This window comes from Dermacentor variabilis, chromosome 10 (genome assembly GCF_050947875.1).
Source record: "Dermacentor variabilis isolate Ectoservices chromosome 10, ASM5094787v1, whole genome shotgun sequence".
Lineage (NCBI taxonomy): Eukaryota > Metazoa > Arthropoda > Arachnida > Ixodida > Ixodidae > Dermacentor > Dermacentor variabilis.
In genome coordinates this window covers 60,292,090-60,364,178 of record NC_134577.1, presented here as the reverse complement: position 1 = coordinate 60,364,178, position 72,089 = coordinate 60,292,090, and the positions used below count along the sequence as shown (strand labels likewise).

The 72,089-nt window shown below is 45.5% G+C and overlaps 1 protein-coding gene and 1 non-coding gene across 2 annotated transcripts; one reads left to right on the top strand and one right to left on the bottom strand.

Annotated features, from left to right (window-relative positions):
* Nucleotides 1-16,936: 16,936 nt before the first annotated feature.
* LOC142562572 (U1 spliceosomal RNA) lies at nucleotides 16,937-17,099 on the top strand. The gene has a single exon (XR_012823923.1). It is a non-coding gene; the product is annotated as a U1 spliceosomal RNA (small nuclear RNA).
* Nucleotides 17,100-25,279: 8,180 nt separating this feature from the next.
* Nucleotides 25,280-52,164, bottom strand: LOC142559263 (uncharacterized). Its single transcript, XM_075670888.1, has 4 exons — nucleotides 51,579-52,164; nucleotides 39,060-39,186; nucleotides 30,944-31,017; nucleotides 25,280-25,374 (listed from the first exon to the last, which is right to left on the bottom strand). The coding sequence occupies exons 1-4, from the start codon at nucleotides 52,162-52,164 to the stop codon at nucleotides 25,280-25,282; spliced, it is 882 nt and encodes a 293-aa protein (XP_075527003.1).
* Nucleotides 52,165-72,089: the final 19,925 nt, after the last annotated feature.

Here is a 72,089-nt window from a genome sequence, read left to right as displayed (position 1 = left end):
GAATAATGGACGCGTGAGCCTTTGAAGAATTTTGGTATGGGGCATGCATGTGCATTTATATAATATTGCGTGGATGTGAACCGAACTGTCAATTCAGCGCAGTATGACTAAGCGAGTCTGTGAAACAATCGAGAACGCGCGCGCGAAGGCGCAAAGCAGAGCCCAGAGCAAGTGTGCTCGTTCAGCATTTCCTGCTTTATGTTTTCATGTCTTTTCGTTTTTGTGGGGAAGTCTTACACTGATAATTGCATAAAGCGACGTTTTGGTGGGAAGTTCTTGTACACAGGCGAAGTTGAGACAAGCATATTGACGTAGCTTTTACCATTAATTTCTTGCCTTCTCAGTGGAAAGAAAGAAAGAAGGAAAGGCGAATTCGGACTAAAGTGGGCGGCCTGGACTTGTCGGGGTGCTGGCCCTTCTTTACACAAGCACAACAACTTGCCGTATTATCGGTACAAGACTAGCTTGTGCAAATGGCCTAGCGGTTCACGTATCATAGCTACGTATTGATCAAGTTGAGAACACCTTTCAATGACGTGACGAAGTATGGCAGGCTAAACTTAAAAGAACCTGTACTTTGATGTCATTGACGATAAGGAATGCTTAATTACCCCAAAAAATAAATGGAAGGTTTAGCAGTACTTTCCTGGACATTTTACATATTTCACGTTTTCTTATTGAGATATGTTCGGCTCAGCAACTGCTTCAATTACGGCTATTTGATAACTTTCTTCTTATGGCCTTTAAAACGTTTGGTGAAGGCAAAAATATAAAAATTTCAAAAACTGAACTCTGGGGCTTTAATGCACCAAAACCACGATCTCATTATGTTGCTGGCTGTAGTGTGGGAGCAAGGATTAATTTCTACTGCTTTGATTAGCTACGCTACATTGCCTAGAAAGACTTAGCCAACCTCTGTTTCATTGTACGCGTTTTCTTTTAAATGAACATCTCTATCCTCACTATGTTCATATATTTCACAGGGGGGTGAGTAACCAAGGTAACCATCCTGAATGCGTGCCTTCACGTGTAACGGGAGTGCAAGATGCTGCCTGTTTTGTTTTGTTTTACTCTCTCCGTGTCTAGTCGCGCTCTTGCAACTGTTACGTATAGCATGACAAGCTCCGCCTGCCGAACGCTCAAAACTTCTGATGCAGCGCCTGGTTCAGGCATCAGAGCTAGCCTTTCCCGGGAGGAATTATTGAGTACCGGCATGATTGTTCCCCGGGTAGCCATCCCCGCAGTCTCTGAGTTTATTTGGAAGGAAGCTTCTGTAAATGTGGGCTGACCTGACGCCACATTCTCTAATGGCTGATGCTTGCTCCATGCCTGTGCGGCTTGTGCTGGGCGTCGCGTGATCAAGGCTGCTGCTGGACCCCTGGTGCAGGTAACTCGTGTTACCATTGTCAGTGACACCTGTACGGTATAGAAGTACAGCAAAGGTCTTCATTCCCCGCTTTGCAAGGGCAATTCATAGGAAATGAATGCTTCATTATTATCGATGGTGGGAGGCAAGAAGTTTTAGTTGTGGGGGAACCCTACTGCAGGGCTTCGGAGTCTATGCTTTTCACATATATATCTATGTTTTGAATCGACGCAAGGACTTCGTGGGGATGGGGATACCGAGCACGACCTTAATTCTTCTGACAGATTATTACGCTCTATCTCATATCGCGGACACAATAGGAGAGCGTTCGAAGGAAAATAGGGCATGTCGATTTCTTGTGTGTGCAACCCTTGACTCACTATATTTGCTGAATTTTTTAGTTATAGGCGCATTAGATACATCGTGGAGTTCTTTCCTTTGGCTGAACTATTACAAGCACTACACGCAGCACGTGACAGAGGAGGACAAAGAAAAATTGAGAGGGCACATTTCTACCGAGGGATTATAATTTTTTTTAAGCCTGATCAGAGATTCTTGACCTCCTATGACAAATACATGTGTCACGACCTACTCGCCTTTCAGAAACTGGTTATGCGAACCCCATTTGGCCACTCCTTCGGCTGTGGTTCCTAAGCTCAGGCGGTAAGCAATGCATATTTATCAACTCATTAACAAATCGAAAACGGTTGTCCTCGCCAATGGCCCTGTGTATGCCATCAACAGACTATCAACAGACCATCAACAGCGATTGGTCAATGCGATTATCTAAGATTCGTGTTGCAGACAGTAGATTAGCTTGGAACGAAATATGGAAGTCTTTATTCACGGGGAAATGTCATTAACTGGTGCAACGGAAAGCATAAAGTTGCTTTAAAAGTGTGGGATGTGCGGATAGCGCTGCAAGGATTGTAGCTAGTAGCGCATGTTCCCTAAGTACGCAGAAATTGCCTGACATTGAAAAAAGGAAAACAGGAGAGATTAGAAGGCGTGAATGCGGCATAACCCTTGTCAGGATGCGAGGAGGTTCCCTACAAAACAATGAAGGGCACGCCGTATTGCTGACTACACCTTTATATAAAACCTGATTCAGAGAAAGCCGGCTAAGAATGATAATCACATTATTACACCCACTGCCATAGTGTCAGCGCCTTCGTAGGCCACAAAAGCATTAAACACCAATTCCTAACCAGATCACTAAAGATATGAGTTGCAATAGCTTTGACTTCCAACGAACTAAAGTGCGACTGATTAGGCGTAATTTAAGGAGTTCATTTTTAAAGTCCAGCACACTCACTTTTGCTAGTCATGCCATTAAACTCTCAACGCGCATCAGTCAGTGTTAGGAAATAGGTTGCACAGATATCGGCAGACCGAAAAACGTTTGATATGCATAGAATGGTAACCAGCTTACAGAATAGAGCATTCAGTTTGGAAGGCCGTTGTATCAGCAAGGTGTAGACTTTCTTGTTAATAAAGCGTTATAGTCTTCACGCGGTGCCACAGTTGTTGGAAATCGTTGGCTTCTGGGATTCCTAATCTATCAACGCGATTAAACCTCTTTAAAGGTTCAGCAGCATATGGCGGGGATACTTGGTAAATATTTGTGCTAACAGAGCGAATGACCTAGCAAAAATTTTTGTTTTAATGAGTTACGTTTTCAATAAATTCGTAATGTATACATTGCATTTGTTGTTTTCTTTCTGGGTATAAAATAAGAGTTTCAGTATAAATTGATTTGGGTTGCCCCAAATTGTAAACTGTAACTTGTATGCAGTGGGATATGTCGGCTGCTAGTAACAAGCTACACGTGAACAATTCTCACGCTGTGCCGAAAACGTTGCAGCACCGTTACAACCCTCCGGTATAGACATTTGAAACGCCACCCTAATTGCAAATCACACGCTGCGATGGCATCAAAAAATTTTCTCTTCTAAGTTTGATCGATTCAAAGAAAAAAAGTACCTAGTGGTAGCGCGACGGACCCACTGAGATTATGCTTGCTTAACAAAATTCTAGAACAATCGTCACGCTGTAATTGCCGTTACGATTGAACTGATCATGGTATAGAACGCAGAGTCTGGCATTCCGACGTAGCCACCTAGGAGCGTGTATTCGCAATTTGGTCATATCGGTACAAATTCGTTCAATATCTCGAATTTCACGATGTATGAATTTGCATGTATTCCCATCAATGCAGAGAGAGAGAGAGAGAGAGAGAGAGCAAAGAGAGGAAACGCAGTGATATCAACCAAACGAGCACCCGGTAGGCTACCCTACACTGAGGGTGAGGGAAAGGGGACACACATTTCTTTCTAAGGACAGTGATCAAGTGCCTGATGCGGATACCTTGTTGTCGCCGCTGGTAATGTGCCCCTTTCTAGGCAATAAGTGCACCGCTGCCACGGAACGCGTTGGGGCTATCTCCCATGTTTGTAGTAAAGGCCAGTTACCATCGCCTACGTACCGTCGACGTTGTAAGTCCCGTCAGTTATTGGCCTGTGCTGCGTGTTCCAATGGTAACGCCAGGCGTCGTCAGTAATGCTGCAGTTATTCAAGGTGTTGGTGTTAGACACAGCTGTGGCGAAAAAGTTGAAATTACATTTTTATAAAACAAAGTTCAGGAAAGGTAAAATACTGTGTTGTAACCGGGCTTCTTGAAATGTTTCGCTCTCACTTAAGGCACACTGCGCTTGCTGGAATCGGACAAAAGGCACAGGGGCCAACATCTGGTGCGGGGCACTCATCCATCGTAATCGAAATGGCACCTACCTTGACTTGCACGAAAAATGTCAGTTTAACTGTTAAATTATTTACAACGGGCATGATGCATCCGCGTCTAGTTTCCTATATAACACGCGTGCTCCACTTGGAACAGTGAGAGAATCCTAAGAATTCCGGGAGAAAATATTTTGCTGCATAGAACATTTTTGATGCAATAATAATAAAACAGGCTAAAGCATAAAAAAGACACTGTGTGAATGGTTTTTGCAATGCTGATGCAAAACAGCACTCATGTTAGAAAAATTCCCCTTTGTACCCGCATGTTGTGGTTCGGCATCGCCGTGGAGAATGTAGTCTTTTCGCGCTAATTACATTCATGGCTCGTGCATCCCAGAGCTGTGTGAAATCCAGCGCATTTTCGCTAGTACTTGAAATTTCGGTCTTAAATAACTTGATCATAACACAAAACAGATTTTGTCTCATAGCCAAGTGTCAATATTAACAGTTCAGAATGAGAGCATGAATTCGAATGAATTGCGGATCAACGAAGATGGAGTTCATATATATTCGTTTGCAAACTATGGTAAGTTTGCTTCTGCTATGACAGTCGCAGCTGATTATCTGAGAATTTATTGAAGGATGAAGTTTATTGTGAGAACAGCATGAAAAGAAAAATGACAGTCACTTTCGCATACGCCATAGATTGTGGAGGCTAATGTCACAATACTCAAGAGAGCCATCGAATTACTCGACGTTTTCGTTCGAATGCATTCTTGCTTCTTATTACTTCTTCCCAGTTAAGGTCGTGGGTTCGAGCGCCCTAATTAGGCTACCTTTATTAGCTGTGCCTTAGTCATCTTCGCCCTTATTAACACCAAATATCGTGGGTTCGACTCCTATCAAAGGTCCTGAGTTCGGGGGTCTTAATTGACTGTACAATAGTTGCCTGTCATTTCTGGCATGGTTAGTGGCGTCTATGTGGCAGCGATGTGAAATACGGCGACGACGAAAGAGCCAGTAGTGATACGAGCACCCAGATATTCTGTGCAATTACAACGGGAGCTTGAAACAGAGATCTATACTTTCCGCTTTAAAAATGTCCGATGACGGATACACCGTATATACACTGTAGACTGCATGAGCGTAACTGAAACGCGACGTACTACTGCACTTGTTCTCAAATGGTAGAGGGTACCGCAGCATATGGTGACTTAAATTTCCACATCTCGATCGCTGTAGTGTAATGTCGCGTGGGTTTTCTTTTGTAAATACAATTGAGAGCCCCCTAATATAAATTTCAGTGGTAAAAGAACCCTTAAAAACACTGCCGGAAGGGGTTTCATTGGCCCAACTACCCCGAGCGGAAAATGGGTCAGCTCGCCCAGTACTTTGTTTTCTCTTCAAAATACATTGGTCGCTCTTAGGCAACATGCTATACGACGAGCAATCGTGTTAAACCAAACTGTTGCTTTTCCTCCTCCGGCCTTATGTTTAATTTACCAGACTTTAATGTCTCTGTTATCTTTGTAGCAAGTTGGTTAACACTGAAACACATGCGTGCCATTTATCGCTCCCGCACAGCACAGGAAACAACCGACATGCGCATAATCTATCGCATCATACACCGCGTGCGTGAATAGGTGAAATACCAAGTACGTTCATGTATAAACGCGCAGTGGATGAAGTATGCAGACAATGAAATTTCTGCTTCTTCAATCTCAGTCTTCAAATCTACATATCAACACTGATTGCAATCTGCTCTACTGTAACATAGATAACCTCTATTTTTCTTTATTTCTATTACTTTGGTACATCATTGTTTTTAATTATTAAAATAATGAACATTTCCAGCTATAGCTTCTACCTTCTATATTTTATAAATTTGTATATGAACAGTAGGAACAGTTGGGCGAGTTCATGTGCTAACATAATTGCAAACCTGACCTTGAGAGGCAGCGCGCCGTCCCGTTGTTTCTTTTCTCTGTGTGCGCCCCTGGCGCTGTTTTGGAATTAGGGTTGCGTAGTCGCATTTGCGTAGTCGTAGTCGGACAGGCCGCCATTGGAATCTGAACCTGGCAACGTTTAACGTTAGAACGCTATCTAGTGAGGCGAGTCTAGCAGTGTTATTGGAGGAATTAGAGGGTAGTAAATGGATTATAATAGGGCTCAGTGAGGTTAGGAGGACAAAAGAAGCATATACAGTGCTAAAAAGCGGGCATGTACTGTGTTACCGGGGCTTAGCGGAGAGACGAGAACTAGGAGTCGGATTCCTGATTAGTAAGGAAATAGCTGGTAACATACAGGAATTCTATAGCATTAACGAGAGGGTGGCAGGTCTTGTTGTGAAACTTAATAAGAGGTACAAATTGAAGGTGGTACAAGTCTATGCCCCTACATGCAGTCATGATGACCAGGAAGTCGAAAGCTTTTATGAAGACGTGGAATCGGCGATGGGTAAAAGTCAAAACAAAATATACTATACTGATGGGCGACTTCAATGCCAGGGTAGGCAAGAAGCAGGCTGGAGACAAGTCAGTGGGGGAATATGGCATAGGCTCTAGGAATAGCAGAGGAGAATTATTAGTAGAGTTTGCAGAACAGAATAATATGCGAATAATGAACAGCTTTTTCCGCAAGCGGGTTAGTCGAAAGTGGACGTGGAGGAGCCCGAATGGTGAGACTAGAAATGAAATCGACTTCATACTCTGCGCGAACCCTGGCATCATACAAGATGTAGACGTGCTCGGCAAGGTACGCTGCAGTGACCATAGGATGGTAAGAACTCGAATTAGCCTAGACTTGAGGAGGGAACGGAAGAAACTGGTACACAAGAAGCCAATCAATGAGTTAGCGGTGAGAGGGACTCTAGAGGAATTCCGGATCAAGCTACAGAACAGGTATTCGGCTTTAACTCAGGAAGAGGACCTTAGTGTTGAAGCAATGAACGACTATCTCATGGGAACCATTAAGGAGTGCGCAATAGAAGTCGGTGGTAACTCCGTTAGGCAGGAAACCAGTAAGCTATCGCAGGAGACGAAAGATCTGATCAAGAAACGCCAATGTATGAAAGCCTCTAACCCTACAGCTAGAAAAGAACTGGCAGAACTTTCTAAGTTAATCGTAAGACAGCGGACATCAGGAACTATAATATGGATAGAATTGAACAGGCTCTCAGGAACGGAGGAAGCCTAAAAACAGTGAAGAAGAAACTAGGAATAGGCAAGAATCAGATGTGTGCGTTAAGATACAAAGCCGGCAATATCGTTACTAATATGGATGAGATAGTTCAAGTGGCTGAGGAGTTCTATAGAGATTTATACAGTACCAGTGGCACCCACGACGATAGTGGAAGAGAGAATAGCCTAGAGGAATTCGAAATCCCACAGGTAACACCAGAAGAAGTAAAGAAAGCCTTAGGAGCTATGCAAAGGGGGAAGGCAGCTGGAGAGGATCAGGTAACAGCAGATTTGTTGAAGGATGGTGGTCAGATTGTTCTAGAGAAACTGGCCACCCTGTATACGCAATGCCTCATAACCTCGAGCGTACCGGAATCTTGGAAGAACGCTAACATAATCCTAATCCATAAGAAAGGGGACGCCAAAGACTTCAAAAATAGACCGATCAGCTTACTGTCCGTTGCATACAAAGTATTTACTAAGGTAATCGCAAATAGAATCAGGAACACCTTAGACTTCTGTCAACCAAAAGACCAGGCAGGATTCCGTAAAGGCTACTCAACAATAGACCATATTCACACTATCAATCAAGTGATAGAGAAATGTGCAGAATATAACCAACCCTTATATATAGCTTTCATTGATTACGAGAAAGCGTTTGATTCAGTCGAAACCTCAGCAGTCATGGAGGCATTACGGAATCAGGGTGTAGATGAGCCATATGTAAAGATACTGGAAGATATCTATAGCGGCTCCACAGCCACCGTAGTCCTCCACAAAGAAAGCAACAAAATCATTATAAAGAAAGGCGTCAGACAGGGAGATACGATATCTCCAATGCTATTCACAGCATGTTTACAGGAGGTATTCAGAGGCCTGGAGTGGGAAGAATTGGGGATAAAAGTTGATGGAGAATACCTTAGCAACTTGCGATTCGCTGATGATATTGCCTTGCTTAGTAACTCAGGAGACCAATTGCAATGCATGCTCACTGACCTGGAGAGGCAAAGCAGAAGGGTGGGTCTGAAAATTAATCTGCAGAAAACTAATGTTTAACAGGCTCGGAAGAGAACAGCAGTTTACGATAGGTAGCGAAGCACTGGAAGGGGTAAGGGAATACATCTACTTAGGGCAGGTAGTGACCACGGATCCGGATCATGAGACTGAAATAACCAGAAGAATAAGAATGGGCTGGGGTGCGTTTGGCAGGCATTCTCAAATCATGAACAGCAGGTTGCCACTATCCCTCAAAAGGAAAGTGTATAACAGCTGTGTGTTACGAGTACTCACATATGGGACAGAAACCTGGAGGCTTACGAAAAGGGTTCTGCTGAAATTGAGGACGACGCAACGAGCTATGGAAAGAAGAATGATGGGTGTGACGTTAAGGGATAAGAAAAGAGCAGATTGGGTGAGGCAACAAACGCGGGTAAACGACATCTTAGTTGAAATCAAGAAAAAGAAATGGGCATGGGCCGGACATGTAATGAGGAGGGAAGATAACCGATGGTCACTAAGGGTTACGGACTGGATTCCAAGGGAAGGGATGCGTAGCAGGGGGCGGCAGAAAGTTAGGCGGGCGGATGACATTAAGACGTCTGCAGGGACAACATGGCCACAATTGGTACATGACCGGGGTAGTTGGAGAAGTATGAGAGAGGCCTTTGCCCTGCAGTGGGCGTAACTAGGCTGATGATGATGATGATGATGATGAGTCGCATTTATTCTGTTACTTTGGTTGTCGCGACTCAGCCAAATATGTGCCACGATTCAACCCACGTGATGTTACTTTGTAAGTCTTCGTCAACTCTACTGGCTTACGCGGTATCTCCATCGCAATATGTGCTTAATAAGTAAAAGGAGGTAAATAAACCACATAATGTAACTCGATAAAATTAAGTAAATATGTATCATTTTGTGAAGAAAATATAAAATTTTACTCAGGAACTATATAAATTAACGTTTAGGCAGAATTCTTCGCACGATCAATGTCGACCTTAATTCGACCAAAAACACTGGTTACTTGTCCGGGGTAGAACAACAAATAAAAACCTAAACTCTTTATCTTACAAAAAACTGCACCGACTATTATGATACTTCCGAATGCCTAATTTGAGCGCAGCTGCATACATGTTTTCATTTCACGATGTATTGGGTGGCGCGGTCAGTGTCTCGTGCGGCGCGTTGCAAACGGAGCCAAGTGTGGCGCGACTGCCTCGCTAAGTGGGAGATAGCGAGAGGCAGCGCGTGGGTGACGCGTGGGTGCGATTCACTGCAGCCGCCGCATTCATCACTTGCGTGCCGTAATCCTATTGCCGTCATGCCGTGACACCACCATCGTTGGTGTGTCGACGTCATTTTTCGTTTGTTATTCTGCTGCAGTTATGCTGCCGCAATTGCGTCGGGATTACGCCGTCGTTGTCATGCCATCGTTCTCATTGCGTCTTTGTCACACAGACGCTATCATGCATTTGATGTCACACAGTACAGTCATCATGCCGCCTGTGCGGTGCGGTCGTCGTCATTATCGCTTTTTCATGCGGTTGCTTTACCGTCGTCGTCACGTAGTCCTTGTCATGCCATCATCATGACTTAAGAATGCGCCTGTAATTGTCGGGATGCCGTCGCCATCGTACGACTCTACCATTACATCAATATCATTCATTAAAATTAAAATTAAGTTATGAGGTTTTACGTGCCGAAACCCCGACCTGTTTATGAGGCACGCCATAGTGGGGGACTCCGGAAATTTTGACCACCTGCAGTTATTTAGCGTGCACCTAAATCTGACTACACGGGTGTTTTCGCATTACACTCCGTCGAAATGCGGCCACCGTGGCCCGGATTCGATCCGGCTACCTAGTATTATCATGCATTCTTATTCCATTATCATTGCGTTAGCGTCATAACGTCATCATGCCTCCGGGCTCATAGGTTACTTTGGTAAGTGAAAGTCATAGCAAAGCGGTACAATATTTGAGCATGTGGCATACAGTCGAATCATCGAAAGTCTAAGATTTGTCGCCGCACTCTGAAATGAGCGTCACTTAAGCAATATGGGCCGTCACTGCCTTGCTCGATTGCTTTAGGCATCTGCCGTGGTTGCCCAGTGGCTATGGTGTTAGGCTTCTGACCACAAGGTCGCGGGATCGAATCCCGTCCATGGCGACCGCATTTAGATCGGGCGAAATGCAAAAACACCCGTGTACTTAGATTTAGGTGCACGTTAAAGAGCCCCTGGTTGAAGAGCCCCTGGTCCTCCACTACGGCGTGCTCCATAATCAGAAAGTGGTTTTGGCACGTAGAACCCCATAATTTAATTTCGTCTTTAGACGGACGCCTTTCTCTTTAGTATCTTTGCCAATGAATATGGTGTAGTACGTACGCATTTCACAAACTTGCAAGAGTTCTGAGCATGACAAGCATGTTAGCACCACCTTGAGTGTTTACAATAACCAGTGTTTATAATAACGGTTGTTATTGTGCGCGTTTCAGAAAAAAGTTAGACAATGGAGGCACAGTTGTACCACAGGCAGCATTACGCACCGTCTGTGATTTGCTTTATGCAAAGAAATTTTTCCACACGTGGGCTCACCTAGCAATGTTTTCCGGAATGGCCGATGCTTCCTCCATGCCAGCGCGGCTTGTACTGGACTGCGCATGATCAACGCTGCTCCTGAACTCCACAGGTTGGGCACTGGTGATTCCGCTTTCAGTGACAAGTGTATGGCCTGATAGAATAACAGAGGTGTTAGCTCGTCACTGTGCAAGGGTCATTCAGCGAGCGTCAACCATTGCGTGCTGAAAAAAAAAACCCACAACGATTTAGTTGAAGTTTAATGATAGGTTAACCTTACTTCAGGACTTCCGTGTGCGGTGCTCTTTCTGGAAACGTGCCTTCAATACAAGTGACAAAATAGACGTGCTTGGCGGAAATTATGCAACGTTGGATTTCCCCCAAATTATGTGCTGCATTTATTACACTAGAATAGAACACGATAGTGTTCCACGCTAGGACAACAGTACGCATTTTTAACGTGACAGCGTTACGGCCCTCGTGTCGCAAAAAAATCCGGTGTCTGCGTCCGGCACCGGCGTTGACGGTGTTGTGAGCAAAAAATCATTCCGAATCAGGCATACCGAACAACACAGGCCTTCCGTGTAGCGCAAAGGTGTTACTGAACTTAACGAATTGCGTCAGTAAAATGCGTCAGAAACATCGTAAATTAAGACTTACACACAACCTACAGACATGATAGCGTCAGATTGTAATTTGAATACACGAGAAAACATTCTTTTAAGTGGACACTCAAACACAAACCCATTTTCCAGCGTTTCTACCCCTTATAGAGGGGCGTCCAGATGGTGCTGGCCTCCGAGCATAAGCGGCCCACGCAAGAAGCCGCGCTTCTACCAGAAAGCTCACTTTCGTGCATAGCGTTTGAGGCCAGCGTTTCCCGGTAAACATTACGGTTACATAAGATGCAGTTACCGGGAAGCGCGAGAAGCAGCCAGGGATTTTTGAATGGTATTGCTTTCCACTCCTAAAAGCAAAGCTAAAGCGTCCTGCAAAATTTTTGTGTGTCTGTAATCGGAGAAATTTTGGGTCTACATCATCATCATCATCATCATCATCATCATCATCATCATCATCATCATCATCATCATCATCATCATCATCATCATCATCATCATCATCATCCTCGTTACGCCCACTGCAGGGTAAAGGCCTCTCCCATACTTCAACAACGCCGGTCATGTACTAATTGTGGCCATGCCGTCCCTGCAAACTTCTTAATCTGATCCGCCCACCTAACCTTCTGCCGCCCCCTGCTACGCTTCCCTTCCCTTGGGACCCAGTCCGTAACCCTTAATGACCATCGGTTATCTTCCCTCCTCATTACATGTCCTGCCCATGCCCATTTCTTTTTCTTGATTACAACTAAGATGTCATTAACTCGCGTTTGTTCCCTCACCCAATCTGCTCTTTTCTTATCCCTTAACGTTACACCTATCATTCTTCTTTCCATAGCTCGTTGTGTCGTCCTCAATTTGAGTAGAACCCTTTTAGTAAGCCTCCAGGTTTCTGCCCCGTAGGTGAGTACTGGTAAGACACAGTTATTATATACTTTTCTCTTGAGGGATAATGGCAACCTGCTGTTCATGATTTGGGAATGCCTGCCAAACGCACCCCAGCCAATTCTTATTCTTCTGATTATTTCCGTCTCATAATCCGGATCCGCCGTCACTACCTGCCCTAAGTAGATGTATTCCCTTACGACTTCCAGTGCCTCGCTGCCTATTGTAAATTGCTGTTCTCTCCCGAGACTGTTAAGCATTACTTTAGTTTTCTGCAGATTAATTTTTAGACCCACTCTTCTGCTTTGCCTCTCCAGGTCAGTGAGCATGCATTGCAATTGGTCTCCTGAGTTACTAAGCAAGGCAATATCATCAGCGAATCGCAAGTTACTAAGGTATTCTCCATTAACTTTTATCCCCAATTCTTCCCAATCCAGGTCTCTGAATACCTCCTGTAAACACGCTGTGAATAGCATTGGAGATATCGTATCTCCCTGCCTAACGCCCTTCTTTATTGGGATTTTGTTGCTTGCTTTATGGAGGACTAGGGTGGCTGTGGAGCCGCTATAGATATCTTCCAGTATTTTTACATATGGCTCATCTACACCCTGATTCCGTAATGCCTCCATGACTGCTGAGGTTTCGACTGAATCAAGCGCTTTCTAGTAATCAATGAAAGCTATATATAACGGTTGGTTATATTCTGCACATTTCTCTATCACTTGATTGATAGTGTGAATATGGTCTATTGTTGAGTAGCCTTTACGGAATCCTGCCTGGTCCTTTGGTTGACAGAAGTCTAAGGTGTTCCTGATTCTATTTGCAATTACCTTAGTAAATACTTTGTAGGCAACGGACAGTAAGCTGATCGGTCTATAATTTTTGAAGTCTTTGGCGTCCCCTTTCTTATGGATTAGGATTATGTTAGCGTTCTTCCAAGATTCCGGTACGCTCGAGGTCATGAGGCATTGCGTATACAGGGTGGCCAGTTTCTCTAGAACAATCTGTCCATCATCCTTCAACAAATCTGCCGTTACCTGATCCTCCCCAGCTGCCTTCCCCCTTTGCATATCTCCTAAGGCTTTCTTTACTTCTTCCGGCGTTACCTTCGGGATTTCGAATTCCTCTAGACTATTTTCTCTTCCATTATCGTCGTGGATGTTACTGGTACTGTATAAATCTCTATAGAACTCCTCAGCCACTTGAACTATCTCATCCATATTAGTAACGCTATTGCCGGCTTTCTCTTAACGCACACATCTGATTCTTGCCTATTCCTAGATTCTTCGCTGTTTTTAGGCTTCCTCCGTTCCTGAGAGCATGTTCAATTCTATCCATATTATACTTCCTTATGTCAGCTGTCTTACGCATGTTGATTAACATCGAAAGTTCTGCAAGTTCTATTCTACCTGTAGGCTTAGATGCTTTCATACATTGGCGTTTCCTGATCAGATCTTTCGTCTCCTGCGATAGTTTGCTGGTATCCTGCCTAATGGAGTTACCACCGACTTCCATTGCACACTCCTTAATGATGCCCACAAGATTGTCGTTTATTGGTTCAACACTAAGGTCCTCTTCCTGAGTTAAAGCTGAATACCTGTTCTGTAGCTTGATCTGGAATTCCTCTATTTTCCCTCTTACCGCTAACTCATTGATTGGCTTCTTGTGTACCAGTTTCTTCCGTTCCCTCCTCAAGTCTAGGCTAATTCGAGTTCTTACCATTCTATGGTCACTGCCGCGTACCTTGCCGAGCACGTGTACATCTTGTATGATGCCAGGGTTCGCGCAGAGTATGAAGTCGATTTCATTTCTAGTCTCACCATTCGGGCTCCTCCACGTCCACTTTCGACTAACCCGCTTGCGGAAAAAGGTGTTCATTATCCACATATTATTCTGTTCTGCAAACTCTACTAATAATTCTCCTCTGCTATTCCTAGAACCTATGCCATATTCCCCCACTGACTTGTCTCCAGCCTGCTTCTTGCCTACCCTGGCATTGAAGTCGCCCATCAGTATAGTGTATTTTGTTTTGACTTTACCCATCGCCGATTCCACGTCTTCATAAAAGCTTTCGACTTCCTGGTCATCATGACTGCATGTAGGGGCATAGACTTGTACCACCTTCAATTTGTACCTCTTATTAAGCTTCACAACAAGACCTGCTACCCTCTCGTTAATGCTATAGAATTCCTGTTTGTTACCAGCTATTTCCTTATTAATCAGGAATCCGACCCCTAGTTCTCGTCTCTCTGCTAAGCCCCGGTAACACAGTACATGCCCGCTTTTTAGCACTGTATATGCTTCTTTGGTCCTCCTAACCTCACTGAGCCCTATTATATCTCATTTACTACCCTCTAATTCCTCCAATAACACTGCTAGACTCGCCTCGCTAGATAGCGTTCTAACGTTAAACGTTGCCAGGTTCAGATTCCAATGGCGGCCTGTCCGGAGCCAGGTATTCTTAGCACCCTCTGCAGCGTCACAGATCTGACCGCCGGCGTGGTCAGTTGCTTCGCGGCTGCTGGGGACTGAGGGCCGGGGTTTGATTGTTGTATTCATATAGGAGGTTGTGGCCCAGTACTGCACCAGGGTGGCCAATCCTGCTCTGGTGAGAGAGTGCTTTACCGGTTCTGGTCACCGGGATCAGGCCGCACTCCAGGCCTGTTTGTGCAATTTTCTCAACACACGTTTTTTTTTGTATTTTCCGATGGAGAATTGCGCTGCACCGGGATTTGAATCACGGTCCTTTTGCACTGGAGACGGATACTCTACCGTCCCCGCAGGAGTTAAATTAAAAATTGGAGAATGGGGATTTGCGTGACAAAACCACTTTCTGATTATGCACGCCTTAGTGGAGGACTCCGAAAATTTCGACCACCTGGGGTTCTTTAACGTGCACCAAATTCTAAGTACACGGGTGTTTTCGCATTTCGCCCCCATCGAAATGCGGCCGCCGTGGCCGGGGTCCGATCCCGCGACCTCGTGCTCAGCAGTCTAACACCATGACCACTGAGCAACCACGGCGGGTCCCGCAGGAGTTGTACGCCTCATTGAACCTACAGTGGTGCCCAATTTGATCAGTCAAGGTGGGCCAATCTGAGCTCGGTTATACCGCATGGATGGCACTCGGCTAGAGAACCTGGTATTTATGACCTGCACATGTGTGGCCACACATAATTGAGGATATATAATTTTTTCTTTTAGGAGGGTTTCCGTACAGTGATAAAATGAAGGAAAAGACATTAAAAAAAAGAAAAAAAAGAAAGGGGAAAAAAAAAGGAACATAACTTGTGATTTGAACTCGTGATCCTTCAATGTTGCCCGGAAAGGTAGCTCAGTCGGTTGGTTCGTCAAGCCAGCGGTTACTTTCAAGCGCTATAGCTCCTGCTCCGAGCCTCATACTTATGTGGAAAGGGGCTGGTGTTGTGCGCGACAGTCTATTTTGTTGGTTGGAAGGCATAATTTCTTGGAAAAATGGCCGCCAGGGGAGCAGCGTGAACTCGAGCGGCTTTAGAGACTAGGAAAACTGCCTTAAAATATTTAGACTTGAGGGGAAGCTTCGTTAACAAACTATAACACGGCAATCAGCACTCGAATATAATTATAACCCTAATAATAATTATAAATATTCATCTCATCTATAGGATCTAAAGCGCGCGCTGTTTCTTGCCTCTGTGTGTAGTAGTTAAGAGAGCCAGTTTAAGGGCGGAGAAGAGGGAAGGAAAAGAAAGCAAACTTGCAGCGCCGTGGTTTTAAAGCGCAACCGTGGTAGAGAAACGGAAAGGCGATATAAGCATGCGTGGCCATGATACGCACACGACAAACTGCCTTACAATATTTAAGTCTGATTTCAGATGTTATTAAATGAAAGAGAATAAATGGCGCGCAGCTTTTTTTTAGTATCTAATTCATTTTTAGCAGATGGAATAGTAGACGTTTTTACTTTAACCAGGTCAGCCGTGTGCGCAATAAAAATGTAATTATCTGTGCATCAACTTTAAATTTGTTCAGGTGTGCGACAGCGCTGGATGAAATTGTCAACCTTGAGTTCAGGGCTGCGATTTCTCATTCAGTAATATAAGACGCGCCATTAATCAAAATTATTTAAAATCGGGGGGTTCACGCGCCGAAATCAGGATATCATGACGTTGTAGTGAGTATCCGGGTAAATTTTGTATCAGTTGTGCTTAAATATATAGATCCACGAAAGCTTTTTTGCATTTTGTCCCCATCGAAATGCAGCCGCCACGGCCGGGATCGAGCTATCGAGCTCGGCTGCTCGTGGTCGTAGGCACTTAGTTAACGCGGCAGGAATGGCAGGGCAGATGAAAACAGCACGTTAACTTTCTGCCACATTTTACTCGCATAAGTTCTCACTTGCAGCTTAGTCAGGAGAGCATTGCTCTAATTTAATTTAAAGGTTTGTCAGCACGATGATCTTCTGTTCGATACGTCACTTTAAACATCTGTAACGGCTTTTTCGCCTTCCCAGATTGACTTTCCATTGACTTGTTTACTTGTACCACATGACATCGTTTCAGACATGGCGTCGTTTTCCAGCTGTGATCCCTGCATACTTACCTGGTGCTGGGTTTGCGGTGATCACGGAGGCCACGGCCCCGTGCGGAGGCCACTCCATTGCACTGCGGTTGGCTGAAGCACGCCACTTCCCCAAGTCGGGGTAGCTGGAGCATGAAATTTTTGGTAGTGGGGCTAGGCGTGCGCGCCAGCCCCCATTATGAAAATCAAAGAGAAGACATGTTGTAGCGTTACGCACGCGTCTGTTCTAAGAACTAGGGTAGTAAGAAAAAAAAAAAGCCAGTTCCACGCAGTGAAGGCTTTCAAAGCAGCGAAGCTGATGGTCGTTTTCTCAAGTTTGAACTCGTTTTTAGCGCGATTTTCAGGAATCTTTCGTCTCGTTGCCATCGTTTTGCTGGATTCCAGCTTCGGTTCCGGATTGCGCACATTGTTCAGTTGAGTGAGGTCGTGATCAAACCACAGTATATCGCACACCTTGCAGCTGTGGCCGCCCTCACGGTCGAGGAATTCTCTCTTGAGCCATCCGTCGGCACCCTCCGTGAGAGGAATCTCTCTGCGCCGACATCTTTGCTCGGCCTCCTACTCTCGAAGTTGGAGGGTTAGCTTGCCTCTGCTGGTGCTTGGCTCGGGTTGCCTTCTCCTGAAAGTGGGTGCTGGCTTGCCACCACCAGCGCTTGGCTTGCGTTTCTCGCTCTGGATGCTCGCGGTTCGCGCGACGTCGGCGCTGCCAGTCTCGTGCGAGCTCCGGCATTTATTGTGCACTTCATCATCATCATCATCTGTACATTATCATCATCACGTATGTGCCCTTCATCTTCATCGCGCGTGTGGGCGCATTGTCAGTGTGGACTAAGCCGAGGGTCCTTTGCCTGTGATTGATTTCGGGCTCTATAAAGCCTGGGTGATTTCGGGCCAGGTGATTTGCCTGGGTGATTTCGGGCTCTATAAAGGTGACGGTAACGAAGAACGCCAGAAGTGAAAGAAGAGGAAGATAATGGCAAGTAGAAGGATAGAGCAGTAGTGGGTCAGGAGTTGCGGAGCCGCCTCCCCCCCCCCCCCCCCCCCCCGCGTGACAATGGGCAACGGACGGCGAAGGTTCGATTTAGAACAGCTCCGCGGTAAAAAAAAAGAAAAAGAAAAGAAACATTCAGAGGCGATTTAGCGGTCAAAGCAATGTAGTCCCAGGGTTCGTTAGCTATGGGAGACCAACTAAAGGCGCACAACATGGACTAATTAGGGGCCTGAGCAGCACCACTGTGACTGCGTGCCACCCGGCACTACCTCATAGTCGCGGGCGAACATTTATCTAATTTTCTTGTCGAGCCCGGAATAGCGTAGCTTTTAACTCAGTCTAGGCCGGCTTATCGGGGTGGAAAACAAAACACCGTCGCCGGGCTGGTATTTCACAAAGCGTCGTCGAAGATTGTAGCGTCGGTTGCCCGTCCTTGGCTTGTGCTTGATGCGTAGGTATGCGAATTGTGATTCTTCGGTGCGCTGCAGAAAGATGACGCCGTCGAGATGCTCTTCGGCGGTGACATGCTGTAGCATGATGAATTGTTGCATGTTGAGTCTGATTTGTTTCTTGCAATGCGGTCCGCTTACAACTACTTGACTTGGGCGATATGGCTCACCTTAAGTGGATCGCTCGTCCTGTTTTGTGTGTTTTCGATTGTTCTCTTCATCTTCTTCGCGCTACTTCAAGTTTTACTCGCGAAGGTTACGTACGGGAAGGGTGGCATTCCACTTCTTGTGTTCGACGTCCGTGCACATTCCAGTCGGCGTTATCAGGTTACCTCCAGCTGCCCGGATCGAGGAGCACGTCGAGGTTGGTGGTTCGCGGTCTTGCGTTGAAGTTATTTCGCGACGTCGGATCAGGGCTATTACGTCGCATCGTCATGTCTTGTTCAGGCGACGAGTCTTTTCCGTCTGAGTTTCGTTGGAATGGAAGTGTGCCGTTGCTTCATCGTGGAAGTCGGCGCCAGAGGATTTTCGATATTTCAACGAACAGCAGCCGCACCTCCGTCGGTTGCTGCTTTTAGTTTAGTGCAAATTGGCTCACAAACCGCCACAGATTCGGCCAGTTTGCTGTAGCGCTGCAGTAACAGGTTGTGCATTGGCGACCGCGATCAGGAAAATGGTCGGAATCTCCCCTGAGTTGCAGCCAAATAGACAGATTTCATGTGCTCAATCACCTTGCTGTGGACGCAGAGATTGACGGCAAAACCTGGTAGTCCTTCTTAACGGTATGGACATCGGCAATAGACGTGGTCGGCTTCTCCACAGTGGTAGCAGAGCGGGCGGTGTTCGGGTGCACGTCATACGTCTGTCTTTCTCGGGGTGTTGCGTGGGATGATGGGCGGGTGCGTTGGCGGCGGCAACTAGTGGCAGAATTGCCCAGTTACTGTGCTTTGGTGTGGGCGCGGAGGGAGACGCGAGAGACAACGACGTATGTCATTCCTTCCGGTTTAAGCTATGGCAAATAAGATTCAAAAGACTGCTGGATCTCCTCTCTGACGATGTCAGCGATTAAGGTTACTCGAGGCTGCGTCGAAGAGAACATATTCCGCAGTTCTACGCGTACAGCGGCTCCGATGGTCTTTCGGAGATTGTCGGAGCCTAGTCAAAGGATTTCTCACTTTTGCGAAAGCACTAGGCGGCTATGTTGCCGAATTTGCATTTCCAGCCTCTTTTCGATGCCCTTGGCTTCCTTCAGAAATTTCGCATGGCATTGGCCGGCCTACGGATTAAATCCATCGTAAAGCTCTTGCTTCAAACCGCGCATGAGGAAACACGTTTTCTTCTCAGGCGTGTTATGGTCGATCTAGCTGAAGAGACGGTTATTTTCTTCAGTAAAAATCGCGGTATTCTCATTCGGCAGCTGCACACTTGTTTCAAGCAGAACTTGGGCCCGCTTTAGGCGCACGACGAATATTCGTAGGAAGACGTTGCGAAACCGCTCCCATATTGTTAGGCTGGACTCTCGAATCACGTCTTGGTGGTGTCTTCCAATGAAACAGTCATGCCGTAGCTTATCGTCACAGTTTCAATTGTTAACGTGGCGTCTCTAGCGTAGGTTTACAGCCAGCTTTCCGGATCTTCAAACGATGATCCCTGGAAGATCAGTGGCGCCCTTGGTTTTAACGCGAAAGCATCAAGGAGCGGTGTCGCGGAAATTCCGGCATCCCGCGTCGGCGTCAAACACCGGATGACAGACGGCGAATCGACAAATAGATTTTCCAGCCACACATACCCAGGCTGTTCATGTGGCACAAGGAATTCACTGAAATAATTGAATTTCTGAAGCTAAAATACGTGGAAAAATCGCTAACGACGACTTACAACCTACAGATACGATAGCTCTCGGATTGTAATTTGAATATACGAGAAAACAATTTTGTTACGCGAAAACACAAACAAACCCCTTCGTAGCGTTTATACAATGCGCACGCCGGCGACGGCGTCCGCCGTTTGCGCGCACCGGCGGGTAAATATCTCGGATTCCACGCAGCAGCGCGCCCGCTTCCTTGAAATACTTCCAGATGACGCTCGCCTCCGCCGCATCGCGGCCCCTGCAAGAGGCCACCTTTCGACCAGAAAGTCCGCCTTCGTGCACAGCATTCGCCACGAGTGTTTCCCGGTAAACGTTGCGGTTACATATGCTGCAATTGCAGGAAAGCGTGAGAGGAAGTCAGGATCATTGAATGCCATCGCGTTCCACTCTTAAAAGCGAAGCTTAAGCGCCCTCCAAATTTTTCACAGAACAATCGTTGCCGGCGACATGTGGGCCTTCAATGGGACTGCTCACTGGGCCATGATCTTCCCAGTCTTCTCGGGCACACGTCCGAATTCTTTCGATAGTCGTAGGTTTCGGCTAGCTGGCTGGCCTATGCCGACGTTGGCATTGTTTTCACGGCTTGCAGGGTGCATCCGGTAACAGCGAAGCACCTCTACGAGACGTCGCGTTGTAGGGACGGTAGATAACACAGTAAGAGGAACGGTGTGCCACGAAACACTTTATTGAGCAAAACGGAACACTGGGACAAAAAGACAGTTTGGAGCACATGCGTCGATCGTCCAGGAAGTGATTTACTGCTAACGAGCGTCTCGTTTATTGCTACAAGATTTATCGCAGATTCCAGCGTAATCGTTGGTGCTTTCATGCCTTCCAGAATGCACAACTGTATTCGTCTTACGCGTGCAATTTGTTTACAGAAGGTTCGACTACCACGTAGAAAAAGAAATACAATCAATGAGACTGACAGAATGTTCTGATACACGCTCTCGCGTCATGCGCTGAGCGGTAACTTGACATTTGTTAGCTGGGAACACAAGCTTGTAGCTCATGATAGTTTGTCTCGGAATATCTTTTCTAAAGCCGCGTTCGCGAACAACACATGCAGTTATGCAAGCAGTAAGCGCTGGCCAAGATCTGCAGTGTACTTCGAGAACGAAGCACCCTGAATACTTCTGGCGACGAAGTCTTGTCTCGTAATTTTGAGAAACCAGGTGGCCATCGTTCACATCGTGCACTTTACTCAGCCAATTTAAACGTCGAAAGAAGCCGGTCTCTGCGAACGGCGCGTTTATTTAGTTGCTCAAGTTGTCAGCGTGGTTTCTCTGCAGGGCTTCACTCTTACTTAACTTGCGCACTAGTCGGAATATTACGGCTGCACATCCCTATGCGTAACGAGGTGTGTAAGCAGTTGAAATTCGTCTCCAAATGCATTTCCACATAAGTAGCACGTATTATTCTGACACAGATGTCCATCCATGGTTTCGTTCGCTCCGAAACGCAATCCACACTGCCTATGCTCACAGGGCGTTTTGTCCCCGTGCCTACTTTGGCGGTGACAACCGAGAGCCGAGTTTTTCCTAAAGGTGCGATTACATATTTCGCAATGGAAAGCTGTGTCACTAATGTGCGAGTTGAGCTGCCTCTCGAGTTCATATTTGGTAAAAATGTTTTAGTACATTTCCCGCAGGGGCTTCTCGTCTGTGTGAGTGCGCTGATGTCGAGAGAATGTCGCCTGGTGAGCGACTGATTTACCACACGTTTCGCAAATGTAGGGTTTCTCGCCTATATACGTGCGCTTATGGATATCTAGATTACTGGACCGCCGGAACGATTGTTCACAAATACAAAAATGGTAGATTATCTCGTCTGCATGTGTGCGTTTAAGGCTGTCTCGGTTATGAGAGTGCGGAAACGATTTTCCACATATTTCGCATTTGTAAGGCTCCTCGCCTGTGGGCGTATGGCAATGTACAGCTAGATTACCAGCTTGGCGGAACAATTTGCCACAGGTTGCGCATTTGTGGTTTTTGCCTGTTGCACTCCGGCAGTGTTTCAAGAACATCGAATTCTTCATAAGCGTTAGATCACATGCTTTACAAGTGTTGGCTGTATTGCCCGTGTGTTCGTTGGCGTTCCCATGTAAGGCATCCTGTCGGCTGGAGACATTGGAAAATGCACCGCACAACACTTACTGTTCCCTTCCTCCGGTTGAAGTAGCATTCCTGAAACTTGACGTACAATGGGGCTCAAAATGGGCGACTCTCTTTACGGGATGACAAAAACACATTTTTACCGATTGAGAGTTCGGCAAACTAAATCGCGCGTTTATAGTAAGGCAATTTGCACAATCCGAGCGCGAACGTGCTAAGTTTAGATATTAACGCTTGATTTGGCCTCTAGATTGGCAGAAATTGAACACTGGTGCTTTTGGTTAGTTATTACATCCTTTAGAGCCTAAATGTAACCTGTGCAGGCGAGTAGAACTATGTGAAAACGATGGTTATGTATTGAACTTACATGCTGTAAAGATTAAAAATACTCGTGCGTCTTGGACACTCTAACGACGAGTATTCAGGCAAACGTCCAGAAATGTGCTCTTGGAAATGCGACGTTTGGCGCTGAAGCACACAGTATTGCTTGAGCTAAAATAGGTTTGTTTTTTATAGGACCCCTTGTACGTAAGGAGGAGTAACATAATCGGAAATGCTGCAAAAGTGTACTAAACACATTATCTCACAAATACAGGGAGGGGGGAGAAGGATTGACTGCTCGTCGCACATATGTCGTAACTCAATACATACACATCTAATACATATCGAATAATATGAAATATTTCGGAGTTTTCACGCACAATCGATAAAATCTGCTGCGGAAGAAGTTTTTAAAGATCCGATTGTGCAAATATACAGTACAACGCTCATTGCAATGCTCGTCAATGTAACATAACACACCTGTATTTCTTTCTCTTGATTCCTAGGCCATGAGATTTTTGGGCGTTAATTTCATGAAGTTTTCATGCATGGAGTTTCGGAATTGTTTGCGCGCCTTCGTTCCTACCGTTTAGAGCAGAAATGCCAAAAGAAAAATACGGACAGAATAGGAGACATGCACAAGTCCCTAGTGAATGCGCTATCTCCCGTCTGTTGCTTTTTGAAATTACTGCCATATATGCTCTGGATGAAGATCGTTTGCTATATTGCTGTTAATATGCTATTTATTCGTTTAGCTATATTTATTCTAGTCATTGTTCACGTGACTAATGGAAAGTTATGGTGTGATTGAACTGATGTGGTGTATCTTTGTACGTTTTTTTTTTATCTTGCCCGCTTGGCCCGTATCTAGACCAGATCACGTACTTAAGAAATTTTTACATTGTGAAAATTTATCAGATCAATAAATAAATTACAGGCGTAAGGAATAACTGGCCACAGCAGCGGCAGCAGCCTTTTCAGAGAACCGGTCTAGGCTGATTAAAAGATTGCTTTATTGACTTCGGTTTGGGTCGTGTTGATATTTTTCTCGTGCACCTTGCCGAGGCAGGACATGAGCGACATGGGTCGGAGGTTTTCAATTGCCAATTTCTTACCCGGCTTGAGGATCCTGAATATTCAGTCGTGTTCCCACATCGCCGGCACTGTACCTTGTTCCCAGTGTTGCTTGAGAAAGGCCGTGAGAGCGGAGGTGGAATTGTCGCTCAGGTTTCTGACCATGGAGTTCATGATGCGGTCCGTGCCTCCCGCTGGGTTACGGGTGGTGACTGCGATGACCAGTCTCATTTCGGTTACTGTGATAGGTGCGTCCATTAGTGGGTTGGGTTGACCTGGTGTAGGGGGTTTTACATGATTGTGTGGGAGCGGGACATCCATAGCACTTGGCCTTGATGGCTTCGATGAGGTCTTGTTGGCTACCTGGGTAGGTGTGTAGTAACTGCTCCAGTGCCTCGTGTCCTTTGGTTTTGGAGGGGTCCAGGATGGCTTTGAGGATGTGCGACGTTTTGGCCGTATCCAGGGTGCCAACGAAGGAGTCGCAGAATCTATACCAGTTCGCCGAGGCGAGTTTCATGGGATAGTTTTCTGCTTCCGCTGTGATTTGTGCTGTACGTCTTCAGTTTCCTGTTTTTTTTTGTTCTTTCCAGAGGCGCGTCAGGCCCCGTTTGACATCCCACTGGTGTAGTAACTGGGGATTCACCTCAGAAGTCTCCGTGCTGGCGACTTCCTTTGTGTGTTGTGCATGTTGACGGAGGTTGTCGCACCAGTCTTCCAGGTTCGTGATTGCGTGCGTCCTTTTCTTGGGCTTCCCTGATGTGTGTTTAGCTGTGCCGATCTGCCTGCGTAGGCGTCCAGTCTGTAGTGTTATACTTAAGATGTAGTGATCGCTGCCCAAGGGAAGGGAATACATCTACCTAGGACAGGTAGTGACCGCAGATCCGGATCATGAGACAAATAATCAGAATAATGGGCTGGGGTGCGTATTGCAGGCATTCTCACATCATGAACAACAGGTTGCCATTATCGCGAAAGAGAAAAGTGTATAACAGCTGTGTCTTACCAGTACTCACGTAGGGGGCAAACACCTGGAGGCTTACGAAAAGGGTTCTACTTAAATTGAGGACGACGCAACGAGCTATGGAAAGAAGAATGATAGGTGTAACGTTAAGGGATAAGAAAAGAGCAGATTGGGGTGCGGGAACAAACGCGAGTTAATGACAGCTTAGTTGAAATCAAGAAAAAGAAATGGGGGGCATGGGCAGGACATGTAATGAGGAGGGAAGATAACACTTGTTTGGGTTGTATGTTTTCTTGTATTAGTGTTTGTATCTGTCTGCGCATGCGCGCGAGGTCCTGTTCAAATTTCATAGATGGGGCGTCTGTACTTTTTTATTCGAGGCGGAGGCTACTGTTGACTCAGGTTACCTCATTTTCATTGGTGGTAGTCCTCTTGAGTGAAGCTTCCTTGGTCTTTCGTTGGTGCTGCTGGGGCCCCTTGTCTGAGTGCCGCGGTAGCTGGTGCTGCCGGCTGATCTTGCTTGGGCGTCGGCCGAGATCGCCATGTGGGCGACCGAAAGTGAGGCCGGGGGCGAGATCAGGAGCGGGATCTGGACCTCGGGTTGGAACCGGACTGGGCTCCGTAGATGCTCGAAGACACCGAGTAGTCGAATTCTGAGTCATCCCACTGACCTGAAGCACCACGGGCGAAGGTCAGCAGTCTTGGTCGACTGAGTGACCGGGCGCCACTGTCTTTGCGTATTTAGTGTGGTGGTGGAGTCTGGTTTCTATCTGGGAAGATTGCGCTCGGCTTGTTGCACACTGTTTCGGCCGCGAGATGGGGCCCTCCGCAAATAGCGCACTTCGGAACAGAAGTGTGTCCGGCGTCTGGGTTAACGTGGTTGCAGACGTTGCTCGCACAAACCATTGAGTTGGGGAAGACGTCTGCTCGGTGTCCTGTGGTTCTACAGATGCAGCAGAATTGCCTTGCCAACTGGTTGTCTCACCAAGGCACCTCCCCTCCGTAGAAGTGAACAACACAGTAAGAAGAATCGTGAGATACGAAACTATCTCTTTATTGGGCGAACGTGAACCCCCAAAAATAAGTTACACTCGGGCAGAAATATAGTTCCATGCACATGCGTCGATCGTCCAAGAAGTGGTTCACGGCTAACGAGCGTCGCATATTCCTACGTGATTCATCGAAGATTCTAGCGTAATCGTTTGTGCTTCCATGCATTCCAGAGTGCACAACTGTGTTCGCGTTACGCGTGCAACTTGATTTGACAAGGTTCAACTACAACGTAGAAAAAGTATGTAATCGACGAGAAACATCGAGAATGTTCTGATTCATGCAGGAGCGTCATGCGATGAGTGGTAACGTAACATTTGTTAGCCTGCGAAACGCATTTTCAAGAAGATGTACAAGTATGCATGTCATTATGCCTAAAAAGTGCATCTCAGTGCATCTAAAAAGTGCATCTCAGCTTTCCTGTCATTGCTCGCACGGACGCGTTTGTCACATCAGCCTAGAAAGATTCTGAAGGTGTAACCAGAAAACAGTGCGATTCATAACAGCCGGCTTCCAAGCGGATAAAATACTTGCCTTTAAAACTTTAAGGCACCCCAATGAAACAATTAAAAATTTTCGCACTCGGAAAACACATGATCCATATAGTGAAGCTCCAAATTATTTGAATCTAATAGTCACTACTTCCATCAGCTTAGTTTATGGTATACAGCAAAGATGTTCGGTACGAACAGAAGAGCCAACGATAGAACCAAGGCAGTTAGTGAATTCAATGAATTTCAAAAGAAATAATATTCCCATGCGTACAATGTGTATATATTGTCGTCTCTGCCTCTGGAAGGAAACAGGGCGTAAGAACAACAAATAATGGCATGGATTACTATTTAGTGGACTAAAAATCAGTGCTTCATTTTTAAAATCACTTCCAATGCGAGATGTCTACTATCCAGACTGCAATATCATCTACGAGAGGGTCCATTAGAGGTTGTTTACTTGAACAGTCAAAACTCTTGGTGAAAAATATATCCTCTAACGAAACGGAGAGTCAGGTACCTTGTGCAGGCATTTTGACCTACTTACACAAAACACAAAATTGTAGCCCATGAGGTTTTGTCTTGAAATACGTTAGCTAAGGCTGCGTTCGCGAAGAACACATGCACTTATGTGAACAGTAAGCGCTGGCTACGATCTGCAGTACACTTCGACAATGAAGCACCCCAAATAGAAATACTTCTGGCTACGACCGTCTTGTCCCGTAATTTCTAAAAACTAGATGAGTATGTCACTTTTACTTCCCTGCGCGGCTTCACTCTCACGTTGGTATGCAAAATCTGCGGGCGAGATACTTGCGCACAAATCATAATATTACCGCTGCACCCAACTGTGCGTCACGAGGTGTGCAGTCAGTTGAACCTAGTTTTCAAGTGCATCTCCACAAAATTGGCGTGTATTACTCTGGTACAGATGTTCATCGAGCGTTTCTTTCTTTGCGAAACGAAATCCACACTGAGTACACTAATACGGCATTTTATCCCCGTGCATACTTTGGCTGGGACGACTGAGACCTGAGTTGTACTTTAAGAAGCGATCGCATATTTCGCAAACGAAAGCTTTGTCGCCACTATGCCAGTAGGGATTGAATGGTTTCCTACATATTTCACAGACGTGGGGTTTTTCGTCGGCGTGAGTGTGCTGGTGTTTACGGAGACGTGCCAACCGCGTGAATGTCTTACTACATGCTTTGCAAATGTAGGGTTTTTCGCCTGTATGCGTGCGTATATGGTTATCTAAGTGAGTAGACTGTCGGAACGATCGATCACATAATTCACATTTGTAGGGTCTCTCGTCCGTATGCGTGCGCTTATGGTTATCTCGGTGATGAGAACGGCGAAACGACTTTTCACATATTTCACATTTGTAGGGTCTCTCGTTTGTGTGCGTGCGGTAATGCACAACTAGATGATCAGCCCGGTGAAATATTTTACCGCAGGTTGAGCATTTGTGGTTTTTGCCTTTTGTGTTCCAGCAGTGTTTTACGAACCCCGAATTATTCACAGAGTCACTTGCTTTGCAAGTGTGGGCTGTGTCGCCCGTGTGTTCCTTGGTGTGCCCGTGTAAGACATCCTGTGTGCTGGAAACACTGGAACATGCACCGGAAAACTCTTGCTGTTCCCTCCCTCCTGTTCCAGTAGCATTCCTGCAAGTAGACGTAAAATGGGGCTCAAAATGGGCGACTTTTGTCATGGGATGGCAAAAACAAATTTTTGCCAATGAGAGTTCGACATACTAAATCGCGCGTTTATAGTAGGGCGATTTGCACAATCTGAGCGCTAACTTGCTACATTAATATTTAACGCTCGTTTAGGCCTCTAGATTGGCAGAAATTGAACACTGGAGCTTTTTTTACTGGTCTATGATGTTAAACTTGAAAACAGTACCTGTGGTCCGTGGAGTGGATAATAATGAAAGAATGTTTTATTTATTACATCATATAGAGCCTAAATGTTAACCTGTGCAGGCGAGTAGAGCTATCTGAAAACAAAGGTTAGTTAATAAACTTACATGCTCTAAAAATTAAAAATAGTTGTACGTCTTGGATACGCTAACGAGGAGCATTCAGTCATATGTCCAGAGATGTGCCCTCGGAAGTGAGACGTTTGGCACTAAAACAGATCGTATTGCTAAGCTAAAACAGGTTTCCTTTTTGTACGAGGCCTTGTAGGTAAGTAGGAGTAACATATAATTGCAAATGCTTAAAAGGCGTACTGTACTACTCGCGTTATCTCTGACAAATACAAAATGGAGGAGGGGGATGACTCCTCGTCGGACATATGTCAATACACACATATCAAATTCATATAGAATAATAAGAGATATTTCAGAGTCTTCAAGCACAATGGATAAAATCTGCTGCCGAAGAAGTTTTTTTAATATCCTATTGTGCAAATTTACAGTACAAAGCTCATTGCAAGATTAATCAACGTAACATAAAACACCTGTAACGAACACAAATCTCCTTGGACATGAGATTTGTGTTCATTAATTTCATGAAGTTTTCATGCCTAGAGTTTCGGAATTGTTCGCTCTCCATCATACCCACCGTTTAAGGCCGAAATGCTGAAAAAAAATTACAGAGAGAACAGGACACGTGCACAAGTGCCTCGTGTATGAGTTCTCTCCTGTCTGTTGTTTTTTGAAGTTAATGCTCTCTTTGTACTGGATTAACATTCTTTGCTACATTGCTGTTAACATGCTATTTATTCGTTCACCTAATTTTATTCTAGTCATTGTTCACGTGACTCATGGAATGTTATGGTCTCCTTCAACTCATGTGGTGCAACATTGCACGTTGTTTCCAATCGTGCTCGCTTGGCCCGTATCTAGACCAGATTACGTAGTTAATTTTTGCGTTGAAGAAAATTTTAGGTGATTAAGTAAAAGAAGAAATGAATAGGTAAATAATAATTTCTTGAGTAGGGATAAGTGGCCACAGCAGCGGCAGCACCGTTTTCGGAGGACCGGTCTTAGGCTGAAGAAAAGAGTTCTTCATTGACTTCCGTTTGAATTCAAACATAATTGATGGTATTTGTTTGAAACAGTTAAATTCCAGCAGTTGCATCAATCACAATTTAGATCTAGGTTGTCAACTGGGAAAAAGTTTGGCTACGTTACCAGAACAAAGAAAAGTTTTATTTAGCTAACTACACAATATATATATATATATATATATATATATATATATATATATATATATATATATATATATATATATAGAGAGAGAGAGAGAGAGAGAGAGAGAAAGAGCAGATATTTTAGCTGCACCTTTTAGAGAATCCATAGTGGGCACCGTGCGTTGTGTATGTATACATTTCCAGCTTGCGTGAGGTTTGGGTTGGGGAGGATTTCCAAAGCATCTGCTCATAAGATACGTTACTTCAAGGGGCTGAGTAATAAATCAATTTTGCGCACATTATTAGGTGCGGTCTAGAGAATCGCTGCGTGAGCTCTATTGTGAAATTGCTCAGGAATTTTTTAGAGTTACGACGTAAATAGAAAACGGAATTCCTCAGAATATCATTGAATCTTCGTTCTTTCAAATGCCAGAAACTTGAATATTGGTGCAGTTTGTCGTTGACCAAATTGTTTTCTCATGTTAAATGTACTTAGGTCCTGAGCTAAAGCTTCCTGTTTGCGCCAGCGGCTTATTGTGTTAACTGCAGATGGGATTTGGAATTTCAGGCGCCAACACTTCCATCCGTCACAAAACTTCGTCAGTTCAAGTAAAATTGAGCCATAGACATCGCTCCGTGTCGTCTCAATGAGTTGCTCCATCGAAAGGAATTCATACAAAAGTATGGCTCACCAAGCGTCGTTCCCAAAAATGTTCGATGGTTCCAACATGCGCACGCAGCATGTACTGGCCAGAAGGCTGCTGCTGTAGACCGGAAGTGTGAAACCAGTGCTTCCTGTTTCTGTGCTGTGTGCGTGCCCTGAAAGCAGAGTTGCCGATTTCCCATTGTGCGACAACGAGGCTGGAGAATTCCATGACAGGAATGCGCAGGAAGCTTTGCGGCCGTCTGAAGTGATTTTCTAAATTCAAAGAACCAAGGTCGGAAACCCCCCTCCCCCCCCCCCCCCCCCGTGATTTTACGGAAAATTTATATTTATTTATGATGAAATCTGGACATCCTGGCAAATTTTATGGATGATCCGCTTGTCATTGCTGAGACAAGGGACATTAGCAAAGGACGTTAGCAGAGCAGGGCCTCAAGGTACGAGCGAATTCGTGCTGGCTAAGCTTTCAGTGGATAAGGGCGATTGGACTCTATAGACTTGTGCGTGGAGCTTGCCCTCCACTCTTAGGTTGTCACACTATATTGGATCAGGCAAAGAATGCTTAGCAATAAGGTGAGTTAACCGAAGCAAGAAAAGTTTACGTCAACCGAATAACGAAAAACTGTATGAACGACATTTACTCAACTACACCTCAGACAGCGGCGGGGCGGTTTAACATTGGTGGCACGTTGAAAGTCCTCTGGTGGTCAAAATAAATCCGGAGTCCTTTACTACGGTGTGCCTCATAATAAAATAGTGGTTTGGACACCTAAAACCCCAGAATTCATTCATTCATGCTGTTAAAATGCATTGTGTGCGATAGCAAACGTTAGCTTCCTCAATCACCTGGACAGCAAGGCATGGTATACCAGTGACAGAAAACCTTCCCGCACCTACCGCAGACGGTGGATGTGCTATCAGCCGGGTGGTACTGCGTCTTCCATGGGTCAACACGGGTTGTCTCTGGAATTCTGCAACGCAAGACAAATATTCACATGAACCTGTTTCTGTGACCTCAGGAGTTCCTCAGGGCTCAGTTCTGGACCCTCTTTTGTTTCTGATGTATATAAATGATATTACTATTGGCCTCAAATCTTCGTTCAGAATGTTCGCGGATGACTGTGTAGTTTACAGGATTATAGAGAATGAACGTGATTCAGAATACCTGCAGCATGATTTGAATGCAATATCATCCTGGTGTGCCCATTCAGAAATGTCGTTGAATGTTAAAAAGTGTTTTCACTTCACTTTTACGAGGAAACGTTCATACCAGTTGAATACGTATACCATAAATAGCGCTACTTTAAGCACGGCCAGGGAATATAAATATCTAGGAGTTTATTTAACGAGTGATTTGAGGTGGACTAAGCACGTTCACCACATCAAAGTAAAGGCTGCACGTGTTTTAGGTTTCTTAAGGCGAAATTTCAGCGAACTTCCATTTAATTTAAAAGAGCAACTGTATTTCACACATGTGCGCTCATTGCTGGAGTACGCATGCGTTTGCTGGGATCCGTATACCAAAGAACTGGCCGATACGCTTGAAAAAATACAGATCAGGGCAGTGCGATTCGTTCTAGGTAATTGGGATCGTGAACTTAGCATGAGAGAAAGCAAACGTAAACTTAAATGGGAAGAATTGAAAGATCGTAGACGAAACCTCAGGTTGAAATTTTTCCATAATATCTACCATTCTAAAACTGGAATCAATAAGGAGAAGTACATTCAAGAGCCGTCCTATATATCCCAAAGAAGGGACCACAGTCTCAAAATAAACGAATTTTCCTTTAAAGGTGATGTCTTCCGCTATTCATTTTTTGTTAGATGTATAAGAGAGTGGAATAATCTACCGCCTATGATTGTATCCAATGTGTCAAATGATGCTTTTTACCGCGCTTTGTGTAAATAGTTTCTTTATTGGTGTCAAATATGATGCTTATTTTTATGTATCCCCCTGCTGTAATGCCTCCAAAGGCGAAGCAGGTATCAAATAAATAAATAAATAAATAAATAAATAAATAAATAAATAAATAACACTGAGGCAACAGCGGTTGAACAAATATTCTAGCGGAAGCCAACGTTTCGACTAGAGGACACAACAGAACAGGTCAAGTTCCTTTGTGAAAACGTTTGCCTCGAAAATCCTTAAGGCACACAGGCATATAGCACTGAAACAATATACTGCTATCTATGACATCGGAATGAAAGAGATCTTGTGCCAATATAGACGTAGTCTTCGCAGAAGGGCGAAGCTAGTGCATCTACAGCGTGATATTAGAAGAATAAGGAAACACAGGCTAGTAGTATTTAGACAGTGTACATTCCAGTAACGGCTCACGTATTAACGAAACACATGTTATACCACGTGCCCAATCACACGCATAACACGTAACCCAATGACCCCTAACATGCCCGGTCAGAAAGATGGCGTGATGAGGAGGGCCGGCGAAGGAGACTGTAGGAGCTTTTCCCAAAGCGAACTTTACCTGATGCCGCTGCCCTTTGCACGTGATTTCCGCCGCACAGGTCAAGAGAGCGGGAAGCATTGCGTATCAAGGCGTCAGACTTCTCTGCTCGCCGTATCTTGGTAACCTCCCCCCCTCCTCCCACCACGCGTAGAAGTTCACGTGACTTCCAAAAACCCGCCTGCGCGCTATTTGTGCAGTGAAACTTGGGATAGAACGGTGGTGGCGAGCATGCGAGAGCGCCTCGAGATTTCCTATCATAATCTTTCCCACATTATCACCTAGAGAGCTATTTGTTGCCACCATCTATGCGACCTTTCTAATAGGCCTCGTGCTACCATGGTAATGCCGAGATACGGGTGTCCTAGGAGCCCTCTCTAAAGTGGCATGGCTTGAAACGTGGTCATGACTTCGTAGACGCAATTAATAAAATGAAATATCCGTGAAATGTTTTCATTCAGCGGCACATCGTTTTTTGGTAACGTTTGCTCACTTACAGTAGATGAGCCTAAGCTAGAAAAATGTTGCCATGCTTACGCAAATCTTTTGTGTTCCCCAACTTCACTGACTGGCAGGCACTCTGTAGATTTAATATAATTTTACATCCAAACACAAGCGCTTATGACTGAAAATAAAAAAAAAATATTGTGTAACAATAAATAAAGAACAGTTCATTACGTACTATTTTAGCAGAAAAAGATTAAGCGTCATTGAAGACGAAGCGGTGCTGGCCACGAGCGGCTTCGAGATGTCCTGGCTCTGCAAGAACGATGACGATTCTGTCTCCACATCCCGCATTCCCATGCATGCAACACAAAGGCGCTGCCGAAGTTTTTCTTCTACGTAATGTACTAAAAACTGATGCAGCTCCTGTATTTGCAAGCAATAGAGAACTTGGTGTCTTAAACGCCTACTGCGATTTATATCTCGCTAAAATAGTCTATTTACAGAACTTACGCATAAGGGAAGACTGGCCGACGCAGGCGCTCTATACACATTCCGTGGATGTGTGGCGCAAGGTATACAATGTATTATTCGTATCGGGGAGTTGTGCCAAGGCAGAAGCCATTGTTAAAGGCGCATGGAAACCCGCTTTGAATACGGTAAGGGAACCACAACAATGTGTACCGAGAGACGTTAGCAGCGGGGAAGCCAAATAATGTTGCGTGGCATGCAGCAATTAGCCAAGAATCCAATATTGGACATTGAACACTGACCTGGAACTTGACAGGCTATTTGTAATGTTCGGGCGAAGATCTCATAAGGTTGCGAAACAACAAAGTTACGTTGGTTGTTCATCGAGTATTAATGACGGATACGCGCACAGCCGTCTAACTATCTGGGAAACAGTAGCGTCATTTCTCGACGCGGCTCAACCCAGCTGCGAAGGCCCGTTCCGCCGCTCTTCGGCAAGCTTATTCTTTATTGCGATATGAAGTATATGGACACCCCAGACGCAGTTGTGCCGTCGGCACTGTGTTGATCGCTGTGTTGTTCCGTATAAATTCCAAGGGCGATACAGCGGTCTCCGCTCCCACAACGGTGTGTGCGCGAGTGTAAGCGCGCGTTTATTTAACTGGTCACGCACATCTTCGAAATCATGCCAATGACTTTAGTGTGAGAATAATGGATGCGTAAGCCTTTGAACAATTCTGGTATCGGGCACACTTCTGCAATTTTACAATATTGCGTTAGTGTCAAACGGACCGCCAATCATTGTCGTATGACTAAGTGAATCAGTGAAATAATTGAGAACGCGCGATGATGCATAAAGCATAGCCCGGAACAAGCGTGCTCGGTGAGGCATTCCTGCTCGACAGATTCTTTCCGTGTTGCCTTGTACTGTTTTATGCTTTCCTGTCTTCATTGTTGTGGCGAAGTCTTACACTAATAATTGCTTTAGGCCACGTCTTGTGGTGAAGTTCTTGGCACAGGCGAAATCGAGACGAGCAAATCGACGTAGCTTTTACTAGTTACGTCTTGCCCTCTCAGTGTAAAAAAAGAAGGAAAGGCGAATTCAGACCAAAGTGGGTAGACTGGACTGGTCAGGGTGCTGGCCCTTCTTTACACAAGCACTGCAACACGCCGTATTATCGGTACAAGACTCGCTTCTGCAGTTGGCCTAGCGGTTGACGTATCATAGCTACGTATCGATCAAGGTGAGAAATCATCCTCAATGACGTGCGGAAATACGGCAGGCTAAATTTGAAAGAACAGGTACTTTGATATCATCAACGATAGGGACTGCTTAATTACCAAAAAGAAAAGAAATGGTAGGATTACGCAGTAGTTTCCTTGAAATTTTGACATAGTTCATGTTCACGTACTGAGATATCTGCTGCTCAGCAACTGCTTAAATTACGGTTACTTAATGACGCTCTTCTTATGGCCTTTGATACGTTTTGTGGAGGTAAAAATACTAAACATTCAAAAACTGAATTCTGTGGTTTTTATGTGCGGAAACAACCATCTCATTATAAGGCAAGCCGGAGTGTGGAAGCACGGATTAATTTGGACCATTTTTCTTACCGCCTGCGTAGCGACCCTACATTGCCTCGGTAAACTTTGACATCCTCTGTTTCATTTTGAGAGCTTTCTTTTAGATGAACATGTTCCTCTTCACTATGTTCGTATATTTCACAGGAAGGAGTGAGCAAACAAGGTAACCAACATGAAAATGGGCCATCACATCTAACAGAAGTGCAGCATGCTACACGTTTTTTTTTTACTCTATGTCCAGTCGCGCTCTTGCAACTAATACGTATGTCATGGCAAGCTACGCCTCCCGAACGCTCAAAACTGCTGATGCAGTGCCTGTTTTTTTTTTTCAGATTCAGATTTATTCGTTCCAAAAAAAGAAGTAATTACATGAGAAATATACAGACGAGGGTCCCAAAGTGAAAGAACTGTAGTGGGACCCTCGGTTAATAATAACAACATTGATGGTGATATCAATAGTCAGCAAATTAGCGTATTATAAACAACATATACAGATCAAATACATCATTAGACATGTCATTTACAATCAAACACGAAAAAGCACGTTATAACAGAAAATCGGAAAAAAGCATGGATGAAATACAAGAAATGACATGGGAGATAAATGTCAGAGGTACACCGCTAGATCGTAGTTAAGTTATCGCAGTAAATGATGCTTAAGGTGATTTTTAAAAATTGCAAGAGAAGTACAGGATTTTATGGTTGATGGTAATTCATTCCAAAGAGAAATTGCAGCGAAGGAGGATGTTTTTTTGCCGTAATTGGTATGAACCATGGGTAACAAGAAATTGTTGTTAGCTGCAAATCTGGTCATATTTTTATTCTGCAAAAGGTCAGTTGCAATGAACGGATACATAAGGTTATTATGAAGCAACTTGTGGAGTAAGACGAGTATGTTAAACTGGAACAAATTATTAATAGGCAAAATATTATACGCGCGAAGTAACAAAGAGGCACTGGATTGCATGAAGCTAGAAGTGATAATGCGTATTGACTGATTTTGGATATGTTGAATTGATGATAAGTGACAAGCGTACGTGTTGCCCCATGAAACAATGCCGTAATTAATGTGACTATGAATGAACGCATAATACAACGCTAGCAGAGCCTCACGAGAAAAAAAAGGGCGAGCTTTAATTAATGCACGTATACCAAACGCAGTCTTGTGCTTGTTGGTAAGCATGAGAGCTAGCCCTTGCCGGGAGAAGTTAGGGAGTACAGGCATAATTTTTCCACGGATAGCCATTCCTGTAGACTGAGTTTCCTTGGAATTGACCTCGTCTAAGCGTGGGCTCATCTGGCGATGCCTTCTATAATGGCTGATGCTTGCTCCACGCCTGTGCGGCTTGTGCTGGGCGTTACGTGATCAGTGCTGCTGCAGAACCCCTGGTGCAGGTAACTAGTTGTACCATCTTCAGTGACACCTGTGCGGTGCAAAAGTTCAGTAAAGGTGTTCCTTCGCCGCAGTGAAAGGGATTCATACTAAATGAATTATTCCTTCTTAACGATGGTGGGACGCAAGACGCTTTTAGTCGCGAGGGAACCATACTGCACTGCTACCGGAGTAGATGCTTTTACTATCTGCAACTATGTCTTGAATCGACACAAGAACATCGTAGCGATGGGGATGCCGAGCACGATTTTAATCCTTCTGAAGATTAGTAAGCTCCATCTCATACCGCGGATACAACATGACAGTGTTCGAAGCAAAAATAGGACATGTCAATTTCCTGTGCGTGGAACCCTTGACCCAGTATATTTGCTGGATTATCTAGTTATAGGTGCATTAGATACGTCATGGAGCTCTTGCCTTTAGCTAAACTATTACGAGTATTAGAGATAACACGTTACAGACGAGGACAAAGAAAAATGGAGAGGAGACATTTCTACCGAGGGATTATAATTTTTTTGTTTGAAGCCTGATCGGAGATTCTTTACCTCGTATAATAAATACACAGGTTTGCCAACGACGTACTCGCCTTTCAGAAAGTGGTTATTCGAACCCCATTTGGTGACTCCTGTGGCTTAAGTTCCTAAACACAGGCGGTAAGCGATGCATATTTAGCAACTCATTAAGAAATCGAAAACGGTTGTCCTCGCCAATGTTCCTGTGCGTACCATCAACATACTATAGGGAAACTTTCAAAAAGATTGCTCATTGCGTTTATCTAAGATTCGCGTTGCAGAAAACTTATCAGCTTGGAATAAAATAAGGAGCGTTATTTCACGGGGCAATGTCACTAAACGGTGCAACGGAAAGCGTGAAAGTGCGTTAGAAGTGTGGCCTGTGTGGATAGCGGTGCAAGGATTCTAACTAGTGGCACATTTTTTCTATGTTCGCAGAAATTGCGTGTCATTGAAAAGAAGAAAAACGGGAGAGATTAAAAGGCGAGAATACGGCAGAACCCTCATCAGGATGGAAGGAGGTTCCCTACAAAACAATGTAGGGACACACCGAGCTGCTGAATACACCATTATTTTCAATCTGGACTAGCGAAAACCGGCTAAGAATATCAATCGCATTATTACACCCCCGCGCCATACTGTCTACGCCTTCGTACGTCACAAAAAGCATTGAACGCGGGTTCTCAACCAGATCACTTTGACTTCCAATGAACTACAGTTTTATTGAATAGAAGAAGCTCATTTTTATGTTCCAGCATACTCACTTTTGCTAGTCACACCGTTAAACTCACAGCGTGCATCAGTCAGTGTCACAAAGGAGGTTGCACATATACCGGCAGAACGAAAAATGCTTGATGTATCCATAGAATGCTAATCACAGAAAAGGGCATTCAGTTTGAAAGGCCGTTGGATCAGCCAGGTGTTGACTTTCTTGTTAACACAGCGGTATAATTCTCAGCTGGTGCCACGCTAATTGGAAATCGTTGGCTATATGGGGATTCTTAATCTATCAACGCCATTAAAGCTTGTTAAAACTTCAGAAGCATATGGCGGGGATACTTGGTAAACATTTGTGCCAACATAATGAAAGAACTAGCAAATAATTTTGTCTTATTGTGTTACGTTTTCATTGAATTTGTAATGTTTACGCTGCAGTTGTTGCTTGGCTTCCTGGGTATAAAATAAAATCAGTATAAATTGATTTGGGCTGCCCCAAATTGTATGCTGTCTCTTCTGCATTTGGCCGCAGCGGGATGCATCGGTTGCTCGTAGCATGCTGTAGGTGAACAATTGTCACACTGTGCCGAAAGGCTAACACCGTTACGACCGTCCGGTAAAGACATCTTAAACGCCGCCATAATTGCACATTGTAGTGCAAGTTGCACTGCAATGCTGTCAAAACATTTTCTTTCTCTACTAAGTTTGATCGGTTCAAGGGATAAAGTGTCATGGTAGTAGAGCAACGAACCCACTGAGATTCTGCTTGCTAAACAAAATCGTAGGTCAATTGTCAATCGATAATACCAGTGACGAGTGAATTGATTACGGCATGGAACGTAGAGTCACGGCTTCTGACGCGACGGCCTAAGAGCGTGCGTTCACAATTCGCCGATATGAGGAGAAATTTGTTCAAAAACTGGAACTGCATGGATTTCGTATAGATTTTCATGCATTCACATCAGTGCAGACAGCGACAGAGAACAAGGACAGCAAAGGCAGGGAGGTCAATTAGACGAGCACCTGATTTGCTAACCTACAGTGAGGGTGAGCGAAAGGGGACACACATTTCTTTCCAAGAACAGTGATGAAGCGGCTCATGAGGATACCCTCTTGGCGCCGCTGGCAACGTGCCTCTTTGTACGCAATAAGTGCACCACTTCCACGGAACACGTTGAGGCTATCTCCCACGTTTTTAGTAAAGACGAGTGACCATCGCCTACGTAGCGTCGACGTTGAAAGTCCTGTCGGTTATTGGCCTGTGCTGCGTGTTCCATTGGTTACGCCAGGCGGGCTCAGAAATCGTGCAAATATAGCTATTGGTGTTGTACACTTGCAGCTGTGGCAAAAGACTTGAAATTATTGTTTGTTAAAACAAAGTTTGGAAAAAGCAAAGTACTGATTTGTAAGTAAAAATATAGTCTTACGTGGCACCGTCTTCTAGTATGGCTGTTGATTCCTCCATGCCAGCGCGGTTTGCACTGGGTCTTTCATGATCGATACTGCTGCTGGAGCTCAGAAGCAGGTAACTAGTGCTTGCATTGTCAGTGATACCTGTAAGGCATGAAAATACAGCAAAGGTGTTCATTCGCGACTGTGCAAGGGCAATTATTATGAAATGAATATTTCATTCTTATAGATGGGTCATAGCGAGTAGAATATAGTGGTACGGGAACCCTATTCCAGTGCTTGCGTATGCGGTGCTTTTTATTTCTGAAACTAGGTCTTAAATGCGCGCAAGAATTTCGCGGCCTTGAGGGAGCCGAGCGCGATCAAGATGGCGCAATGTTGAATTCTTGTGAAGATTATTACGCGCTATCTCGTACCACGGACGGCACACAATATGTCGGTTTCTTCTGCGTGCAACCCATGACCCAATTTATTGGGCTGGATTATCTAGTAATAGGCGCATAGACTCAACTATTTCAAGCAGTCAACATAGCACGTTGCAGGAGAGGGCAAAGAAAATTTGAGAGGACGCATTTCAACCTCGGGAATATAAATTTTTGTTTGAAGCTTGCATGCCCAAAAAATATTCACCTCCTATGATACATACGTGCGTCATCCAACGACGTACTTGTCTTTCAGAGACGTAAATCGCGAGCATTTGAAAATGCCGTAGAATACGGCTGAACTTTCCTCCAGATGGCCATCGACCTTAGTGCAATTAGCATTAAAGGAACAAAGCTTATATTGTAATATGTAAAATGTTTATATATATATTATCTGTATTGTGTATTGTAATATGTAATAATGATTATCGCATTATTACACCCATACGGCACAGGCTACACGCTCGAAAACCACATAGATACTTTTATTAAACGCGGCTTCCCCACCTCGAAAAAGGCAAGTGACCAACACCTACGTACCGCCGACGTTGTAAGTCCCATCGATTATTGGCCTGTGCTGTGTGCTCCACTGGTAATGCCAGACGTCGTCAGGAATGCTGCAATTAGCAAAGACATTTGTTTTAGACACTTAGACTCGTGAGAAAATAGTTGAAATTATCGTTTAATAAAAGAGCGTTCAGAAAGAGCGAAGTTCTGCTTTGAAACTCCGCTAATTGCATAATTTCGTTCAGTAAAGGTGCACCCTGCTGATTGGCATAGCAATAACTAAACACGGGGAAATATGTGGTGCAGGGCTCTAATCCACCATAGTCGAAAAGGCACCTACCTTGACTGGCACGAACACTGTTAACATAACTGTTAGAGTACTTACAACGAGTATCATGCCTCCATATGTAGTTTGTTATACGTAATGCGTGCTCTACTTGCCACGGTGACAGAATGGTAACAGTAATTTAGGAATAAAATGTTTTGCTCCATGGAAAATTTTTTTTTGCAGTACGAAAACAGGTTTAAGTATAAAAATGGCACTGCATATGGTTTCTGCATTTATGATGCGAAAAAGCGCTCATATAAGGAAAATTCCCCTTTGAACCCGCATGTTCTGATTCGGCATGGCCGTGGTGAGTGTATACCGTTTTCACGCTAATTACATCCATGACTCATGGATCCCGGTGACATTGGCTGGCCAAAATTACCAACGGGCAATGGAACCCAATTTGTCAAAACTACACAAATCAAACATTTGCTACCCAAAATCACATTCTTCGGGGGCTCGAGGGCTTACCCCCTCCCAGGTCGCTACCTGCGAGCTCCCTCAAAACAGACGTGGGAGGAGTTGCCCTGAACGCCGGATCAAAAACTACAATAAGCCCTCATTGCCTGGGCCGAAATGGTCGCTCCTCATGAGGGGCCATCCTAGGACTCGAGCCTGCCAGATCATAACTGAGCAGAATCTCAATGAAGTTGTTACCACCACCGCCGGGGCTATGAGGAATGGACCGTATTTTAGGTAATATTTGAAGTTATGGACTTGAATGACCTGTCCTTTATACAGATTTCTGTCTCTTAGGCAAGTCTTAGTTTAAACAATTCAGAACGAAAAGATGAATTCGCATGAATTCAGGATCTGCGAAGATGGAGTTTATAAATATTTCTCGGCAAGTGCTGCTAAGTTTGGGTCTACAATGCCTCCCGCTGCTGCCTATCCGAAAATTCCTTCAAGGGGCGCAAGTTTGTTGTGAAAAGAGCATGGAAAAAAAAAGACACTCACTTTAGCCAACACCAAAGAGGGTTAAGGCGAAAGCGTGCGCGTTCGAGAGACATCCATCGAACTATTAGACAGTCTCATTCGAATGCGTTCTTACTTCTTATTACTTGTTTTTTTTTCCACTAAAGGTCGTGGGATCGAGCGCCCAACTAGAGCTACCTTAATCAACTGTGCCTTCATCAACTTCGCCCTAATTAAGACCAGAGGTCGTGGGTTCGCCTGCCACCAGAGGCCGTTACTTCTGGTGCCTTGACTGTATTTTAATTACCTGTGCTTTTCTTGCTTTATTAGCAGCAGCGATGTGGAAGAATACGACAACGAACGCACGCGCAGTGGCACCCGCATTCCTATTTTCTGTACAATCACAACGTAACCTTGAGGCAGAGGTCTACGGCTTTCGCCTCGAAAATGTCCGATGATACAATGCACAGCATGAGCGTAGCTGAAAGGCGACGTGCCACTGCGGTTGTTCACAAGTGGTAAAAGGTATATAGAATACCATGACGTTCCACTTCTTTGTAGCTGTTGTATACAGTCGCCCAACTTTGCTCTATTAAAAACGATTCGGAGCCCTGTCAGATAAATGTCACTGTTAGAAGAACCCCTAAAAATACAAAACCAGAGGTGGCCTCATCGACCAAATCACTCCGAGAGGGAAAAGGATCAGCTTGCGCCACAGCGCATATATTCTTTAATACGTATTGACCGCCCTCAGGCAACACAGGCAAAGGGACAAGCAATCCTTTTAAACCAACTTTTGCCTTTTCTTCCATCGCGCTTACGTTCTCCAAAAATAAAGTGTTTTGTAGAAACTACCTACACGGTCACACTTTCTTTTTACGAGGCGAATGACGGCATTTTTGCGCACTTCTGCGTGTCGTCCAGAAAGTACTATCGTGAGCAATACGGCCAGGTACAGAACAGCGCATGTCGTATAGCCACGAACTCTGCTATGGGCGATACGCGGCTGCCGCTGTCGCAAAGTGCAAAGGAGGACGATGTTATATTAACTGTTGGCACTCCCACCGTGCGTCTCCTTACACAAAGCGCTGAAATTCACACATCACCAGGGCACATTGATGAAGCTGTTTGATACTGTGTTTCCTGATAACTTTTTGCACCGAAGCGTGGCAAATAGCAGCATTGTTCTGACGCGTAAGCAATCTAGAGCTACTTCACTGGCAATTCTGTTTGACTGTAACGCGGGACACTAGGCGCTCCATAAGATATACATCACGTCCTATGGGAGTATATCTGAAGATGCCTTCCACTAACGCAGGAACAGGCGCCTATGAGCTGCGCTCTAAAAATATTAAAAAGAACATGCAACAATGACCAGCTGTAAGTCACTACGACACATAACCGTCTTAACGGCTTTCGGCGGCCAGTATAATGCCGTCTGCTACCGTTTTCGAAAAAAAAAAAAAACAGGTGTAGTGGGAGTGATAACAGTTAGCGCAAGAGCGTCCCCCTCTCCCCTCTGTTTTCGATAGCGCCATCCGCGTATCTCGCTCTCGATGCCATTTGCCACCCGTTAGCGTGTTCCCGCTCATACTGCTCACGATATTACTCACCAATTCGGCAAATAAAATGAGGTAGTGCGCGTAAAACTAATAAATTCCTACGTTTTTCGCGCGAGATCCAGGACCTGATAAAACGCGTCCTACAGTGGAAACTGCATGTAGACTTTCACACCGGGGCTTGCGTAACGAGCACGTAAATGCAGGTGGGCACAAGCCTTGTTACAGTGCGCTTTCGTCGAAATACGCCGGTCACATGCAGTGCAATAATCATACATGAGCGAAAACTGTTTTCTTCGTTAAATAAATTCGTTTCGCGTTGTGATAAGTTTCATTCCGAACGCAAAACAGCTGTCCTTGCGCTGTACATGACAATATTTCCGCACCGCCCGTTAATCGGAGCGTCTATATGTAAGTCCCCGATTGAAAAGCTCAAGTTGGCCGTCAACAAAGACCCGGTATAGGTGGGAACAAATGTACAGATGTAGAAGCCTATTACCTGGGCCATGTCTAAGGGTAACAGTATTCAATGAAAAATTGACAAGTGGTAGAGCTCACGTTGCGTAGACACCCGAAGAAGCGCCCTGGTTGTAACGGCTTGCAATTGGGGTTGCTTCGTCGGTGAAGCTGAACACTGGAGGCGTATATTCGTTGCTTCTTTCGTATGCCATGCCTGATGTTTCACTGGCTATGAACTGGCGTGTATTCACGAATACGCGATGTTGAAGCTCCGCGCATGCGCACTCAATGCCTAAAACTAAGGGAAGCAAATGAAGCTTTTGGCACATGGGGGTTTAGAATAAATTGACACCGCCTATATGGAAAAATCGAGATGATAGGGGGCGCTGTTAGGTTTATGCTAAAGCACAAATTGTTGAATAATAACAGAGGCACACCCATTACCCGTGGTATCTTTCCGGTAAATCATCTAACCAAACTAACACTCATTTCCAAAAAAAGATAGCGTTCATGTGATGACATCATTGCTCTTTATCATGCTCTTGTCAAAGTGAAGCGGACAGCTGCAGCGGAGAAGTTGCTCATGTAAGGACTGCTGAAAGCGTCGGAGGTGTACAAGTTAAATTAGCCATAACCAGTGGCTGATTACCAGATGCGACGATTCTGCTGATTTTCAGGCTCTATTCGAATGAAACGGATAGTTCGTATCGCCGGACGAGAGACGCTCAATTTATTCGGTTATCCACAAAGTTCAGTGCTGGCCTCGCCACCGCCTGGCAACAAGGAACTGCAGTTGCTTCACAGTTCCCGCGCTTCTTCGGCGACGAACGCTCGTAGGTCGCGCATAGCCGTTGCACAGTCAGGCCTCGCGCACTGGAGGCAGTTTCGCGTCACGGTCATTGATTGGGCCACAGTCGGAAATTGCGTTTCATGTCGACCACCATGAGCGCTGTAGTCGTTAAATTAATTATGCTGCTGCCCGCTCCGAATCCCGTAGATATGTGTCGCAAAAAGTTAATCAAGTATGGTATACAACGAACCAAGTGAGACCGCTTTATCACGCTGCAAATATTATGCCACATGATGACGGAGGCGCTAACAGAAACAAGCCTAGTGTGTTGTCCAGCCACTTTTCGCCGTGCTCTGGCCCTGTGCGTTTTCAAACCTACATACCTCGCCATCGTTTGAACCACAAGTGGGACAGGCTTCATTTACTCGAACTTTCAGAACATCATGAAAATGGTGGTGGTTTAAAAGAATTCCCGCCGCCTAACACACGAATGAATTGTCAGAACAAGTCGAGGCAAGATGGGACGTTGATCATATGAAGTTTGTTGTACATCACGCTGGCTGTGGCGTGCTATTTTTATTGGCAACAGCTATCTAATGCTGCATTAGAAGTACACTATAGTGAGCATCAACACGCGATTTGAACAAGCTTAAAGCTCAGACTATGCTTATTTACTTACATCCGGTGCATGGGCTGAAAAAGCTCACTAAATAAAGTTTTTCATTTATTGATTATTTCATGTCGGCAATCACGTCTGTTTTTATTGCGTAAGGAACAGTAAAAAGTACACTACAGGCACGACGCACCGCTCGCAGTCTACATCCGGCGCACTAGGAAAAGTCACGCTGATGACATCACGAGCGAAAAGCTAGCAGACTTTCAGTTATATCATGTAGGTGTGGCTTTGCCCACGAAAACAGTTAGGCAGATGGCTGAAAAAACTGCCTTGCACTCACGAAGAATGCTTCGCCTTAAAATACAGGTGTGCCATTGCATCCCTGGCTCTTTTATGGCGTTGCCGTAAGTTCTGCGGGAACTGTCGACGAGCGAATTCCCGCACGGATCGATCATAACTTAACCGCCTATCTATTTTGTGCTCAGAAAGATGCGCACTCGGAGCTTGATTATCAAGAAAGACGGCAGCACAGTGAAGATAGTTGCGACGCCTTAAACTGGTATGTCTGTCTGCAGGCTGTCTTTTCCGTCCGAATAAGAGCCGGACTCACGGCACTGGTATAGCGCCTAAGCTTTCGACCATCATTCGCAAGCGTCAGACGCTGTTGCGGTATGTCCGATGATTGCCGTCGCACGTGAATCGAACGATGCATCCCATTGCTCGCATACGTAAGTCCTCTTGGCGAAAGCACATGACCCGATGTATTTGCAAGTGAGACGAACTGATGCAAACTTTACTGCAGAGGCTGCATACCAATTACTGGTCCCCCTGGCCTTCCCTAGTTACTCTAACGTTCCTAGAAGGAAATTGAAAACCGGGCCCTAATGCACAGACAGGCTGCGGTTACAGGTAGACCGTATCCACTTTCTTGCTGCGAGAGAGGTTGATGCACGCACTAGCACATTTACGTGAATGCGAGTTGCAGCTTCTGTCGTCCTATACCCATGTGGACCGCTTGGCAACACAGTAGAAAAGAGAATTGCTATTTTTTGCTAAACTTTCTTGGTCTACAAAAGTCTGTTCGTATCCTGGCAGAGTAATACAGATGCGGATCCCGCCTTTTGCACTAGAACATATTCTTGCATTGTAGCGCGAAGTGACACACACAGAGACTAGCGCAAGAAGCTGCATCGTCATATCCTGAGCTTCATGTTGATTCACGAGCTTCGACTATGGTTGAAGAGGGAAGAAGTTTTGAAGAATGCGCATGCGTGAATTCGTTCGCACAGTGAAACAAGCTGGGTTTATTCTCTGAAGTTTCCTAGAATGCACTAGAGGAAACTGTTGAGCCACCATGGGAAGGATGGGATGTTCATGGATTTGTCTGGTCCTCGTGCTTTTTGATCCAGGCGCTGTCTTGAATTTGTTTATTACGCTTTATATGCCTCCCTTACACTCTTAAAAAAGGGGGGCGAAAAACGAGGAACTAGCGGTTTTCCTTCTTCAGGCTGGTGAGTTCCTCCTTCACACGCACCTCGCATGTCGCGCCATCTTGTAGCAAACAAAAGGGGAGGAACGTTTCTCCCCTGCGTGCGTATCTTACGTCACCGCCGCCGGTGACCCCAACATTGGCTACAATAACTTCTTTTTGACGGAAAGTATTGCTAAGCAGCATAACCTAAGGTCTAAACCTTTCACGACAAGCGGCCACCCGTGTCAAAGCTGTAGCTCGAACGGGAGCTCCGATACGAGAATAGTTGAACTCAAAGCAGCGCCATGCTGACACATGGCGAGTCAAGCCCGAACCCAGGCGTCTCGGAAGATAACGCAGATATCAGCGAGCCTTTCTCGCCTTGATGCGTGAAAGTAGGATGAGGAGAACGTTAAGGCTATATCAAATGTAGGCATTTGTATGTAGGTATGTGTTTATGCTTTATTTCCACAAAAAACTAAATACAGCTTTGCCGGGGTAAAGTGGGGAAAAAAGCTGCTCGTAGCAGCTTGACCAGCCCCAAATACCCTTAATACAAAAGAAAGAAGGGAGCAGCAGAGCGGAAATACAGTTTTCCCAAGTGCTCACATATTCAAGCACTGCGACATATCATGCATACGCATCGCAAATCAGGCGAGGAAGAAAATACAAAAAAAGCAAGATGTGAGCAAGCAAGCTAAAACACCAAATCTCACTGCACTTCAAAAGCATATAGGCATTGTACAACTCACGTATGAGAGAACAAATCAAGAATATCAGAAGGAGAACAAGTTGCAATATCAATTTTATTAACAATACGATCGTTTAATAACCGAGGTAGCTTGGAGCACAGCATTTGTGATCCATAGTTAGCGGGCGATTTTGGTACGTGCTAGTACTCTGGATTTCTTGTGCTATATGGAGTTTCGTGTAGTTTAAGTTAGCCATAATAGTAATGTGGTTTAGGTTCTTTTTCTGTTTATATTTATACGCAAGCACGAAACGACGCAAGCACGTACTTTCGGTGTCTTAAATTTATGAAATAAGCTGAAGGGAAAAGGTATGGTTTATTACAAATAGCGCGAAGAGCCTTCTTTTGCTGTATGTACAGCCTGTTGATATTTGTTTCAGAAGTGGTAGCACAGACAGAATAACAATAATTAAAATGGCTGAGAAAAAGCGAATTATATAACAAGAACTTAATAGAGCGAGGAAGATAGTTCAAGGAATAAAAAATTCCAGTGATTTGTAAAAGCTTACTAGCAAGAAAATCTATATGGCTCTGCCACGTCATGCATAGTGTGATAAAAAAATACACGCAGCGATTTTACGGAGTGTACAAGTTCAATTTTAGAATTGTTCATTAGCAAATCTTCCTCTAGAGTAATTTGCGTGTTCTTCTCAATAGTAGAAATCAGAGCTAGCACGCCGCAGACAGCTTTGCAGTGGACGCGCTCGGAGAGAGACTCCATACTCCATAGTCGGAACTATCCTTACCGATAACTTTCGCCAGTTACGTTTCAGCAAGGGTCACACCTTTTTTCTTAGAGTGCTGAGTTCGTTAGCTATGGCAGAATGTTTTTAGGCGCACTTGGAGTAAATAGGGGCTCGAGCGGTTCGCTGGAATTGCGTGCCGCCCGGCACTACCTCGTAATCTCGTGCGCACATTCGTCGAATTTTCGTTGTGTCCGAAATAACGTAGCTCATAGTTCAGTCTACGTCGACTTACCGGGGTGCAAGTCAAAACGCAGTCGCCGGACTGATATTTCACAAAGCGTTATCGAAGATTGTGGGTTCGGCAGTCTGTCCTTGGCAGGTGCTCGATGCGTAGGCGGGATATTTTCGATTCGGCGGCGCGCTGCAGAAAGTTGGCGCCGTCAAGATTCTCTTCGGTGATGACACGCGGTAGCACGGCGTTGAAGGCCGCCGTTGGGTTCCTACCGTGAACTAGCTCGAATGGCGTGATCTGAATTGTTTCTTTCACTGTGGTGTTGTACGCGAAGATTGCGCACGGGAAGGGTGCCACCCCACTTCTTGTGGTCGACGTCCGTGCACAATCCGCTCGGCGTTATCAAGTGACCTCCAGCTGCCCACATCGAGAAGCACGTCGATGTTGATTGTTCATGGTCTTGCGTTAGAGTTATTTCGCAACGTCGTGTCATGGCTGCATTGAATTGTCCCGCTATTGCGTCGCGTCGTGACGCATTATTCACGCGGCATGTCTATTGCCTTCGGAACTACGTCGAAATGGCAGTGCGCCATCGCGTCATCGTGGAGGCTGATCTTGCGTCGGCGTCAGATGATTTTCGGTATTTCAACGAACAGCAGCCGCACCTCCGTCGGTTGCTGCTTTTTGCTGTAAATAGTCTCAGACTGGCCATGGATTGCGCCAGTCTACTGTAGCGCACCAGTGACAGTTAGTGCATTGGCGATGGCAATAGGGAAAATTGTCAGGGTCTCCACTAAGTTTCAGCCAAATAGACAAGTTTCACGTGCTCACTCGCCTTGCTACGGGCGCACAGAGTTGACGGCGATGCCTGGTAGTCCCACCTCACAGTATGGGCATCGGCAATAGACATGGCCAGCTTCTCCGTAGTGGCAGCAGATCGCGCGGTGTCTCGGTGCACACCATACGTCTGTCATTCTCGAGACATTGTGTGTGCTGCTGGGCGGGTGGGTTGGTGGCGGCAACTGGCGACAGGACTGCCGAGACACTGTGCTCTGGTGCGTGCGCGGAGGGAGACGCGGACGGCAATGATTTAGGTCATCACTTCCAGCTTCAGCCGCGGCAATTAAGGGACTCAAATGACTGCAGGATATCCTTCGAGACTATGTCAGCGGTTAAGGTTACTTAATGCTGCGTCGATGAGAACATCCATCGCAGTTCTACGCGCACAAGGGCTCGGGCTCTGATGGCCTTTCGAAGCCCGTTTTCTTACTTTGGCGAGCGCACTAGGCGGCTATGCTGCCGAGTTCGCATTTACAGCATGTTATGCCGGCCCATGGCTTCCTTGAGAAACTTCGCGGCAGTCTTGGCCGGCTTGCAAATTAAATCCAGCGTAAAGCTCTCGCTTCAAACTACGCACGAGAAAACACGTGTTCGTCTCAGACATGTCCGGGTCGACGGTGCTGAAAAGAAGGTTCATCTCTTCCGCAAAGATCGCGATATTCTCATTCGGTCGCTGCACCTGGGTTTCAAACAGAACTTCGTCCCGCTCCTTGCGCACGACGCTCGTGAATGCTGGTAGGAAAACGCTCCAAAACCGCTCGTGCGATGTTCGACTGTACTTTCGATTCTCAAACCACATTCTGGCGGTGTCTTCCAATGACACAGTGTCATGCCATAGCTCATCGTCACAGGTGCAATTATTAACCGTAGCGGTTCTTGCGTAGGTTTCCAGCCAGCTTTCCGGATCTTCTCAAGATGATCCGCGAAAGATCGCTGGCATCCCTTGGTTTCTGCATAACAATCGCTGTAGGCGACATGGGGGCTTTCAATGCGACCGCTCACAGGACCATGATCTTCCTAGTCTTCTCGGGCACACGTCCGTACTCTTTCGGTAATTTTAGCCTGCGGTAGGTCGCTGGCTCATGGTGACGTTTACACTGTTTTTTACGAATTCCAGGGTGTATCCGGAAACAGCGGAGCTCCTCTACGAGATGTGGCGTCGTAGTGACGGTGAACAAAACAAAGAACCGTGTGCCACGAAACACTCTTGATTGGGCGAACGTGCGTCGTTCGATGATCGATGGATGATCGAGCACATGCGTCCATAATCCAAGAAGTGATTTACGGCCAACGAGCGTCGCATATTCCTACATGATTCATCGAAGATTCCAGCGTAATCGTTGGCGTTTGAACGCCTTCCAGAATGCACAACTGTATTCGCGTTGCGCGTGCAATTTGATTACACAAGGTTCGAGTACAATGCAGAAAAAAGAATGTAATCGACGAGAAACCTCGAGAGTGTTACGATGCCTGCAGGCGTGTCATGCACTGAGTGGTAACTTAAAAATTGTGAGCAGGTCAAACGCATTCACAAGAAGATATGCAAGTGCACGTGTCAATATTGCTAAAAAATGCATCTCACTTTTCCTGTCATTGCTCGCGCACATGCGTTTGTCACACCACACTAAAAGATTCTGCAGTTGTATCTAGGGAACAGTGCGAGTCATAACAGACTGCGTCCAAGTGGATAAAACACTACCCTTTAAAACTTTAGGACACCACAATAAAACAAGTAAAATTTTCTTAGTGGGAGAAGACATGATATAGCGCAGCTCCAAATTATTTAAATATAACACAATCTCACTACTGTCATCAGCATAGGTTATGCTTTCCAACAAAGATTTTCGGAATGAATACAAGAGCCGGAAAACCAAAACAGTCAATGCATTCAGAAAATTTTAAATAAAATAAATGTCCGCATGAGTTTAGAATGTGTCTATATACTGTCGTAAACGCTGTCTCTGGAAGGCAGCAGGGCCTGAGTACCTTAATGAATGACAGAGATTACTTGTTAGTTGACAAGAAAACAGTGCCTCTCTTTAAATGCTTTTCAATTGTAGATGTTCCCTTCTAACCAAACTGCAATATCGTTAAGCAGAGGGTCCATTAGGGCTTGTTTATTAGTACGCTGTCAAAACGCCTACAAAAAAATCTACCGGAACGGGGAGTCAAGGATCTTGCGCGGCCGTGTCGACCTTCTACTTACATAAAACACAAACGTGCAGCCCAAGAGGGCTTGTCTTCAAATATATGTGCTAAAGCTGTGTTCGCGAAAAACATGTGCAGTTATGCAAGCAGTAACCGCTGACTAGGACCCGCAATATACTTCGACCATGAAGCACCCGAAATACTTCTGGTGACGAAGTTTTGTCTCGTAATTTTGAGAAACCAGATGGCATCGTTCACATCATGCATTCTACTAGGCAGGTTTAAATGTCAAAAGAATTTGGTCTCTCCACACGATGCATTTAGTTAGTTGCCTGCTCCTTGCGAAAGAATGACAGCGTTGTTTCTCAGCACGGCTTCACTCTCGAGCAGTGCAGAAGCCTTGGGTGATTCACTTGCGCACTAGACAGAATATTACGGCGGCACATCCCTATGGGTCACGAGGTGTGCCAGCAGTTGAACCTCGTCTCCAAATGAATCTCCACATAAGTAGCACGTATTATTCTCGCACAGGTGTCCATCGAGGGTTTCTTTCTCTGCAAAGCGATATGACTCGGACAGTGTTTTATCCCCGTGTGCGATTTGGCGGTGATGACTGAGACGCGAGCCGTCTATAAAGGATTCATTACATAATTTGCAAACGAAACCTCCGTCGCTACAAGCGAAGTTGATATGACGCCTGAGTTCTTGTTGCGTTTTGAATTGTGTAGTGCATTTATGGCAGACATTGGGTCTCTCGTTCGTGTGAGCGTACAGGTGCCTACAGAGATCCGTCATCCGCCCGAATGATTTACCACATGTTTCGCAAGTGTTCGGTTTCTCTCCTGTATGCGTGTGCTTATGGTCATTTAGATGACTAGACTGGCTGAATGATCTATTACAAATATGGCATTTGTAGGGTTTCTCGCCTGTATGCGTGCGCTTATGGCAATTTAGAAGACTAGACCGGCTGAACGCTTTATTACAAATATGGCATTTGTGGGGTTTCTCGCCTGTGTGCGTGCGCTTATGGTCATTTAGATGACTAGACCGGCTGAACGATTTACTACAAATATGGCATTTGTGGGGTTTCTCACCTGTATGCGTGCGCTTATGGTTATTTAGATGACTAGAATGGCTGAACGCTTTATTACAAATATGGCATATGTGGGGTTTCTCGCTTGTGTGCGTGCGCTTATGGTCATTTAGATGACTAGACCGGCTGAACGATTTACTACAAATATGGCATTTGTGGGGTTTCTCACCTGTATGCGTGCGCTTATGGTTATTTAGATGACTAGACTGGCTGAATGATTTATTACAAATATGACATTTGTGGGGTTTCTCGCTTGTATGCATGCGCATATGGTTATCTAGGTGCACAGACTGCAGGAACGACATTTCACATATTACGCATTTATAGGGTTTCTCGCTTGTATGTGTGCGGCAAAGTGCAGCTAGATTACCAGCCTCGCGGAACAGTTTGCCACAGGCCTCGCATTTCTCGTTCTCGCCTCTACTCTTCCGGCAATGTTTAACGAACTTCGAATTCTTCCTAGACGTTACATGACACGGTTTACAAGTGTGGGCTGTATCGGCCGTGCATTCGTTGGCGTGCCTGTGTAAGGCATCCTGTCTGCTGGAAACATTGGAACAAGCACCGGATAACTCTTGCTGTTCCCTTCCTGCGGTTCCAGTAGAGTTCCTGCAAGTGAACGGACAATGGGGCTCAATATGGGCGACTCTTATTACGGGATGACAAAAACACATTTTTGCCAATTGAGAGTTCTACGAATTAAATCGTCCGGTTGTAGATTTGCGATTGGCACAATCTAAGCGAACTTGCTACGTTTATATATTTGACGCCCTATTTGGCCTCTAGATTGGCAGAAATTGAACACTGGAACTATTGGTCGTCTATAACGTTAAACTTGAAAACACAAACTGCGGTCGGTGGAGTGGCAACTAATTCAAAAGTCTTGTTTTATTTGTTAGATCATATACAGTGTAAATATAACCGGTGCACGCTAGTAGAGCTATCTGGAAACAGAGGTTAGTGATTAGGTTAGTGATTAGGTTAGTGATTAGGTTAGTGATTAAACTTACGTTGACTAAAGATTAAAAATACTCCTGCGTCTTGGACAGGCTAACCAGGAGTATTCAGGCAAAGGTCCAGAAATGTGCCGTCGGAAGTGAGACGCTCGGCGTTCAAACAGATTGTATTGCGCGAGCTAAAGCAGGTTTGTTTTTCATACGACCCCACGTACGTGAGGAGGAGTAAGATAATTGGAAATGCTTCAAAGGTGTACGATACTATTCACGTTATCTCTGACAAATACAGGGGGTAGGGGGCTGACTCCTCCTCGGGTACATGCCATAACTCAATACATACATATTAAATACATTTCGAATAATGTGAAATATTTCAGTGTTTTCACGCACAATCGACAAAATCTGCTGCTGAAGAAGTGTTTAAAGATCTCATTGTGCAAATATATAGTAGAACGCTCACTGCAATGTTTGATAATGTAACACAAAACACCTGAATTTCTTTCTGTTGCTTCCCCGGCCACGACATTTTTGTGCGTTAATTTCATGAAGTTTACATGCGTGGAGTCTCACCATTGTTAGGGCGTCATCGTTCCTACCGTTTAGGACAGAAATGTAAAAAAAAAAAAGACGGACAGAATAGTACACATGCACAATTGCCTAGTTTATGCGTTCCCTCCGGTCTGTTTTTTTAATTACTACCCTATATGCCCTGGACGAACATTGTTTGCTATAATACCGCTAATATGATATTTATTCGATCTTTATTTATTTTAGTCATTGTTCACTTAGCTCCTGCACTCTAGCTTCCTGTTTGTGCCAGCGCCATATTGTCTGAACTGCTGATGGCATTTGGCATTTCAGGCATCAATGCTTCGATCCGTCGCAGAATTTCGTCAGTGCAAGTATAATTGAGCCATAAACAGCTTTCCGTGTCGTCTCGGTGGGTTGCTCCATCGAAAGGAATTCATACAAAAGTGTGGCTCACCAAGCGTCGTTTCCAAATATGTCCGATGGTTCCTCCGTGCTCGTGTAGCTTGTGCTGGCCACTGCGTTGTCCACACCGCCGCCGCTGCTGTATACCGGAAGTGCGAAACCAGTGCTTCCGGTTTCTGTTTTGTGTGTATGCCCTGAAAGCAGAGGTGCCGATTTCCCATTGTTGGATGACAAGGCTGGAGCATAACGTGATAGGAACACGCAGGAAGCAAGAAGAATCCCTGACAGCACTACGGCTGTCTGAAGTGATTCTCTGAATTCAAACAAGAAAAGAGTGAAGCCACAACGTGATGTTACGAAAAAGACAAGCATGTGTTCCGGGAGTTGTTCATTGCTGCATTCCTTCGTCTTTTCTGCCTAGACAGGAGCCTCGTTGACATAGCAATGGCTGATTTTTGTTCTCTCGCTTCTTGTCGCGCTTTGATAACGGTTGTGCTTTGTATAAGCGACTCAGCGCCAGAGGCCGGTGCTGCATGTCATACAAAAAATGCGACATGCAAATGCATGTACGGAACAATCGCTGCGTACGAGTTTGCTCCTGTTATTTAAATATAAAGTGGAGTAAACGTTCTACAATTTACCTTTAAAATCGTTAAAGCAAAATCTGGCTTATGAAAAAAATCAGTCAGCCCTGAAAAGCGGTGAATGGTTCACGAAAGAGAAAATTGACATTCGTTATGTGCGCTTGTGGGCGCTTGCGCTTGCGCATGCGCTTGTGGGCGGAGCTTGGACTCAATTCTTAGGTTGTCAGTATAATGAATGAGCCAAAATATGTTTAACAATAAAATGACTTAAGCGAAGCAAGAAAAGTTTGGATCAACCGAATAACGAAAAGGTACATGAATGACATTTACTCAACCATACCTCAGCCAGCGGGGATGCTTTTAACTTTGGTGACACGTTAAATGTCCTCTGGTGGTGAAAATAAATCCGGAGTCCTCCACTACGGCGAGCCTCATAATCAAATCGTGGTTTTGACACGTAAAAGCCCAGAATTCATTTATTTATGCTGTTTAAATGGCTGGTGTGGGATAGTAAACGTTAGCTTCCTCTATCACTTTGATGGTGAGGCATAGTATAGCAGTGACCGAAAACCTTCCCGCACCTACCGGAGACGGTGGATGTGCCATCAGCCGGGTAGTACTGCGTGTTCCATCGGTGAACACTGGTGGTCTCAGGAATTCTGCAACACAAGAGAGATATTCCCATGAACACCTAAGCAACAGTGGTCGGACAAAGATTGTAGCTGAAGCCAACGTGTCGACAGATCAGGACAAGTTATCTTCTGGTAGCGTTTGCCTCTGAAATTCTTCAGGCACACAGGCATATTGCACTGAAACAATATACTGCGAGCTAAGGGATTGGAATGAAGGAGGTCTTGTGCCAATATAGCCGCACTGTTCGCGAAAGAGCGAAGCTATTACATCCAAAGCGTTATAGTGGAACAACAACAAAAGTAAGGTTTGTATTTAGACAGCATATTCCAATGAATCCTCGCATGTTGACCAAACACATGTTGTACCACGTGTCCAATCACCTGCATAAAACGTAATTTACTACCTCTAACATGCGCGGTCAAAAATATGGTGCGATTGGGAGGACCGGCAAATGAGATTGCAGGTGCTTGTCCCAAAGCGCACGTTCCCCGATGCCGCTCCCCTTTACGCGTGATTTCCGAAGCAGAGATCCGAGTAGCGGGAAGCCATTGGGTGTCAAGGCACAGGACCTTTCTGCCCGCCGTCCCTTGGTCACCTCCCGACGCGTAGAAGCTCACGTGACTTTAAAAAGTCTGCCTGTGCCACATATGTGCAGTGACGCTTAGGACAGAACGCTGGAGGCGACTATGCGAGAATGCATTGAGAGTTCCTATCATTATGTTTGTTCCAATGACCCCTTGAGAGAAATGTGGCGCCACCGTCTATGCGAGTCCCCTTACGGGCATCGTGCTGCCTTGTTAATGCCTGGGTGTGAGTCCCCGAGGCGTCATCTCTAAGGTGGCACGGCTTGAAACCTGGCCGTGACTCCATGAACGCAGATGTATTAAAATGAAATATTCGTAAAACATTTTCATTGACGGGCACAACATCCTTCGATAAAGTGTACTCGCCTGCAGTAAATAAGCACACGCTAGCAAAATGTCGCAATGATTACGCAAATATTGTCTGTTCTCCAACTTCAGGGGCTCGCAGGCCCACTATGCGTTTCGTATAATTGTATATTGAAGAAAAAGCCCTGGTGACTGAAAATGAGAAATTGGTGTATAACGATAAAAAAAGAACAGTTCATTACATACTGTTTAGTAAAAAAAATTAACCATCATTAAATAGGAAAAGTTGCTGGCCACGCACGGGTCTTCGAGGTATCCTGGCTCTGCGAGGATACGCACATCTTTGAAATTAGACCAATGGCTTTGAAGCGAGAATAACGGACGCGTAAGCCTTTGAAAAATTGTGGTATAGGGTACGCCTGCGCAATCTTATAATATTGCATGAATGTTGATGCCTTAAGAGGCCGCGCGCCGTCCCTTTGTTTCCTTTCCCTGTGAGCGCCCCTGCTTTGGAATTAGGTTTGTGTAGTCGCATTTATTCTGTTACTTCTGTTGACGCGACTCAAATATGTGCGGCGATTCAACGCACGTGACGTTACATTGTAAATCTCTTTACTGTAAGGGCTCATGCGGTATCTATATCGCGTTATTACCTAATATATAGGAGCAGGTAAATAAACCACGTAAAGTAAATCATTAAAGCTAAGCGAAAATTTTTATTTTGATAAACAAGAACGAAATAACTCAAGAAATAAATAGATTAAAATTTAGGCAGAATTCATCTTACGATAAACGTCGACCTTAATGCGACGTTAAAGCACTACTTGTCTGAGGTAGAACAACATATGTAACGCTAAACTCTATTTACCTCACGAAAAATTTCACTGACGAGTATGATACTTCCTAATGTCTATGAGGGAAGCTCTACACGTGTTTTCATTTCAAGATATATTGGCTGGCGAGGACAATCTGCCTTGTGCGGCACGTTGCAAACGGAGCCAAGTGTGGCACAACTACCTCGCTAATCGGGAGATAACGAGAGGCAGCGCGTGGGTGACGCGTGGGAGCGATTCAAAGCAGCCGCCACGGTTATCACTTCCGTGTCGTAATGCCATTGTTTTTATGCCGTCACTCGCCGTGGTTGCTTAGTGTATATGGTGTTGGGCTCCTAAGCACGAGGGTGCGGGATCAAATCCCGGCCACGACGGCCGCGTTTCGAAGGGGGCGAAATGCGAAAACACCCGTGTGCTTAAATTTAGGTTCACGTTGAACACCAGGTGGTCCAAATTTCCGGAGTTCCCCACTGCGGCATGCCTCATAATCAGAAAGTGCTTTTGGGACGTAAAACACCACATTTTTTTTCTTCATGCCGTCATCATTATACCATCCCCGTCGATGCGTCAACATAATTTTTGTTAGTCATTCGGCCGTAGTCATGCGGTCGCAATTGGGTCGTGATTAAGTATTCGTTTTCATGCCATCGTCACACCGACGCAACCATGCATTCATTGTCATATCGTAGTCATCATGCCGCCTTGATGGTGCGGTCATCGTCATTCTTCATTCGGTTGCCTCACCGTCGTCGTCACATATCTCATTATCCTCACGTGGTCGTCGTTATACCATCATCATAACTGAAGAATGCGCATTTCGTTGTCATGCCATTGCCATTGCAAGCCTTTATCATTGCATTAATATTTTTGTCATTCCATGATCCCGGCGTCACCGTCATACAGTCATCGTGCCTCCAGGTGTTACCTTGGCCAGTGAGCATAGCAAAGCGGTAAAATATCGGTGTATATGGAGTATAGCCGCATCATGGAAAGTCTCAAAATTAACGCTGCACTCTGAAATGAAGGTCAATACGGCAATATGGCCTGTGACGGCATTGCTCGATTGTTCTTCGCCTTGCCGTCGACAGTCATCATGAGATGAGTTCTGCCGCATATAATTTTGCCATCGAAATCAACGCTTTTCCTTTCGGGTGAAATTGCCACTTCTTTAATCATATGGTGAAAGAAACGCCTGCGTTACACTCTGGCTAGCCCCGCTACGTTGCCAAAAAAATTAATCTTAGTTTCATTTTATGAACCTTGTCTTTAGATGAACGTCTTTCTCTTGACAATGTTCTTAAACGATTAAAGGGTAGTACGCAACCATGTAGCAGACCTGCAAGAGTGATGCACATGAAAAGCATGTTAACATCACCTCTACCATGCCGCGTGTTTAGAATAACGATTGACAATGTGCCCGTTTCCCGCATCAGAGCTCTCCTCCCTAGAAAATTTCGAGAGCGGAGGCATAGTTGCACCACGGGGAGCATTACGCACCGTCTGTAATTTGCTTTGTGCAAAAGAATTTTGTTATACGTGGGCTCACCTATCGATGTTTTCCGGAATGGCCGATGCTTCCTCCACGTTAGCGCGGCTTGTACTCGGCTGTGCGTGATGGACGCTGCTGCTGGACACCGTAGGAGGGGGACTGGCGCTTCCGCTTTCAGTGACATGTGCATGGCCTAAGAGAATAACACGTGTTAAATCATCATCATCATCATCATCATCATCATCATCATCATCATCATCATCATCATCATCATCATCATCATCATCATCATCCTGGTTACGCCCACTGCATGGCAAAGGCCTCTCCCATACTTCTCCAACAACCCCGCTCATGTACTAATTGTGGCCATGTCGTCCCTGCAAACTTCTTAATATCATCCGCCCACCTAACTTTCTGCCGCCCCCTGCTACGCTTCCCTTCCCTTGGAATCCAGTCCGTAACCCTTAATGACCATCGGTTATCTTCCCTCCTCATTAGATGTTCTGCCCATGCCCATTTCTTTTTCTTGATTTCAACTAAGATGTCGTTAACTCGCGTTTGTTCCCTCACCCAATCAGCTCTTTTCTTATCCCTTAACGTTACGCCCATCATTCTTCTTTCCATAGCTCGTTGCGTCGTCCTCAATTTAAGTAGAACCCTTTTCGTAAGCCTCCAGGTTTCTGCCCCATAGGTGAGTACTGGTAAGACACAGCTATTATACACTTTTCTCTTGAGGGATAATGGCAACCTGCTGTTCATGATCCGAGAATACCTGCCAAACGCACCCCAGCCCATTCTTATCATTCTGATTATTTCACACTCATTATCTGGATCCGCCGTCACTGCCTGCCCTAAGTAGATGTATCTCCAGCAAGCCGTCTAGATTGTGAGCGCCTACGGGGAATTTTGACATCGACTCCAGAGCCGTGGGTGCTCACTGGTGACTTTAACGCCCACCATTACCTATGGGGAAGCTCCAAAGTTAACTCTAGAGGCAGAACGTTGGTGTCCTTTGCTTCTGAACGGGAATTTTGCTTGTCGAATGATGGTAGCCCCACTTATCTGCGTGGATCAGCGTATAGCAGCTGCTTGGACCTAACCTTCGTGTCACGGTCGCTTTCGAGAAGAGTGCACTGGTTTTCCGATTAAGAAACACGGGGTAGTGACCACATCCCAACCTATTTGAAGATCGAAGGTTTGACTAGTTCCAAGTCTTCCAGAACCGTCAAGTGCACCGATTGGCCTAAATACAAAATAATAATGGAAGACTGTTGTCGTGACGGCACCTCTTATAACCTACAGGGCGCGATAAAGGATGTCATACAAACAACCGTGCATCTGCTTTCGAGGAGTTCTTCCCGCACCGATTTCGACATTGAACTAGCAAAACTTCGCGCTATTCGCCGTCGTGCGGAGCGAAGATATAGACGCATGAAGTCAAATCATGATTTGAGATTGGCTAGACGAACACAAAAGAAAATACAGCGTCACATGAACAAGCTGGCTTCGTGACAATGGGCATCCTTTTGCGAGTCCCTGGATCCGCGAAAACCTTTGTCGCTTATATGGAGGACTGTTCGTGGCCTTCGCACAACCTCTGGTCAGCGCCAACCGTTTAAATCTTTGGCACTTTATCTACAATGTAGAGATATTGACGTCGCTGAATCTTTCTGCAGAAAGGTTGCTGGCGAGGCAAATTCCGATGGAACGGGTACGGGAACGCTCGACGACCCACTGTTCTCACGCGATCCCCGCATGGAATGCCCTTTTTCTATGGAAGAACTGGAAGCTGCGCTGGCTTTGTGCAGGCGTTCTTCAGCGCCAGGACCTGACGGCATTACATACCGTGCCCTGTGTAACCTAAGAGACCAAGCTCGGAAAGCACTCTTGCTCCTATACAACGACTCCTGGCAGACGGGTACGGTTCCGCAAGAGTGGAAGTCAACTCGCCTCATTCCACTTCTCAAAGCTGGCAAGTCGCCTTTGGGCATTTCCTCATACCGTCCGATCGCACTTGCCAGCTGTGTCGGAAAAACTATGGAAAGAATGGTTTTAACACGTCTGGAATGGTACTTAGAGTACTATGAAATCTATCCACAAGCTATGGCCGGATTCAGACGGGGCCGTTCGTCAACAGACAGCGTTGTTGACTTGATAACATTTGTGCAACACCAAAAGGCCTGTAAGCGACTATCTGCTGCTCTGTTTCTAGACGTTAAAGGAGCTTATGATAGTGTCACCCATGAAGCCATCCTTAGCACGTTAGAAGCCGTCGGACTTGGTGGTAAGATGTATATGTGGGTGTGCAACTACTTACAGAGGAGACCATTCTACATGCACACAGAAAATGGCCCGACGTCCGAGCATTACGGTAGCCGAGGAGTCCCTCAAGGAGGAGTGCTTAGCCCGACTCTTTTCAATCTCACCCTCAGTGGATTAGTTTACAACCTGCCAAGCACCGTACGACTTTCCATCTATGCGGACGACATCTGCATTTGGGCATCAGGTGTGACACGACTTCAGCTTCGTGCTCGGCTTCAGAAGGCAGCCACAATGACATCTTGCTACCTTCGTCAACAAGGACTTGAAATTTCATGCGGAAAGTGCGCAATGGTGGCATTCACGAGAAAGCCAATGTCTGGTTACGGCGTATCTATTAACGGACAACTTATACCATACAGCAGAAGCCACAGGTTCTTGGGAGTCGTAATTGACAGAGACCTGTCTTGGACTCCGCACGTCAATTACGTGAAAAAGCGGCTGACTGCTATCTGTCACCTGTTCAGGTTCCTTGCAGGAAAAAGCTGGGGAGCATCTATACACGCTATGTTACAGTTGTACATGGCGTTGTTCGTTGGATTCCTGCGATACAGCCTGCCTGCAATATCCAACACCTGCAAGACTAACCTGCGTACGATTCAGAGTATTCAAGCCCAAGCCCTTAAGATATGTCTTGGCTTACCACGAAGTGCATCAACGGCTGAAACCATTGCCCTAGCGCAGGATTACCCGATCACGACGCACATTGCCGTTGAGACAATGCGTATGCATCTCAGGCATTATGCTAGGACCCCTTCCCACCACTTGGCGAGCCTCACTGCTGCAAGGCCCTGCTCGACATTTAGCGGAATTGTCAGTGCACATCGTGCGTCGTTTACCTCAGGGTACGCACCTGCGGCCAAGCCAGCGTTTCCTCCGTGGTGTTTGAGCCGTCCACAAGTTGAGATAACGATTCCAGGACTACAGAAGAAGACAGATCTACCGGCCCCTGCTCTAAAACAGCTGAGCTTACTTCTTCTGCATGAAAGGTACAGCAACCACGTGCACATCTATACCGACGGATCGACTACGTCGTGCAGTTCTGGTGGTGCCGTGGTTATACCAACGCGAGGAATGACACTGCGGTTCAGGACATCGCATGTCACGACCTCAACGGCGGCAGAACTAACGGCCCTGCGTCGAGCACTGGAATTCATTGATTCGGAAAGACCCAGAAAATGGGCTGTGTTCTGTGATTCAAAACCGGCATTACAGTGCACGCAGTCAGTTCTCCGACACGGATGTCATGACCAATTGACATACGAAGTCGTGAAACTTCACCACGATGTCCAACAAAAAGGCCACGAAGTCGTTTTTCAGTGGGTACCTGGCCACTGTGGAATCAGTGGCAATGAGTCCGCCGATAACGCTGCTCGCACAGCTCATCAAGAAGAGCACTGCATTCCGATTCCGCTTTCGAGGACTGACGCTGCAAGGCAGCTTCGATACCTGGCACGTAGCCTCACAGTGACCGAGTGGAACTCGCAAAACTTACGACTTACACGACTACATCGACTAAACCCATCCCTGCAGCTCCGACCTCCACCCGGACTTCCTCGACGTGAAGCTACGCTTCTCTGTCGCCTTTGGTTAGGAGTGGCCTTCACAAAGGCATACTCTACATTAATTGGGGTGACTGACAGTGCAGCATGCGAGGTCTGTGGCACCGAAGAAAACATCGACCACCTGCTGTGCCACTGTCCAAGATATGCCCTAGAGCGACAAGAACTTGCCAAAGCTTTCCAAAAACTGGACAATCGGCCGCTTTCTGTGCAGGTGCTGCTGGAACACCGCCCCCATCGCCCGTCGGCCCATAAAGCGGTGAAGGCACTTTTGGGTTTCTTAAGGACGACGGGTTTGTGCGACCACCTGTGACTATTAAGGCAATTTCTGTAAAACCGCACGCGTCAGCGAACTTGCCACAATTTCATTCTTTCCTTCCCTCCTCTCTCTCCCTGTGATCTTTGCTTTCCCCTTTCCCATTCCCCCGGTGTAGGGTAGCCAACCGGACGTTATTCTGGTTAACCTCCCTGCCTTCTTCTTTTCTCTTTCCTCCTCCTCCTACCACTTCTAGTGCCTCGCTACCTATTGTAAATTGCTATTCTCTTCCGAGACTGTTAAACATTACTTTAGTTTTCTGCAGATTAATTTTTAGACCCACTCTTCTGCTTTGCCTCTCCAGGTCAGTGAGCATGCATTACAATTGGTCCCCTGAGTTACTAAGCAACGCAATATCAGCGAATCGCAAGTTACTAAGGTATTCTCCATTAACTTTTATCCCCAATTCTTTCCAATCCAGGTCTCTGAATACCTCCTGTAAACACGCTGTGAATAGCATTGGAGAGATCGTATCTCCCTGCCTGACGCCTTTCTTTATTGGGATTTTGTTGCTTTCTTTATGGAGGAATACGGTGGCTGTGGAGCCGTTATAGATATCTTTCAGTATTTTTACATACGGCTCGTCTACACCCTGATTCCGTAATGCCTCCATGACTGCTGAGGTTTCGACAGAATCAAATGCTTCCTCGTAATCAATGAAAGCTATATATAAGGGTTGCTTATATTCCGCACATTTCTCTATCACCTGATAGAGAAATCAGGTGATAGACAAATGAATGAATGAATGAATGAATGAATGAATGAATGAATGAATGAATGAATGAATGAATGAATGAATGAATGAATGAACTCGTGAACTCGTGAATGAAAAAGAGCATCAATATTTCGTGCGGAAAAAAAAAGCCACGAAGACTTAGTTGAGCTTTAGCGATAGGTGAATGTGACTTCAGTGCTGCTTTATGCATTTCTCTTTCTAGAAATATGCCTTCAATACAAATGACAAAAAAAACGTGCGTTACGGAATTGATGCAATGTAGAATATTCCCCGAAATAAATGCTGCATTTATTACACTGGCATAGAACACGACGGTGTTCCACGCTAAAGACAACAGTACGCATTTTTAACGTGAGGGAGTTACGGAGATCGTGTTGCGGAAAATCCGGTGTCTGCCTCCAGCGCCGGCGTTGACCGTCTTGTAAGCGAAAAATAATTCGGAATTACGCATACCGAACCACGGAGGCCCTCTTTATAGTGCAAACGCGCTACTGAACCTAATGAATTTCTCAAAATAAAATGCGTCAGAACACATCGTAAAGTACGACACACACACAACCTACAGACGTGATAGCATCGGATTGTAATTGAGTATACAAAAAAGCATCATGCTGTTACGCGGATACTCAAACTCAAGCCCGTTTTCCAGCGTTTCTATCACTCAGAGCGGCGTGCCCGGTTCCTTGCAACACGGTCCTGTTGGCACTCGCCTAAAGAATCCGTGTCTCTACCAGAAAGCTCGCTTGCGTGTGTAGCGTTCGCTGGCAGCGTTTCCCGGTAAACATTACTATTACATGAGCTGAAGTTACCGGGTAGTGCGAGAAGCAGTCGAAGCAGTACGAAGCTTGAGCGTCCTCCAAATTTTGCAGTCTGTAGTAAGAGTCAAATCTTGGCCCTACATTTCCACCAATAAGCATATTTCAGCCTTTACTAAGGTGCCCATGGAAAATATGCAAAATTCATCATGCAGGCCTGGTTTCGCAAAACCCAAACTTGCGTTAACCATAGAGGCCACGTTCTCGTTATAGTAAATCTCTTTAGTGGCGCCCAAAACTAAGGTTTTCCTCGGGGGCTTCTTTCTAAACACACTGGATATACGCGGCATGAACCGCATCAATTAAAATTTATAGCGACTGCCGCAAACGAAGTTTTGTTTTGACTGTGAACGTTTCTATAAAAATGTTTTAATATAGAAAAAGTTTGTACCCTTACAGATGGTAACCTTACAAATCTAATTGAGCAATAAAGAAAACTTTTTTTAAACAACGTTTAATAATATATCTAAGGAGGTCAAAATAATGTAACATCCAACGCTCTGAAATGTAGTACTTTGTTGTGGGTAGGACTTCTACATAACGCTCATTAACATTCAACATTTCTGTAAGTTGTTTAATCATGAACCAATATTGGCCGCCTTTACCAACCTGTGGTTCACATGCAGTTTTACAGAGCTGGGATATCTGTTTGGGAGGGGCAGAAGCGGAGCTATAGATTTGTAAACTATGTCATTGTCCCTTGTGTGGTCCAAGTACGACTTTCACGCTGTACGCTTACGGTTATGAATCACCAACTTTCCAAATCGGCTGTTTTCGCACTAGGGCTGCTCATGCAGTGAGGCTCGCAAAGTGTGTCCCCTTGCGGAGTAAATGAACCGCTGTCGTGGCCTATGTAAATCTTCTGTCCTTTGACGGTTGTTAAGCGTCTTCGCAAGTGGTACGATGGTGGAAGGCGATGCCGTACATACCCGTGACGTCACTGGCATCGTTGTGGCTGTTCAACGCGTTCCACAGGTCTTCGAAGGAGTCCTCAGAAATCCTGGAATTAGACATGCGTATTGGTACGCGACTGCTTGCTTCTAGGTAAGGCGGGATATATCTGAAGAAGGTTTTGTCAAAGGACAATTTGGAACAAGCAAACTGCTATTGTGTTACTGAACGTGATAGATGTAACGTTTCACTTTATCCAAATGCTCACTTGCTGGCTGGCATAGGGCGAACCCGGTGTAACACGTGGTGTAAGGAACGACCATCGACCCTAGTGGAAACACCTCCTCGACTTGCACTAAAAGCTTTAAGTTTTGTTTCGTGCAGTACTTAAGTTTTAGTTCGCTTACAACGGTTCTCATTAGGGCTTCGTAGTTGGCTATCTGTGTTCGGTTTTCGATTTGTCGTGGCGTCAATATCTCGGGGAGCACAATCGCAACGATAATTTTCGAATAGGCTAACCAGAACATTTTTATATAATTGTTCTATAAAATAGGGCGAGGCTCAAAAGAAGAGGCTGCGTGAACTTTTTACATGTTTTAATTCAAAGTAGAGCTGTAATACAAAGAGATGCTCCTTCCGCGCCGGATTGGATTCGCAATCGTCGCGGTGGTATTAGGTTTTCCACGGCAGTTGCAAGTGATGACGAATCATGGATCCATGCCACGAGTAATCTATCTTTTAAATAATTAAAATTATGAGGAAAATGGCTTCTACACAATAATAGAGAACCAACAGTTGCCTCTTCCGGAAGACTCATTTTGAAAAGTTGAGAAGAGAAGGACGCAGTCTGTTGAAATTAAGCATATGTGACAAAAATAGGTTTTTGTCAGTTTGCTTCACGTAGGAGGCACGCAGCAGCCTCTCCGAAATATTAACTTGAATTACAGGGCATGAACAAGGCACAATTGCAGACATAAACCTAAAAAAAAAGAATGTAAACGAAGGGCCCTACTTCTACAGTTGTGTAATATGGTAAATAATACCGGGAATCATTCTAAGTTGCGATTTCTTTATCGTAGCAGTAACAAAAAGTTATCGCAGTTTACCCTTTCAAACCTGATGGAGGAATTAAGTATACTTATAAATTTTACTTAACCGTAAAAGCAAGAGATAACACCAAGGTGACAGCCGCGCGATGAGCAATACCTCTAAACGGTGCGGGAGTGTTTTATGTAATGCGTTAGGCAAACTGCCGTGTTGGGGGCGCATCAGTCGGCCGAGGGAGTCACCCAGCACGAGATGACATCTCAGGAATCGCCGGACGTTTGTGCGCAGGCGCGAGTGAAAGCAGGTACGAAAGAGAATACCTTGGGGTTCCTGCTCCTTGAATATCTGACTTTCCCTAGGTACTACACTCTAAGAACAGTTTACACCCTTTGGCTTGCCCCTTCTGCCGCACAAAAAATAATAGTCATCTGCCTTGATGCGTTTCCTTTCTTTATCGCTGCAAGCCCGGAACTTTCCAGTGACGAACGGCACGCGCGTTATCAGAAGGGGCACTCCAAAGGGTGTAAACTGTTCTATGCTGATAACGCGCGTGTCGTTCGTTACTGGAAAGTTCTGGGCTCGCAGCGACAAAGAAAGGAAACGCATCAAGGCAGATGACGATTATTTTTGTGTGGCAGAAGGGGCAAGCCAAAGGGTGTAAACTGTTCTTAGAGTGTACAGAGGAGTAGCTTGTTTGCTCGTTTTGTATGCGTTGGTATGCGTTGGCATTGCGGAGTCAGGTCGCGCGCGGGCCGTGCCTAGGCGCTAGTTTGTTTACGTTGCGACGCTGGCTGTTGGCACGGTGACTCAGGTGAAGCAGTGGACACTGATGGGCCATTACGTCATCGCTGTCGAATGGCACGTCGGACGTACGCGAATCCTGGAACTTAAAGGCAAGTCGGACAGGCTTTCTGGTGCCTACGGCGCTCGTGCTGGGTCGGTCACGCCGCATAATGCCTTTCTCGCGCTTTACGGCGCTCTACCTTCGAAATAAACATCGCTCATTTTCTCCCGGAAGAGCAGTAGGGGCAGTAGTAGAGACCGGCCCTGCTCTCCTGGAGCAGTATCTTCGCTCGTTCCAGGCTAAACATATGACGGACGCAGCTGCTTTGCTTCGGTTTCGCTAGCGCCGCGGGTCCCACCTACCGACTTTTTGCGCATGTTTTTGTGAAGAACGTTTATTTAATTCAAAGGGAGGCCAATAAAGAAATGCTTTTGAAAGGTCACGGAGAGCAGCATTCGAAAAGCCTAGCGCGAGCGAAATTATGCTTCAATACCTGGGTTTCATCTAACGGGTACGTAGACTTATGTACCCGTGCATTTTTTTGCATTTCCCTGTCAGTGATGACAGGCGGTTGCTCCAGGAACGTTAGGGGTAAGCTCGAACTCGGCAGCGGCATGCCGTAGCCACTGGGCCACCGCAACAAGTGTGCGATGCGGTGAGCAAACACGAACGAGAAATATGTTTTTTGATGAAAGCGTTTGCTTCCCGCAGTGACATTCCTTTGAATCTGAAGCATCAACAGCCGCCGCTGTGCTTACCCTGATGATATGTTCGCATCACCCATACATCACCCACGTAATACGCAGGCTTAAGTTTTCTGCCAATGGCCTGCTTTGAAGTAAGAACGAATCTGTAGCTATCAACGCCTGCGTTCTGGGTCATATCTACGGGGGACAATATTCAGCGTGTATTTTTTACAAGCGGCAAGACTCACTTAGTGCTACAGTCGGAAGTGCCCGAAGCGCCCTCGAAGAAGTCCTGGATTGTGTTCGGAGTTGCTTCTTCGCGGAAGGTAAAGGCAGGAGGCGTGTTTTCACTGTTACATTCTTCAGCCATGGCTGTTTCGGCGCCTCTGGAGCATTAGCGTCTGTTTCGTGAGAGAAGCACGCTGAATCGCAGCGCATGCGCAGTCAGTGCCGATGAGGAAAGGGAACAAATGAAACGATTGGCTCTTCCGTAACTAGAAGGCAGCCTTAGAGCTCATGGGAAAAAAAAAAGACGATAGAGTGGCGCCACTTTCTCGACCGTTAAATGCTCATATTTTAGCGGTAGAAGAAGCGTTCTAATAACCTGCGCTTTCTTTCCACCAAATGATCAAAACAGTGTAACCCCTCTCCCAGTGAAAAGCCGTTGACATGAAATGTCTTTATTTAGGAAAAGCCTTATATTTCCTATGGATCGAAAATTTGTCCGTCCGACGTTATGGCATCAAAATTCAAGCGCATGCGCCGATGTTTCTTTAACAATAATATAAAAATTACATTACCTATGTTTGCGTTGAACGGACACCCGTATAAACCAGTGGGATCATAAAAGTGTCTTCGGGTAGTCTGCCCGGTTTCTTCCTATTTTCCGAGCAATGTACACGTGTATTATGACGTCTTGAGCAGTATAACTTAAAACAATCAAATTATGGGGTTTGACGTGCCAAAACTACTTTCTGATTATGAGGTACGCCATAGTGGAGTCCTCTGGAAATTTGGACCACCTAGGGTTCTTTGATGTGACCTAAATCTAAGCACACGGGTGTTTTCGCATTTCGCCCCCATTGAAATGTGACTGCCGTAGCTGGAATTCGATCCCACAACCTCGTGCTTAGTAGCCCAACACCATAGCCACTAAAAAGGAGTGTAATCGTGTCTGCGTGAACTGGAAAGAAATCTGTCGTTGAAGGTAATAGCCCTCTGTTTGTTTCATTTGCCTTTCCGCGTCCTTCTAATTCTGCCTGCGCTACAATGAAGTACAAGGCGCCACATATATAAGCCCGCGTAGCCAGCCTCATCGATTAAAGTGCTGCCATAAAAAAAATGTCATTGAGGGAACCAGCGTATGTCTCTTAATGGTCTCCGTAGACTTTCCACGGTCATTCTAACGTGCCTTTTACCGCGCAGAATCCGTGGTGATGCCGAGACGACAGAAATAGAACACAGGAGAAAAACGAGTAAAGAGAAATAAAGTAATAACAGAAAGTAGCAGCGCATTCGAATAACAGTGTCAAATTAATTTAATGAATGTCTTGTGAGTGCGCATGCTTTCGCCTTCATCCTCTTGAGCGTATGCTAAAGCGACTGCAATCTTTTACTTTTTTCTTAAGTGAAGTGCTATGGCTACGAGGGGAAAATTCGGGAACGTTAATCAATTCGTGATTATACCGGGTATTCAAAATAAAGCTTTATGCTTTTCTTAAAATTCCGCACTGGGAGGCAGGCGAAGACCACCTGTGCAAATAAGTTATATGGCCAGAGGGACACAAGATAAGATGGTAGTTATTAGTGTCAGCAGCCAAATTGACTAAAATTGAATAATGACGTTTTAGTCAACTGCAGTAAGTGGGTATGGTTGTATTGAAAAGTAAGACGTAGTCGTTTTTCATAACAGTGTCAGTTGGGAGAATTCTTTTAGCGCGTCTGTACTCCGAGATCATCATCATCATCATCATCAGCCTGGTTACGCCCACTGCAGGGCAAAGGCCTCTCCCATATTTCTCCAACAGCCCCGGTCATGTACTAATTGTGGCCATGCCGTCCCTGCAAACTTCTTAATCTCATCCGCCCACCTAACTTTCTGCCGCCCCCTGCTACGCTTCCCTTCCCTTGGAATCCAGTCCGTAACCCTTAATGACCATCGGTTATCTTCCCTCCTCATTACATGTCCTGCCCATGCCCATTTCTTTTTCTTGATTTCAACTAAGATGTCATTAACTCTCGTTTGTTCCCTCACCCAATCTGCTCTTTTCTTATCCCTTAACGTTACACCTATCATTCTTCTTTCCATAGCTCGTTGCGTCGTCCTCAATTTGAGTAGAACCCTTTTCGTAAGCCTCCATGTTTCTGCCCCGTAGGTGAGTACTGGTAAGACACAGCTATTATACACTTTTCTCTTGAGGGATAATGGCAACTTGCTGTTCATGATCTGAGAATGCCTGCCAAACGCAGCCCAGCCCATTCTTATTCTTCTGATTATTTCCGTCTCATGATCCAGATCCGCAGTCACTACCTGCCCTAAGTAGATGTATTCCCTTACGACTTCCAGGGCCTCGCTGCCTATTGTAAATTGCTGTTCTCTTCCGAGACTGCTAAACATTACTTTAGTTTTCTGCAGATTAATTTTTAGACCCACTCTTCTGCTTTGCCTCTCCAGATCAGTGAGCATGCATTGCAGTTGGTCCCCTGAGTTACTAAATAAGGCAATGTCATCAGCGAATCGCAAGTTGCTAAGATATTCTCCATTAACTTTTATCCCCATTTCTTCCCAATCCAGGTCTCTGAATACCTCCTGTAAACATGCTGTGAATAGCATTGGAGAGATCGTATCTCCCTGCCTGACACCTGACACCGAGATATCCGACTCCAAATTATAATTGTCCTTCCCAAGATTACGCATTCAAGAGAGTGGGGATCGGCGCAAAGCTGCTGCCTGATGTGACTCAGATGTTGCGTGCGGCGTTTACTCTGACAACGGGGTGGATGCACGGGCAAAGACGATAACTGTTCCCTTTCCCCTCTCGGCTATCGAAATCAAGATATGACAGCGCGGTGTGCCGTGGAGTTGTTGCTCTTAATTTCAATAAACTTGCCATACTTGGAAATCAGCAGTCACTTTGCATGTGTAACCCAGGCAAAGGCCATGTCTGCTCGTCTAGCGACTTTTACGCACGCGCATTGCGCTCTGGCTTCTCAACTCGTGGCATTATCTCGGCATGGCAGCTGCCGCCATCATTACAGGCTGCGCCGTCGCGTGTTACGACCGCGGTTCCCGGTCCTTCAATATTTAATTTGACCGGCCGAGACGAGAAGGGGGAGAGTTATCATTTTCGCCGATGCCTCCGCCTCGTTGTCAGACTTAACGCCTTAGGCAACAACCGCGTCCCATTAGGGAGAAGCTTAGCGCCGACCCTCGCTCTCTTGCATGCGTAAGCATGCGAACGACAGTAAAAATTTGGAGTCGGGTTATCTCGGAGCACGGACACGCTAGAAGAATCTTTCCAACTGATACTGTGTAGAAACACGGCTGCCTCTAACTTCTTAATGCAAGCATACCCACCTACGGAATCAACAAATAGTTAATTATTCAAGTTCAGTTAATTAGGCTGCTGACTGCGATAATAATCATCTTACTCTGGGTCCCCCTGGCCACATAACTTATTTGCACAGGTGGCATTGACGTGCCCCCCCAGTGCCTAATTCTAAAATAAAAAAAAATTCATACAGCTCAATTTTGAACACCCTGTATATAATGTAACCATTTTCATTTCCAGAACTCTTCCTCTTAAAGCGGACGCACTTTGTACCCGGTCTGTGAGGTGGCGCAGAGGTCGAGGGTACCGCGGTCGTGCATTCTTGATGTTGGTGTTACCGCGCTCTTCTTCCACCCTTCTGGCGTGGCCAGCGGGCGCGTTTGTCACAGCGGTTTTCTTTTTTTCTTTTTTGTCAGTTGACTCCGTGAACACCTGGTCACAATCAAAAGCTTGAGTGCATTCAGACCATCGCGTTAACGACGGTGGCCTTCAAACTAATTTCCGCTGAGCACGAGGTCGCGGGATCGAATCCCGGCCACGGCGGCCGCATCACTCTAAAAACTAGGAAGGGTATCGCAGGAGTGAAGCTGCCGGTTCACTCTTCAAAGCGTCGTTTTACTCTCGCAAAATGTCGAGGAGAGTGAAATGCATTGTTCACTCTGTCACCAAGGAGAGAGTGAAATGTGCTTTTCACTCTCCCCTTCAGAGAGAGAGAGTGAAAAGACTCTTGCGACATTAGAAAAGAGAGACTCTTGCGGCAATAGAAAACAAAACGTAGCGTAATCTTCTGCTTCAACTGTAGGTGGCTGGCCCCGAACATGGCAATGTATCATTCATGCACGCTGAGCAAAGAACACATCGTTTTGCTTCTAAGAGAACAGGCCGCCGCAGTTCAACGGAACGCGTAGCGAGCGCTCTACTTTTTCACTCGGAGTTGCTCCACCGCGCGCGCGCGCGCTCAAGATCGCGGAACAACACAGCACCGGAGAAAGGTGACCGTCCGCCGAGCAGCACAGCAGCAGCCAATGCATTTCAGCAGCAAAGGCCAGCCAAGGGAGATCGTATGTCAGCCATCTCGCGTCGCCATGCCTTGGATATAACAGCAAATCCTCCACGGTAAGTGAATTCTAACTTAGGTGCACATTGTCCGTATATGTCATGCTATCGCCAGGAAGTCGTCGCTGCGCTTAGCCGACGCGATTGAC

What these genes read in the sequence shown, in the direction of transcription:
- LOC142559263 (XM_075670888.1), bottom strand. Translation starts at nt 52,164, where the DNA reads ATGTCGTTCCTGCAGTCTGTGCACCTAGATAACCATATGCGCATGCAT. An exon ending in GAACACTTGCGAAACATGTG is followed by an intron (nt 39,187 to 51,578) that starts GTAAATCATTCG and finishes CATGCCTTACAG; the next exon opens with GTATCACTGACAATGCAAGC. An exon ending in TAGCACATCCACCGTCTGCG is followed by an intron (nt 25,375 to 30,943) that starts GTAGGTGCGGGA and finishes GTGGTGCTTCAG; the next exon opens with GTCAGTGGGATGACTCAGAA.